The following is a 72,089-nucleotide window of genomic DNA, read 5'->3' as shown; positions in this document are numbered from 1 at the left end:
GCTTTACATATTGAAACATAAGGATGATGTGTTTGATGCATTCAAGGACTTCAAGAAGCATGCTGAAAATGAGTTGAGCTATAAAATTTCATGTCTTAGATCAGATGGAGGAGGAGAATATGTCTCTAATTACTTTGATAGGTACCTTGCTAAATATGGGATCAGAAGATAATTAACTTGCAGCTATACACCACAGCAAAATGGTGTAGCGAAAAGGAAAAATAAGGTACTAATGGAATCGGCAAGAGCTATGCTAAATGAGAAGAGTTTGCCAAATGGTTATTTGAAGCAGTAGTGATTGTTGTCTATGTGCTAAATAGAACCCCTACAACAGGGATTCATGGTGCAACTCTATATGAGAGGTTGTATGGTCATAAACCTGACATTTCACACTTGAAGGTATTTGGCAGCATTGCAAATGTGCATGTTCTTGATGAAAAGAGGAAGAAATTGAATCCTAAAGATGTCAAGAGTGTGTTCCTTGGTTATGCACAAGACCGAAAAGCTTACAAGTGTTATGTACCCTCTACACATGAGACATTGATTAGCAGAGATGTTGTTTTTTATGAGCTGGCATCGTGGTATAGTAATCCTGTTGCAGTGACTACTGATGGATCAGCCAGCACTAGTAATGCTGAGAATACACCTACATTGAGTATATCTATGAGTGGTCCTACAGATGATGGGTCACCTACAGTAAGTCCTTGGTTAGGACACTTGCGGAGTCATACTCCTACGTCCACTGACATGAATATGTTAGTGAGGGGGAGATTGAATAAGGGAAAAGAAAAGATGCTTGAGGATGTGACAGGTCCACTTACAATAGGATATGAGTCATTTAATAGTGACAGTTTGGATAGCGAGTTGGGCATTCCATCCATTATGACGCCTAGAGCAAGGCAGAGTCGTTATGTACCGCCTCATGAGAGGCAAGCTCAGAGTGAGCCATAGTTACGGAGATGTGAGAAGTCAGAAAACCAATTGATAGGAGTATGCATTCCTGGCTGAAAATGAGACATGGGAATCGGTTCAGTTTCTTGAAGGCAAAGTCTCCATTGGCTGCAAATGGGTGTATAAGGTTAAGTGCAAGTCATATGGTTTGTAAGAACGCTATAAGGCTAGGCTGGTTGCAAAAGGGTATGCGCAGCAGTATGGCCTTGACTATGAGGAGACTTTCAGTCCGGTGGCTAAAATGGCAACAATCAGAATTGTCATTGCTTTCGCAGCATGCAAAGGCTGGAAATTATGGCAAATGGATGTCAAGAATGATTTCTTGAATGGTGATTTGGTTGAGGAAGTATATATGGAGTAGCCTGAAGGCTATGTTCACCCGAACTTTCCTACACATGTATGTAAGCTGAAAAAGACTTTATATGGGCTGAAACAAGCACTTAGAGCATGGAATGCTCAGATCAACAATTATTTACAGCAACATGGATTTAGATTGGGTAATGCAGATCACAATCTATTCACGAAGAAGACAGATCATGGATATGTGTTTCTAGTGATTTATGTAGATGATATTATCATCACTAGAGATGATGAAGAGGGCATTGCTGTGAAATTAAATCATGTTTACAGGCTGAATTCAAAGTCAAAGATCTTTGTGAGTTGAAGTATTTTCTTGGGATTGAGGTAATCTGTACGCCTCAAGGTATATGGCTGCTACAGAAGCAATATGCTCATGACATGTTACACAAGTATGGTATGCCTGAATGTCATTGTGGGAGAACTGCTGAAACAAAAACTTCACACTTTGGCCAGAATTAAAGTAATGGGTAGAGCATAGTAATGACCATAAGCTCCAAACCATGATGCTGTGACACACATACCAAGCATAACACTAAATCCAATGTCTAAGTCCCCACATGTAAATGGCTTTTAGGAGGGCATCAAGATGCATGATGCCTCAACCAAGTTGCAGATCAGAGTGGGGGCCAAATAGAAAGGGCAAGCAAGTGAACCCGTGGAAGGACTAGCCAAGGTTAAGGAGGTTAACTTGGCAAGGAAGAAACACAAGCCTCGACTCATGTATATAGTAGATGACCTAATCGAGGAGGAGGATCATGATCTCATAAATATCCTAAGGGAGTTTGATGATGTAGTTTCATGGTCCTTAGTTTGATCATTGTTGCCACCGCAACTATGTCACCAAGTGGGTGGAAGCTTGAGCAACTTGCAAAAATGATGCAAGGACCACCGCCAAGTTTCTAGAAGCAAGTAATCTCATGGTTTGGTTACCTCATAGAGTTGGTTAGTGACCAAGGCACACACTTTATAGACAAAATGATCACTCACTTGTTATCCACCTTCTTAATAATCCACAGAAAGTCCTCTCCATATTATTTGCAAGACAATGGTCAAGCCAAATCCACAAACAAGATCTTAGTGGGTATTCTAACAAAATTCATCTCTGCCTCATGTAGTGACTAGGACAGTGAGCTTATGGAAACCTTATGGGCATATATAATTGCCTATAAAATAGCCATAGGATAGATCCATTCAGGTTTACCTATGGAACTGAAGCTATTGCGCCAATGGAATTATTTGTTCCTAGCTTGAGAATAGCATCCCAAGAGAGGTGGGAGGGCCAAGAAGCATGGATAAATCGTTTAGTGGAGCTAGAACACCTATTTGAAACATGTCTCAATACAACCCATGATCTAATCTACAAAAAGGCATGCCACAAGAGTTAGTTTGACAAATATGTCAAGCAATAAGACTTTGGGCAAGGAGATTTAGTCTTGCTATAGTCTATTATAGGGGACACAAGAAGAAAATGAAGTTTAGGGGATTCAGACCCTTCAAGGTTTGCAATGTCAGTAGAATGGGGAATGTGGAACTTGAAACCCTAGAAAGACATGGTATAGGTTTATTTAACAAAAGTTGCATTAGAAAGTACTACCCTCCATCACATCCACTTCATAAACCTCTGATGATAGAGCCACCATCGGACGTGAGGGTTGCAACCATCACAGAACTCAAGGAGGCGGATGAGGAAGCAATAGCACCATCCTAACTGCAGGTCAACGTAACCTCCCTAAGGGCATACACCCTTGATGCGCTAATTGATGAAGGGCTAACGCCAATATCTTAACACATAAACACTAAACTACCACGGGTCAACCCCAATTCTAACTAACAAATGCAAAACTGAGCCCATTTGGGGAGCAATCCTACCCACTCTTGGGGAAATTCAAGTTGATGGTTTCTATCGAGACTAAGAGTCTACCCATTATTTTCTATGTGCTACCCAACAAGCAAGGTGTTGGTAAGGAGACACTACTGGGACGGGCATTCAAAAAACAAGTTCATTGTAATGTGGACTATGACTCACAGTGCATCCACCTTGCCATCATCAGGCACGTCAAAACAATAATGGCTTTTAGGAAGGGCACCATAGTTGTTCCAAAACTTGTAGTGCCAGTGCTAGCTAAACCTAGTGTCCACCCTAAGGAAGGGAGTAGTACATCCCAATGCACTCCCATGGTACCTACCCAATCGCATCAAGGAACCATGGTCCAAACACTCAAGTGGGTTCCTAAGCATAAACCACACTTTCACAAATGTTCAAACATTGGGAATGCATAGTTTCCATGCCTTATGCTCTAGGTCTAAAATGATAGAGTTGGAGCTCCTATAGTGCACATGTGACGAAGCAGTGCTGGATTTCAAGAGCTTCGCTTCAAGCCAAAGGATACTATGAGAATAACGCCTTACTGTGGTTGCCTAAACTCGTGAATGATATGTCTAATCCTCAATCAAGAGTCCACAAGCAACCACTCATTAAGCAAGCCCATGTCTGAGGAATCTAAGATGATCGCCATCACAAAACCTAATGATGAAGCATCAATGTAACTTCAAACCTCACAATCCAAGCCTGCCACACCCACTGAGAATCTTCAAGTGGAATCACCATGCATCAACTTATCCTATTCAACAAAACCCAAGCCACCAGCACACCTTAAGCCACTACAACCATGATGATCCAGATAACTTGGCAATGTGCATCTAACGGTTGGATTCAACTTTCACAATGTTTGCTAGAAGTTATGAATATTTAGACCTAGGCCTACTTGACAAACCTATAGCAAACGAGATATGTTCCTTACTCTGTTCTTGGGAAGAATACTAATTCATCTTTATTAAGTCTTCCACTATTTTAAATGAGATGATTGGCAACAAAATCTCACAAGAAAAGGCTATAAGCCAACACTTGATTGCCTATTATAAAAAAGGTGAAATTGATATGCCACCACACAAGAACTTTGTGAACTCCAATGACTCGTTGAATATGAGTCTGATTTCCTACACAAGTGGTATAATTTGCACCTTTCATGGGCTCAAGAGGGATACCAAATCATGACCAACACAAAGCAATGGCATTCCATCAAGACTTCTAAGTACAACCCAACCTATGTGCCCCCACCTCATTCAGAGTGGTTGGCCATAACCATGGATCAACCATTAGAAGACAATGTCATGCTTCACCCATACTTAGATAAGATTGTAATGGAGGGGGAACTCCACACTGCAAGTCGGCTCAACTCAAGTGACCTCTTGATGGACTGATGTATTGAGTTACATCATGCAAGTAGGTATGCACCCACATGATTTGGACTATTATGCAGCTCTTGAATATAACCCCAAGTTTTACAACTAGTTCTTGAGAAAGTAAGGCACACGACAGATGCACTAAATGCCCACACACCTTGATTTCCATAATCCTAGGAAGGATTTTCATCCTTTCTAGGGGGAAGGGGAGCAATGGATGAAAACTCAAAATAAGAATTGAACTCTAAAAGAAAAGAATGAATGTGTGGATTGATTGGTATGAGAATTCTTCTTTTGTGGGTTATATTTCTCATTGTATGAGAATTCTTATTTTCGAACACTGAGCTTTCTAGTCATCTTACTTTTCGTGCAGAAGAGACACCCTTTAAAGGAAACTAACTGTGGGATATTGTGTGGTGACAAGAACCTAAATGGTAGAACAACATGATAAAGCCAACAGGCTCCCCTTCTCAGAGGAGGAACATAGAAGATATGGATTAGCCATGGAAATCCGGGCATTCAACCAATTAAAATATCGTAACATCCACCTGGAAGGAGTGGTGACATCCAAAGAGGCATTTGCACATATGATAAAGCAATGTAACCTTACCAAGTACCTAGAAAAGGTGGGACAAGACATAGACCATAGTAAATGTACAGAATTCTCAAGGACTTTTGATGTCCTAAGGAACATTGGCACGATGACTATCAGGCAAGGTGAGGTCTCTAGACGTGTGGAGGTTGCCCTTAGCCTAGAGATCGTAGAAAAGGCACTAGGGCTAGGAGAGAAGCCAAAGAAGAGGCCCAAGAGGAATGTGTATGGATTTAGGGATGGACAAAAGAAAGGTCTACAGCAATGATGGAATCAACCTAGTTGATATTCCAAACACCACCATTTGACTACAGGCTAAAATGATCCACACACTTTTTTCAAGCCAAAGATACAATGCCCTTATGAATAGAATCGATGCACTGGAAAGCCTTGCAACCAATGCACTGAATGAGGTAAATCAAAACGCCTACATCTAAAAAACAATACAAGCCTTGGCAAAGGTACTAACCACAGCACCAAGGGTGGTAGGAGGAGAGTCTTCTTTGTTATAGCAATCTTCTTTGTTTGGGGTGTTATCATTGTGCTTTTGGTACTTATTACAAGAGCTATGTCTATTGAGTACTCAAGCATTTGCTTTTTAATTTGAGGTTAACATGCTTTTCTCTTTTCTTAGCTTGTTTCTTAAGTACCATTGACATGTATATTGTGATTGATACCTCAATGGTTATTTTAGATTTCTTACTTTGAGCTCTTGTGATAGCATTGACCAAAATAAGAATGACTTCTTCTTCCTTGATCATTTCAATACCAAATAGAGTTAAGGGTAGAAAAGGCACAATTACCTTGCTACTATTGGTTTTTTGTCTTGGGAAATCCTATACATATGTGTGATTCCAAATTCAAGTCACCATTGGTTTGCTTTGTTTTCCTTGGGATGTTTTTCTCTATATGGACAATGGGAGGTAACATGTCTTGTTTGTCCATAGTTCTATTAAGCTATCATTTCTCATGGCTAGATCATTCTTCATCCTCTCCCTTGTCAGAACATTGTGATAGGCACATACCAATAATCCATTAGGATAGGAAACATCTTTGTTGTAGGAACAAAGGGGTTAGTGTACTCCTTGTCCTCTACTGGTTCCTCGATATAGTGAATGGGAGCATCACTTAGAGGATGGGCTTGGTAGTTTGGGAATCTTGAAGGGGTTGATTTTGTTCCTTGACACTATTTATGTTTGCTCCTAGTGATCTAGTAATTGAGACCTTGATTATATTATGTTGAAATTGAGGTTGGGTCATAGAAGCCTTTGTGGAGCTTTGCAATAAGAGGCTTCATACCTATAGCATGCAAGTACATGTTGGTCCAAAGCACTCTCAAGGGAGGTGGTCTCCACTGCAATGAATGGACTACATGTTTTATCAGTCTAGCTAGGATAGCTTAAGTCTTTCTACCATTTTGCAGAGCTCTTGCAAGTGTTACTTGACATCAACCACCATTAGAACCTATATATCACTCATCTTAGCGTTATTGTGGCCTAGTTGAGGGTCTAGTCTAGTGCTCGTTTCTTTCTTATCTCATTTTCTCTATTGATGAAGCTCATCAACACAAGTTTCTTCATCAAGTATGTCATTGATGATGGAGTGGCTTAGCTGAGGATCTAGTCTAGTGCCCACTTCTTTCTTATCTCATTTTCTCTATAAATGAAGCTCATCAAAACACGGATTTCTTCATCAAGTTTGTCATTGATGTTGGAGTGGTTAAGACTTAAAGATTTGCATGCTAGGGTTTCATAAATTCTTTCATCCCAAATATCCTATGAAAGGCTTGGTTATAGACTTAGCAATGCTTTGTATGTGGTGGTTTGGAGCTAAGTGGTGTGGGATATCAAGCCAAAGACTAGGGTTTAATAGCTATAAAATGTAAGGTGCGAAAAACCCTAAAGAATCACTTTTTGTTCTTGAGTATCTTTCTATTTTCTCTCTCTCTTGAGGCTCTTTGTGTGTTTCTCCATTGGGGGGGAGAGAGGTGAACGCCCGCCCCCACTTCTGCAACCACATGCTTCTTATTCTCACCTTCTTCATCCATGCTTGAGTGCAATGGTTCTATTCGTTGTTGCTATGAGATTTTTTGTTTTTCTTCTTCATCACTTGATAAGCCTTCAACCTTCCTTTCCAAAGACATCAAATAGGTCTTTTCTGCAACCTTCTAGGAGGCAACCTCTATCACATTATAGGCTAGCAATAGCCAAAAATCTCTCTCGTTTACTTACATTATGGCCTCGACACATCATGCACTACATTATTGAATATTTGTACTCAAGTCATAATCATCATCCATGAAATTCAGAAGACATGTTGAAGCAAGGAGGGGTTGCCTCATTTTGGCTACAAATGGAATTGTTTTTTACCACTATACCCCCATATTGGGGACATCTACATGGAATTGATTGATAGAGTGCAGACGATATCAACCTCTACTTGAGTGTGGCTAGAAGTTGGGGCTTTGTCCATAGCTTCTAGGTAATTTGGATTATGGGTTGGTCCAAACTCTTGATTCTCTAGTATTCCTAGTATGGGTCTAGTAATTGAGAACCACGGAGGTGGCAGACAAGTGCAACTGTCACTCGAGCACTACTCTCTCAATAGAAGTGCAAGTGTGGACTTTGATGCCTTGAAGTGGCAAATAGCAGATAGCTCACTGAGAGATGGCCTCAGTAGTCCGAAATACTTGCTTTACCCTCCTTCTTCCTTCAATTATTAATAACCTTGCTATATATTTTTCTTCCGTATAACGTTGGTTCATATGCTTGCCTTATCCACAAAATCTTCGGGTGCCCCTCCTCAACCTCTCATGTCATACCATGGCATCACGCCAATTATACTTTTACCCTTCAACCTCTTGGCTTTGTCAAGCTTCAAGCTATTATCAAGGACAAAGACATGTGGTAGGTTTCTGTGTGACTGATGATTGAATATCTCATGTGAGCAACAGGTGTACAAGGAGGCACAATGCTAAAAAAGCCAAAGGGAAGCAACCTCAACCAACAAATTTCCTATGGATCGAGGGTTATGCCAGTGCATGGTTGTTGTTCACATGCTTCAGAATCATATGCTTGGGATATTGCTTGGGATTTCACTTTGAAAATTGTACTTAGCTAGGCCTATGCTCAATTAGATGTAGTGTAATTCACTTCCAAATTTTCATGCACTTGGGATTTGCATTGTAATACTTCCAAAATCAAGGGACCATTATGGGTTCAAGTCCTCTGTGCATGCCATGTGTACATGGTGGTTTAAAGTTAAGGGGATGCGGGATATCAAGCCAAAGATTAGGGCTTAATGACTATAAAATGTAAGGTGTGAAAAACCCTAAAGAATTTCTTTTTATTCGTGAGTATCTTCATGCTTCTCCTCTCTCTTGAGGGTTTGCGTGTATTTCTTTGTTTGGGGGCCGTTGGGGGCGGGGGGTTGAAACCCAACCCCCCCCCCCCCCCCAAAAAAAACATGGTGACCCAATAATTGGGATATGCTTGAAGAGGCTCCTTATTTTTGAGAAATAGTCCTACATGATGTCTTTCTCTTGTTGCTTAATGTTCATCAATCAAACGATGAGGTTATCACTATAGCCAACCTCCTCTATTGATGAAGCTCATTAACATAGATTGCTTCATCAAATATGTAGCTAAGACTTGAGTTGCCTACTAGGGTTTCATAAATGAGCTTTAATCCTAAATATTCTTATGAAAGCCTTGGTAGTGCTCTCTCAACAATTGGGATATGCTTGAAGAGGCTCCTTATTTTTGAGACATACTCATGCGTGATCTCTTCCTCTTGCTGCTTAATGTTCATCAACCTAATGACAAGGTTATCACTATAGCTAGCCTCTATAAAGTGCTTTAGAAAAAGATCCTTGAGAAATATGAATGAGGCATTCTTAATGGTATCAAGTCTAGTAAACTAGCTTTGCCCCTTGTCTTTGAGGCATTGTCTAAACACTTGCACTTGCTCAATGTCACCCATAAGGTTGTTTCTCTAACAAACATGTTCACACTATTCCACAAAGCTATAAGGGTCATCCCTAGCATGATATTTGTCTAGTTATTTAGCAATTACTGGGATTTTTGCTCGATTCCTATTTCCTAGGGTATTCTATTCTTGTTAAGAGAATTTGAGCTATATGAGTACCTACTTGCAACATATTTCTATGGTCAAACAATTGTCATTGCCACATAATGGTTAGGACCCACAATTGAGTAAACTAAAACACCACCATGTAAAGATGTATAAATACATAACTAATTAAACAAAGAAATATATACTTGCTATTCAACTTTCTGTGTGGGGATGTGTGTGGGGATGTGTGCGTGTGCGTGTGCATGTGCGTGTGCGTGTGCGTGTGCGTGTGTGTGCGTGCGCGTGGGCGTACGTGTGCGCGTGGGTGTACGTGTGCGTGTGTGTGTGTGTGTGTGTGCGTGTGTGGGTGTGCGCATGCGCGTGCGCGTGCGTGCCTGCGTGTGTGTGCGCGCACGCGCCTAGAATTCCAATGACTCCATTATTCTCTGTGATTCATGAAAACATCAAGACAATAATAAATCATGTCCCTTCCTAATTACAAACTGGTATCATTCACCAAAACATTCCTCCCTTCATGCTTATAATCTCTGCATTGATCCTCCGCTTCCACTTCCTATTTGACAAGTTCCTACCTTCTTTTTCCTTATAGTATAAGCTTTTACCATAACCTTATGCATTTAATTCTTCTAAGATCCCATTCCTATATAACAAGTGTTCTTCAATCACACCCCCAATGATGACGTATGGATGGATGTGTGGATGGACATGCAATGGTGAATGTTTCGTCTACATAGATATCAATAATAAACATCCTAAATAATACTACGCTTTCTTAACCCTATTTGTTCTTTGTGTTTGCATTTCATGATTATAAAATGAATGATAATTTCATACAATATATACATATTTTTTTTCTTTTTTCTTTTTTCCTTCTTTTTTGTATCACCTCTACTTGAAACTACCATATTTTTTGCTATCCAATGCGATGAAGCCGTCACAATTTTCGGCTATTTGTCGTGGAGGATTTGCATATACATAATGGAACCTTTCAGTTTATTTGCAAAATCATATCAAATAGGTCACATTAATAGCACATCGTATGGTCCTATGTTGATAATACAAATTTGTGTCTTGCTCCAATTATCCCTCCTAATTCATGGTCTAGCATGCTACCCACCACCAATTACACCACAAATATTGCTACTTGGAAACGCAATGGCACAAAGGCTACCTCCGATATGATCCTCACATTAGGTGATATTCAATTACAACTAATCCATTGTCTATCAACATCCAATGCAATTTGGGATCATCTCAAATCCATTTATGAAGACTCTGATATTGCATCACAAGTCTTTCCTCATTGTTGTTTGGTAAATCTACCTCTTAATGAGGATGGTGATATCCCTACCTTCTTGGAAGAGTTGCAATGTCTCTTAAATGAGGCTTCCACCGCCAACCTCACATTCGCTAAAGAACAATTTGTTGCCATGCTTACTTGGTGCATTATCACCCACATGGAGTGCTTTTGTTACCACCCACGAAAGCGCACCTAATCTCACCTTAGATATCTTCATTGGGCAAATCCTTTAAGAGGATACAAGCGCACCTGATCTCCAACCATCAGGTGATGTCATTTGTATAGGGGGTTGTCTCTCGTGAAACATTCCCCATGCTCTTTTGCTATCCTGTCCCAAAAATATATGATACATCTCTATCTCAATTTTTGTTATAGGTAGAATTATTGCTTCTTCCACACAAGGTGTTTAAAGAGCATCCTTGCTTGGCAATGTGTCTAAGTTCCCAAAGCAATCTCTCTTTGTTGGCATTGGCAAGTGTCCTTGCACTCATCATCATACTAGCCAATTTGAGAGGTCATAGAGCATGGGGGTTTGCATGGGAACAAGGCGTGTGAGAATGTGTATATAACTGAAGTATACAAGGCCTCTACCAAATCTCTCATGCATTCTTCTAATGGTCTACTCAAATCTAGCATTTGTAATTATCATGCCTAAAGCCGCACCTAAAATTTGATTAAAAAATAAAGCGACCAGTAGAATTTGCTAACGGAAAAAACATTTTACTAAGGGCTTGATACAAATTTTAACCTTCATGTAAAACAATGAAACACATAAGGGAGATTTTTATATGCTTAACATGGGACAAAGAAATGTGATCATTGGAACGAATTGGTTAATAGAAAAGCATGCCTTGATTGATTGTGAAGAGAGATCTTTAATTTTCAAAGAAAAAAATAGCACATTTCATAAAATTCAAGGGAGAGACAAGAATTGCAAATATTTAATCATTTCGATCACAAAACTTTTGGGGAAAATCAAATAAGGATATGAGACCTTTTTAATCTTTGGTAGAGAGTTGAAGCCAAAGAAGACATATATATGTGAAGTCATCTTTGCAAAGTGATATTTGGCATGCTTGGAAATACATTCTCTCTCTCTCTCTCTCTCTCTCTCTCTCTCTCTCTCTCTCTCTCTCTCTCTCTCTCTCTCTCCCTCGTAAGAGACTGTAAATGTCAAGATGGGATAATCCAATGCTATCTCAATCAATCTCCTCAAGATCTCTATCTAGTATTAATGATGGCCATCCTATTAGTTTGTCCACTATGCTTGCCCCTTACTTGTGGTTCTACATGCCAAGGCATCTTATCGTAGCCAACATGATCTACTTTTGAAAATTGCTACCTAGCCAACCATAAAAATCCTAACTCGCAAGCCAAGCCAAAAAACTACCAAAACCTAACACACAAGCATCATGCCGACGGCATAATAGGAGTAGAATGAACAATATCCAACCATTGAGTAGCCACATCAAGGAGGACCAAGTCCACTAAAACCATGGAAGAGATCTACCATAATAGGTATCCTTGAACATGGGCCACATGTCCACGGATAGCCCCAACCGAATAAAAAGTTAAGGCATTACAAGTGCACCAAATGTGTCAAAGAATAATCCATCTAAGAAAATGAAAGAGTGAAGGATAATTTGATTGCAAAGTGGACAAAGAAAGACATCTTACCCACAAACCAAGAGCAAATGGACATCTACTATCGACTCATTGAGATCCACCAAGCACTTTGGAGAAACAAATCTCCAAATCTATCTCACTAGACAACAGGAGATAAAAAGATGAATCAAGGTCTCATCTACATAGTACAAAAGATACATCTACCACATGAGATCTTCAGGGCACATAGCAAATCCCCAATGGGAAAACCTCCAATAAGTACTGTTTACATAAAAACTTTCCCTTGATAAGTAATCTTGGACCTCCATAATTGAAAAAATCTATGCTCCCACTTCACTGTGCTATCCCGAGCATGCCAACCTTTATCTGCTTTCTCAAGAACCCATCACACACACACACTCTCGCTCTCTCATTCTCTCTCTCTCTCTCTCTCTCTCTCTCTCTCTCTCTCTCTCTCTCTCTCATTATAGTGAAAGCAAGAAGGAAAGAAGATAGAAGTAAGAGGTATCAAGTTTGTACACACAATGAGCTCCCCATCAAATTTGACACATTATATACATATGTTTTCTTTTCGGATGGACACCCTCAATCCTCTTGTCTTCTCTTGTTCACTTATGAGGTTTGGCATTTAGACTAGGCCTTTGTGGCTTGTCCACAAGATACTAAAATGCATGCATGCACGTGTTGTTTTAAGCTCACCCAAAGACAAAAACTATTTCTACTATGCCTTATAGCCCGAAACATAGCATCTCAAAAGATCCAACATTGTGGAGTGTGCTTCTTTAGACCGACCATCTATCTAGGGATGGAAGAGTAATGAAAAGTGCATCCGAGTGTAAGGCTAACATCTAAAGATCTCTATGTCTAAAAAGTGTATGTACAGCTACAATATCTCCTCGCTAAATCTCAAGGTCAACACATGATCCCAATTATGATGTGGTCCAAGGCCTCTCTGCTAATTTGTGGAGGGGTGATTCCCCTATGTCTTGCAATGATAGCTTTGATCCGACTATGGTATTCCACATCACTTTTCTAGAACCACTTAAACATATACCCCTTGGTCCCGATTTATGATCTACGACGTTATCACACTATGTTAGTGTTCTTTCCAAATAGCTCGTTGTCTACGCATGCTTCTAGATGCATCCAAGATCAAGTATGCATATTTATGTCTTTCCTTTCATGCATGCTGAAACTCCAATGCCCATGCCAGTTTCACACATAGGGATGGGCAATTCAATGACCCCACTTTTATACTATGCAGAAAAGCTCAACCTTTGACATTCTTACATATTCTAAACAGGGATAGCTAACAGGAGTTTTCAACTACACACTTGATCCAAATGTTGCCATGCCATGCCAAGCTCTATCACAAGTTTCAATCAAAAAAACCAGACAGAATACGTAACATGAGAGGTCATTCTTTCCTCATTTTTAATCAAACGTCACACATTGAGTTGCTGTATGATGTCAGTTTTACTCTGCTGTAATTGACCTGCAGAGTCCTGTTGTGGGAGATTTTCTCCAAACACTGTAAAGCTTTGATTAAGCTTTTCCTTGTGCAAAGTTCCACTCTCGTCCTCTGTCTGAAGTCCACACTTTACATTTTGAGTTTGTAGGAAACCAGATCATATGCACTATCATAACTTCGAGGACAGAACTGATTTTTTCCTTGTCAAGGAAGCTTCAATTGTCCCATGTGGCTCATCAGTAGGAAGATAAACATCATGTTCAAACTGCAGTCAAAGAGCCACAAGCTCAGTGCAAATAATTAATTTGAGGAAGGCATCACACAAGATTGTTATGTTCAAAAAGCATGATAGGTCACGTACCTCCACCCCAACTGAAGGCATGTTGACTGGAAGAAAATGCAGATTGGGCATACTCAGCTTGATTGATTCAATTTCTGGTATCCTAAAAGGGAATTCCTTGGTTACTTAAGAATATTTTAGACTCTTCAGCGGAATGGTTAGTTCTAAAGGAAAACACCAAAGAAACAGACCTTCGAAGAACTTCTTGAGCTATGAGATATAGTGTGTTTTGTACTGAGGAACTATATACTCCAATTTGTGGTGGACCAAAGAATTGATCCATGAGTATACTCTTAACATCATTGTATGTTTGGTTGTAATTAGCAGGCTTCCTCTGGAACCTGCCACCATATGAAATCACCAGTCCCATGTCCCCAGTCAGAAACCTTTGCTATCAAGATCATTGTAGACACATGAGGGGCCAGGTGCCTAAATTAACATACTTTTCCTCTTTAGATAATAGATGTCTTTTTACAAAAGATTGGTTCTATCAACAAATGAAGTCCTAATTTACCTCTGTGCAACTATATAAATATGTGTCTATGCAAATCAGTGTGTGGGGGCACATGCAACATCTGTCAACTGACCTCCAAGTAGATTGAACCTCTGTTGCTAAAATCCGTTCACGAACTTCTGGTAGCAAAGTGAATTTGTCTCTAATGAAGCCCTCAAATCCAGACTATGAAATGAAAAAAATGAACACATTAATTTTACAGCGGCCTGGACCACATTTAATATCTCAGCACTGTCATGTAAGACTAAACACTCAATCTAATCAGAAGATGCATACTGTCACCTTCCAGAACTTTTCAGAATCTAATTGTTTTTTAGATATATCAGCAGTGTTTGTTGATAAAAAGGGCATAAGTTCTAACGATGTAAAACTAGTAGAAGCATGATTGTTGCTTGCAAGCTTACATCAATACCCAGAATCATATTTCAAAGCCCCTTTCATGTTTCTTCATGTATGCCCACAAATAATAGTTTGCGGCATCAAGTTGATTATCAGTAGACAATATCCCAAACAAGTTGTTTGTGTTTGTTGTTCATTTCATAGTGCTAATAAGAGTATTATATATAGTTTTACTACAAAAATTGCCAACGTACATGTAAGACAATGTTGAAAATTTTAAAAATGATGCACTCCTTGTAGTGGTCAGATGAAAAAAAGTAGATGCCACCAACAAGCTCAATGTCATGAGGACATGTATTTTTGCAAGACTCAATTAACATGTGGATTAATTTTTAATCACATGTTAGGGAAATTCAGTTTAGAAGGCTGCCGCTTGGCAAAACTTGCCCATGCAAGTTTGGGAAAGCTGAATTGGAGCAAAAGGGAGAAAGAAATCTCATTTTTGCATCTTGGAGCTGTTGGAAAGAGAGGTTGGGCTGCTATTGCCTGCTTTTGGGGCCATTTCTCAGACATTGGAAACCATTTAGTGATGACGGTTGCATATTCCTAACCAAGGGAAGTTGATGATCACGGCTGATATACTCTCCTGAAGATTACAGCCTTTGATGCTTCCTTTGCTGTTGGTGAATCAATTTGGGACTGGAAAACCTGGTCAGCAGCTCAATTTTAGTCAAGTCTCACGAAAAAACTTTGAATTTTCTCTTTCTATAGCATTCTCTATATTTCTTCAACCATTTTCCAACTTTGCTCCGAGTTTTACAGCAATCCAACAATTGGAGGTAGAGATTTTGGATGAATCTCTACTATACGCCCTAATTTACAGCAGAAATTAGGATTTAGCAGCTGCCTCACAGAGCATGCCAAACATTGAAGATTCCAAGACCTAAATTATTCAAGGCCGGAGATGATTTTCAGCTAAAATCGGGTGGACCAGCCAAATATCAAATTTAGGACATTTCCACTTTTCTCAGAGTGGGTGAAGGCCAATTGATTGTCCAAATCAAGGGGCAAATCAAATTAAAGACTTGCTAGTCACTTTGGACAACAAGGGGAGTTTGGATTGTGAAGAAGATTGAGAGAATCCCATTGTAAATCAACTTCTACTTTGATAAAGCTAGAGAAATACCGAAAGGGGCGCCAGTTTTGGGGCCAACTAGGTGTCCATTGTCCAAATATTAGTAGATAAATTTGTATTTTGAGTTTTGTAATAAATACTTGCTTAAGTTGTAATCATGGATCGAAAGGTCCTCTGTCACACTGCTGCTGCCGCTGTTGTGCACCCGCCCTACCCCCGTCTCTCTCGCCTTGCCCCCTCGTGGCGCGTTGCATCTCCCCTTCCTACCAGGCAATCCCCCTTCCCGTCGTGCCTCTGCGCTGCCCCGTCTCTCCCGCCTTGCATCCCCCTTTTCCGTCGCACCCCCCCCACTGCCCCCGTCTCTCTTGCGCTGCACCCCCGTGGCACGCTGCATCCCCCCCTTCCCGCCAAGCAACCCGCACGTCTGCCCACTCCTCACCACCGCCTCCCTATCATGCGACCTCTCCTTGCCTCCAAGCTGCCCCCTCGACCTCCCTCTCACTGATTGCCGCCAGCATCCAATGAGCCGCCGCCACCTATGACAAATGTCCCCTCCTCTCTTCCATTTCAACGCTGCTACCTTGCCTGCTCCGCCACCAACGCGTCTGTAAATAGCGACAGCCCAAAGAAATCGATCACCCCCCCTGTTGCTCCCTCCGTCTGAAGCAACATTCCCCCCAGTAGCATAGCAGCTTACTCTGTAGATCCTTAGCGAGGACGCGCAATGGAAACCTCTGGTCAAACACCGGTGCATTCTGCAAGTTTCCCCCAGTCAAACACCTTGTGTGTCGTCCTTTCTGAGGAAAGCTCTCAGCCATCTGTGCCACAAAGCTAGAACTGAAAGAAATAGCAATCTTTGGTCAAGTCGTAGGACACTCCATCCAGGGCCTAGCTTCCAGATTGGCTTCACTCCACGCTACGCATTGGCACAACGCAAATCGTGAAGGCAGTTCTCATGGGTCAAGGGATCTTCATGGTTCGACTCACCTCCATGGACGCAGCCCGTGACTTAGTGGATAGCTCACCTTATGCGTCCACGAAGGGGAACATCTATATGGTTGCCTGGCACCAGATGCTGAAAACGTAGGCTGATCAGGTGCTATGATGACGCAACATATGGAGACCTCCAAATAATAAGGCAATGGCTGAAAACACACCATCTAGGGCTGAATAGTGATGGCCTGCAAGTCGATGATGGCTAGGACAACAAATGGTAGGTGGCTGATGGCTGAAATCTATATGGTAGAGTGAGAAATCTGCACAAAAGGACAAGGGTGAATGGTAGGCAGCCTATTTATTTATAGATGTTGAAGGGTGATCCAAAAAATTAGGCATCGGACAAAGGACACTCGTCAACTATCCAATGGCCTACCAAACCCTACAAAGCCAGATGGAACCACATTGAACTTTTTTTGTTTTTTTCTTTTTTCTTTTTTCTTTAGTATGATAAAAATTTAATTTTAGGGGTGGCGAACAATTAAGTAGCAATGACCCAAAAGATGGGAGTAGAGATGGTACACCCAACACATCACAAAACATAAGCTTACCCATCCACTCAAGGACGTTAATGACAAGGGAAAAGATTATGAACTATCATGTGGAGAAGGATGATGGTGTAATCTACCAATGACAACAGCTTAGGATCCATCTAGTAGTGCTCTGCATAATGGGATGCATAGTATGCTACATGTTGAAAAATGCTCATGCAACAGGTGCCACTTGGACAATGTCCCTCATGGAAAATTTATTCACTTGTCCAAGCGTCCTAGTACAAAGATGATGAAATCATGCAATCCATAAGGGAAGGTACAAATTTGGGTTGGGCAAAGGGGGGGGAGGAGAGGCAGTATTGAAGACAAGTGCCGAAACCCAAATGTTGAGGCAGAAGAAGAAAGAGAAGCCTGAGAATGTCGGTCTTCATGTGGTGCCGAGAACCATGTGGATGAAGATGATAAAGCATCTCTACTAGAAGAGTAACGAGAAAAGTCATCACCATGATAGCATCAAGAATGATAGTGCACGATCCACCGTAGCAGGGAAAGCCTCCATGCTCCTAAGGTTGTGTCCACATGCCATATGTCCAATAGCCACGAGGATAGATGGAGCAGATGCTACAACAGCCGCAGGCGTAGCCCCACTAGACTGGCCAATCAGAGTGAAGACAGTCACAATAGTCTGTAGTCGTTTTCTACAAGAAAAAACTTAAACCTTGGTACAATACTCCTCGTCCACATGGCTCGACCTCTGACAGTGTGTGCAAAACCTATTTTTCTTATGAATTTGCTGCCAAAGGAGTTGTGTTTCTTTGGTTCCGTCAAAGGAAGTGATATCATCCTTGTTTTGGCTTGCCTTTGCATCGTGCAAGTTCTTGCCACTAGTGGTTTTCCCTCCTAAAGAAAAGGCAATCAACCCTCACCCCTCTAAATGGATGTGTATGGAGCACTTATTGTGGACTTGTCAACTTGGGTGCCAAGGAAAAGACTTGAGTTGACTGATATAAAATACATTGTGAATCTTAGTAGAATAGGCAAGTTCCAATATATAAGCCAAGTCTCCTATGTACTCAAGTATGTCTACTCAAAACCCTAATTTATAGCAAACATTAGGGTTTGACAACCACCCCAAGATACGTGCTCAAATTTGAGGGCCTAGGACTTAAATTTCAATAGTTGAAATTAAAGAATTTCACGAAGATTCATGAGGCCATCCAACCGATGTCAATTTGTGGGACTAAATTTGTCTTGCAAGGATCAGGGTAAAAGCCAATTCCCTGAGTAAAACAAGGGGCAAATCATTTGAAGACTTGCTAGCCAATTTTAACAACAAGAGACATTGGGATTAGCAAAGGAGACCAAAGAATCTCACTTGTACTCCATCCTTGCAATAAAAGTAAAAAAAATACAACAAGAGGCATCAATTTTGGGGCTAGCAAGCTATCCACTATCCAAGATTAAGTGATAATGAAACCAGCCTTCCTCCTTAGCTAGGATGGTAAATAACCTAATTAAGCACTAATTACAACCATAAAATTCAAATAAACTGAAAATGCATATGTAAAGCAAATAGAATTGCTTTTCTATATATAATATTTTCCCTTCTATAAGTACTGATTAATAACGCTTCATTTACCATTTTAATCTTGGATATTGGACACCTTATTGGCCCTAAAACTAGTGTCCCCTAAGGTATTTATTAAGCCAAATTAAGCCCCAAATGTGATCTTGGCTGACTGGCCTCTTGAATCTCCCTAAAACTCCTAAATTTCAGTTGTTGAAATTCAAGTCCTAAGCCCTCAATTCTAAACATGCATCCCTAGGTGGCTATCAAACCCTAGTTTTTTCCGTAAATTAGAGTTTACAACAAAGATTGACTGAAATTTCTTCCTCTGATGGCTCAAAGTACTGAAAAATGTCAAGATAACTTAAGAGATGGCTGGGGGATGAGAGAGACTACTGCAGAGAGAGAAATTTTAGAGTCTTATCGCGAGAAACGCTCAAAAGCTACTACTACCTTGCTCAAACAGCCATGGAAGGTGTCACTTTGAAGATATACTAGGGTTTGCACTAAGAAAACAAAACATGTACAACCAAGACTAAAACACAAAGACTCAGACAAAAACAAGTAAAACTCAAACCCTAAACACAAAATGCAAACACAAAGACAAACACAAAGAGAAGAAACTCTAAAGTGAATGAATGTTATAAAAAAATGTAAGAGTGTACAGAAGGCCCAAGGACAAAGCAATGCAATGTCGAAGAGTAATGTCCAATGGAGATAGGTCCCAAGTGCTGTGACCACTAGTCGGAGTGTTGGACTGCAAGAAATACCAAATGTTGATCATAAAAGTGTTTGGGTGTCATGAGGACATGTATTTTTTAAACCTTAACATGTGGATTAATTTTTAATCACATGGTTACATTCATTTGGCCATTAGTACCAATTGATGGCACTAGAGAAGTGGCGTTTAATGATACCTAACACCAATCTGATAGTCAAAGATGATGCAAAGACACTCGAACATGGAAGTTGCTTATCCAGTTTAATTATTGGCTAGTTAGATTATTTTTTCGGGCACCGAAATAATTCTTAGATTAATTTCCAGTATTTCAAGACTGAAAATTAATATCTAATTATGAATATTAGCAACCAAGCGTGCCTTGTACTTAAAGAACCAGAAGTGACTTTTGTTTTGTAAACCCATTTGCAGGGTAGCACTTTTTGACCTTTGGCCAAATGTACCAAATCCCAAGTGCCATTTTTCATGAGGGATTCCATCTCTGATAGCATTGTTTTTTGCCATTTCTTACTATTCTATCTGTCCATTGCTTCCTGGAAGCATGACAGTTCACCACAATCTATTCACGCGACATAATCAGCCACATAGTTTACACTAGGAACAAACCTGTCTGGTTGTTTTTGCACTACCCAATGGTCAAAATTTATTGGCTGTTCAGCCTGCAAATCTACAATACGAGCTTGTTGTTTTGCAAGTTCAACATGCTGTGCAATTGGTTCAAGTTGCTCAGGCATATGTTATTGCTGAATTTGTGGGACATCATGGGCAAGATCCTACTGATCATTTTCAACATCATTCCCTGCATTTTTAGGGACATTTACAGCAGGTATTTGCTACTGTCTAACGAGCATTCTTTGCTGTCCTATTGGTACATCCTCCCAAAATACAACCCTTCTGATCTCCTCTGTTTGTTTGGGTTGTTTGTGCAAGCGATCTTCTCGGAAGATGACATCATTGTTGCATACTACTTTTCTTTTCTAGGGATCCCATAATCGATACTCCATCTCACCTTCACCACCATATCCTAGGAAAATACCTTTACAAGACTTTGGCTCAAGTTTGCTGTGTTCTTTCTTGTGAATGTGCATAAATGTTTTGCAACCAAACACTCTCAAGTGAGTATACGAAGGTGGCTTGACCAACCACTCTTCTTGAGGCAGATTATGAGCAGTAAGCTTTGGACACATATTCCCCACCATTGTTAGAGCAAAGGCATTTTAATGGCTTGCTGGTCTGATTTTCAATAAGTACTAGGAATTTTTTAAATTTATCCAAGACCTTGTCTTTTCTACGGATTGGATACAGCCAGACTTTGCGTATGGCATCATCGACAAAGGTAATAAAATACTTCTTCCCCCCTAAAGATAATCCTAACATTTGACATACATCTGAATGTACCAACTCTAAGGGTGAAGACTCTAGAGGGAGATTTTCGGTGTGACGTTTGAGCATGTTTACCATAAATACAATGATCCCAATATTCAAAATCAGCATACCTCAAAGACGGTAAATAACCCAAACGAGAGAGCACTTTCATTCCAAATTGATTCATGCGTCCCAACCAACTATGCCACAAAGAAACACTATGGTGACAACATGGCCACGCACACTAGATACATGCAAAGGATAGGACCCCTTAGCAATAATGCAGGAGCCCTTACGGATTTTCCATTTGCTATCCCCAAAGGTGGTGTGATAGCCTTCATCATCTAGTTGCCCTATGCTTATTAAGCTCTTCTTGAGCTAAGGTACATGTCTCGCATTATGCAAAACAAACACGGAGCCATGCTGAAATTCCAGTTTCACACTGCTAATGCCTACAATTTTACATGCATAGTTATCCCCCAAGTGGACAACACCACGTACACCACCATTGTAGTCAGAGAACCACCCATGATGTGATGTGACATGAAAGGACGCACCTGAACCAAGTATCCAAGTGTGCATATCATCCTCAGAATCTACAATCAATGCATGTGCACTCAAAGAAGCAAGAAGTACATCACCATCACTGTCATTATCATGAGTGACTACATTAACCTCTTCTATTTTCACATTGCTCTTTTTGGCAAGCTGGTTGTCCTTATTTCCAGTCTCATTGGCTTCATTGTTTTTTTTTTGCCCTTCTCTTTCTTCAATTGAAAGCAATCCCGTTTGTAGTGCCCTTTTTTGCCACAATGATAGCACTCCACATTTTTTCCACAAGATTGTTGCGTGCTTTGTTTTCAGAACTATTCTTATGCTAAAATGTGCCTCTAGTATATAATGCATTTGAAGACTTGTTTGCTAAGTTCTTCTGCCTATTGAGTTCTTCAATCACCAAAGAACTCTCCACATCAAAGTATAACAGCTGAGCATTCGAATTACTCAAAGCTGTCCAGAAAGTATCCCACCTTTCAGGTAGAGTACATAGCAAGAAACAATATGGAAATCCAAAGCAATCAGCCAACTGAAAATCGAGTTAAACTCATTCAAATGTACAGACATAGCTGTACCTTCTTTCATGCGAAAGTCCATCAATTTTTTCAGTCAATAAACCTTGCTTTCTGTGAGCATACAATTCTTCAAGCCTTTGCCACATTGCATATGCCGAATTCAACTTCTCAATGTTAAAGAGCAAGTTGTTTGACACTGAGAGCTCAATGGTAGAGCGAGCAAGCTCATCCAGGTTATCCCACTCGTCTTGTTCCATGTCTGCTGGTTTGATACTCTTTGTTTTGATGGGCTTTACATGTTTCTTCTACACCAAGACGTTGTAGCATTGTTTTTGCCAAATTGCAAAATTATGTGTACCTACAAGCTTCTTAATGTGCAAAAGATTGCTGTTGTCACTGTTTCCAACTATAATTTGCACTCCCAAATTGACTAACCAGTCACCAAAGGCAAGCCCAAATGTGACACAGGTGACCATGGTACACAAGAGTACCAACTAGCAATGAAAATCCCAAGATTGCAGAAATTTCAGATCTGCAAATAGATTTTCAGAATTAAAAGGTGCCTTTTGCTGCACTCCTCAAGCAATTTCTAACACATTTAGAGATCAAGCCACCAGTTGCATGTGAAATCCCTAAAATGTCACTACAATTTCTGCTTCAAAGGCATTCCCAAGCACAAATTTGACAATTTCGATCAAAAGCCCCAAAATTTTAGAGGATAATCTGTTCAAATTGCATCGACACACATACCAAAGTGCATATACCACGTAATTCTTGCACAAATTGATGAAATTCGGCAAAAGCCCCACATTTCTCGCGTCCAGTGTGCACAAATTTCAATGAAATTGAGAAAATTTCACTAAAATGTGAAAAGCCCCAGAATTTCATGGGCAAATATGCACCAATTTTGCAATTTCTAAGTCAGATTGTCCAGTTCTGCATTAAAGTCCCCAAATCCAAGAAAAGCCCCAATTTTCTTGGGTAAAATTTGACTTTGTGCCTTTGTGTGTGAACGCCTGGTAAAGTAATTGCAAAATTTAAAGAAAAATATTTTACCAAAAAAAAATGCGACGAATCTGTCCTAGCGTTGACTAGGACCCGTCAAACATCATGCCTAAGCTCGAACTTTAGCCAGACTGCCCGCTGCATGCCGGTGTACTTGTCATCTGTTGCCTCGTCTCGTCATCGCGTGTCACCTACAACGTGTCGTCTGCAACATGTCGCCTGAGCCTGGTCACCTACAAGGTGTCGCTTGCAGCTTGGTCGCGTGTTGCCTACGGCACCTAGGACCTGTCAACTCCTACTTGTCGAGCATGTCTGCAACCCTTGCGACACCTGTGACACCACCTACTGGTCCGACTGCCTCTCTTGCACTTGCTAGGTTTTGAATATATATAAAGTACAACAATTGAAGGGTGCGTTCACACCCGAACACGATAAAAGGCATGATGAGCCTTTATTCCCAACATGACTCTGAAAATACAACCTACTAGGGCTATGGTTCGCTCATCCCGCTCCTTCACTCGCCAAAGGCGATGAAAAGGCCAATTCTCCACTTGAAGGCCCCAAGACACAATCTTCTTCCTTCTCTAACAAAAAAAAAAGCAACAACTTCAGCAAATCTTCTCTTTTCTCGCACGCCCGTGCTTGCCTCAGCCTTGATCTGATGTGTAGCCCACCTGCTCACACTTGAACGCTGAAAACACAGCCTTGTGTCTCGCTGAAATCTCCTCTTCAGATGGGTCCACCCTAGGTCAGTCCTTCAATGCTCTAATACCATGTCAAAATAAAGCAATGCGGAAGCGAATGACTAAGACAAAGAGTGAACAGAAACAGAAGAGAGAGAGAGAGAGAAAGAGACAGTGAAACGCAGAAAATCTGCAATGAAGAATGTTGGCAGCGCCCTCGGCCCGATGGTAAAGGGAATATTCCCTGGCCGACTAGTGGAGGCTTATATGGTAGGTCGGTCAGGCCAACCTCACGACCTTTGCAGGCTATAAAAGCTAAACCCCTTCACAGCCATCGATCACTCATCTTTCACCCAGTCAGAGTTGTTGTTCCAACTAGCCTTAAGCTCTTCACCTATCTTCTGTCTAGATCGCCATCTAAGCTTCACAAAGTGGAAGCGCACGGGTGGACAGAGCCATCTTTGTATTAGTTGTTTGGAGTTAAAGAATTTACTGATTCTCCTCTTATTTGTTGTGTACTCTCTATCTCTTTCTCTGATTCTGTTCGCTGCGTCGTGTAATATTTTACATGGTATCAGAGCCCAGGGGGCTCTAGAGATCGAAGAGTGTGCAAGAGGCAAAGGCTTCAACAGTAAAGAGAAACTATGTCGACTTCCGGAAACGGTTCTGGCGCATCAGGAAGCGGTGCAGGAGGTGGTGTTGCTGTACCGGCTATTCAAACACTGAGGATTCGTCCAGCAACCTTCAGCGAAGGCAAGTTAGATGGTACAAACTACACCTTGTGGAAGTTCAAAATTACAACTATCCTTGATTCTTATGAGCTTCTGGAGACTGTGCTGGGGACTGACGCAGAACCACAGCCTACCCCCAACCCATCAAATCCTAGTGTGATGATTCCTCCGACCTAAAATTTGTGAGAGAACTGACCAAGGCTATTGAACACAAAGCCTATTTATAGACTGAAAATAATGGCCAGAAAATGCAGATCGGCTGCAATTAATGCAGCCAATTGGATAGCAATTGTCCGACTAGACAAACCCCAACTGCTGTCCTATTGCGAAACTGCCATGTGGCACACAACCTGCCCCTATCGCCTGCTGCACAATTGCTCCTAGTCTCCCAGCCAGTCCAGGAAATGTCTAGCTCTAATAGTACGTACCCATCGCTTGTTTTGAGATGATCTACTAGAGATAGACATCAGCCTAATCAGTTTGAGCTCTCCATGGATTATGATATGGTGACAGATTCTAGTAAGTCCCTTACTTATGAGGGGGCCATGTGCAGATGGGAAACATACATTGCCACGTAAGTAGGTGTACGAGTTAAAGAGTACCCCTAAACGCCGCAAGCCAAAATATAAGGCCAAATTGGTTGTAGGAGCATGGTGTTGACTTTGATAAGGTATTTTCTCTTGTAGTCAAGATAACTACCCTACGCTTAGTATTGGCCTTGGTTGCTTAGTTAGATCTAGATCTCTATTAGAGGGATGTTAAGACAGCTTTCTTACATGGCGACTTGCATGATGAGATTTATATGCAACAACCTAAGGGCTTTTAGAAAAAGGGCAAGGAACACCTAGTGTGAAAATTGAGAAAGAGTCTTTATAGTCTTAAGCAGACACCTAGGGAATGGTATCATAAGTTTGATGCATTTATACACTCACAGTCTTTACTCCCACAATGATATGGATTCGTGTCTCTAGACGAAGAAGGCTTGTGATGGCAGCCTTATTATCTTGGTGCTTTATTTGGATAATATGTTGATTGCTAGAAGAGCTCATGATGAGAATGAGCTGGATGATTTGAAAACTCTGCTCAAGAAAAGCTTTGAGATAAAAGACACGGGGCATGTCTCACATACTCTTGGAAGGTGCATCACACGCAATCGCTCTCAAGGACTCCTTTACTTATTATAAAAGGAGTACATACAAAAAAACCTTAAGCGCTTCCATATGTAGGATATTAAGCCTATTGCCTATCCTTTATCTTCCCATGTAAAGTCAATGAGGCAGATTGTCCCTACTTAAATGAGCAGAAGGCCGAGATGGCCAAGATCCCTTATGCATTTGCAATGGGTAGTTTAATGTATGACATGATAGCCACTCACCCTGACATAGCATTTGTAGGGGGAGTTGTGGCACGCTATACGGCTATACCTGACCGATGACATTGAGATGCCATGAAGGGTATCATGAGGTACCTGAAAAGCACTACAGATATGAGTATTTCCTATCGCAATCAAGATAATACAATCATGGGTTACACTGACTCCGACTATGTAGAACATGTAGATAGTAGGAAAACCACCCCTGGGTACGTCTCCACTTTTGTTGAAGATATTGTTTCTTGGATGTCCAAGGTACAGAAATACACGGCCTTAACTGCTATTGAGGCAAAGTATGTTGCAGCCACTAAGGCTTGCAAGGAGGCCCTATGGTTAAGCCATCTGCTAGTGGCAAACCTTGATATTCATGTTACTCTTGCATTGCATTCGCATTCTATGAGTGCTATTCAATTGGCCAAGAATCCAATCTTCCATGTGAAGACAAAGCACATTGAGATATACTATCACTTCATCAAGGAGGTGGTAGAGGACAAGTCTATTCAGCTTGTGAAAATCTCGACTAACAAGAATCCTGTAGATCTACTCACTAAAAGTCTCTCAATGGAACATTTTGCCTTCCTTAGAAAGATAATAGACGTAGGATGAGATGACATCTATTCCTCATCCTGTTGTACTTTATGTATATTTAAACTTTGTCACTTTTTCTTGTTCTTTCCTCACTAAGACAAATTCGTCTTTAAATGGGAGGTTATTGGGAATAAAGGCGCTTATGCCTATGTTGCCCTATATTTACTTCATGCACCATGACCATATACCTATACACTACAGGTGGCAGGCACCTATCATTATCACTTAATTCTTTATTATTTATTCTTTCAATGACTATTGAATAAGGAAAGATTGGTCACACATTGTGACTATTAGAGTTCCCATATACGGTGTCTCTCTCTCTCTTGTTTTCTTTGCTCTTGCTTTCGCTTGTGTATTTCCACTCGAGCTCTACCTTTCGGTATATATTTATAACAGCTGTCTCTCTCTCTCTCTCTCTCTCTCTCTCTCTCTCTCTCTCTCTCTCTCTCTCTCTCTCTACATGCTGCTAAACCCAACAATATGCATCCAATGCATAGGCAAATTCTCATAGGTGATAGCTCTTCGATCCCATCAAAGACAAAGGTAATATGCTTTTGATTCTGGATGGGCAATGTGATGCCTACACATCAAAAGTTCTCTGTGTTTGGGATATTAGTGTCAGGTTTGGAATACCATATTCTTTTAGTCAACATGATTTGTACTCTTGGTCTCATGGTCAAGTTTAATAAGAACTAGTTCCACGTTCTTAATGGAGATTCTCGACAAGTTCTTTATGCAAGTGATGATAAAAATGGGTTCTACAAGATGCGAACTTTATCAACCTTTGCTTCTCTTCTTCTCTCTTCACTGACTCGAGCCAAGCTATGGCATACTTAGTTCGGCCACCTCAACTACGAGTACATTCAAAAGGTCACTCATGGTCACCTTGTGCAAGGATTGCTAGAGATTAGGATCAATCACCCAACATGTGGGTCTTGCCTTTGTGACAAGCAACGTAGAGATGTGATTCCCACCAAGGCTTCGCGTAGGGTTAAGCAAACCTTGGGGCTTGTTTTAATGGACTTGTTGGACCGATGTAGACAGAGTCCCTTAAGGGGAGTTTATGCTAATTGTTGATGACTTTAGCAAGATGACTCGGGCATATTTCTTGGAGTTGAAGTTAGAAGCATTCTCACACTTTAAGGATTGATTGATCTTTGAGTAGAACAGGCATAGAAACAGGGAACGGCCGTTCCGGCCTGTAGGAACGGCCTAATGCGTTCCAAACCCTCCAAGGAGGTGAAACGGCCAGGGAACGTACCCGGCCGTTCCCTACCGTTCCCTGCCATTCCCTATTTGGAACGGTCATTCCAGGCCTGTTGATTGAAAATTGACATTTTTTTTCGTTTTTTTTTTTTTTTTTTTTGCTTGGGTCACAGTCCTACCACATATTCACCCATCTCCATTGCCTATTGTGCACACACTAATCTCTCTCTCTCTCTCTCTCTCTCTCTCTCTCTCTCTCTCTCACATTGAAGATTCAAAGTGTCAAGACAACCCACAAACTAATTAGGAGTCCATGCAAAGTTCAAATTTGATGCATTATGAACTCTTGCAAATCAGAATCAAATTTCAGCCGATCCTCAATTCCAAGGTATTGATCCATTTATATTGTCTAATTTCAAGGAAAATTGGAATAATTGGAGCAATTCAAGGCAATTTGGAGCTATGGGGGTAATCGAGTCAATTTTGGGACATTTGGATCAATTTCATACATTGACGCATATTGGGGCAATTAGAGGGACATTCTTTGGGGCAATTTGGGTCATGCAAGGCATATTTGGGGCACTTAAGACATAAGCCGTTCCCCCCGTTCCCATTCCCCGACCTTGGACGTTCCCCCCGTTCCAGGGGATCCCGTTCCCGCTCCCGTTCCCCGTTCCAAGTAACTATGAGAATAGATCTTGTAAGAAACTCAAAACCCTACATTCCGACAATAGAGGGGAATTTGTCTCCAATGAGCTAGCCAGGTTTTATACAAATCATGGTATTCACCAGGAGTTTTGCCAACACGAACACACCTCGGGAGAATGGCATCTTGGAGCGGAAGAATCACAATGTGATCAAGATGGCATGGACTATGATGCCACCTTAGTGTTCATGGGCCAAACCAATGGCCACTACTATCCACATCCTTAATCAATCCCCTGTATCGTGTTGGGAATAAAGGCCCTCGTGCCTTTTAATGTACTCGGGTGTGAACACACCCTTAGTACTTGTACTTACCTATATATATCTATCTAAAAACCTAAAGAGATACACTCGTCATTGTACCCACAAATCATGCACACTCTCTACTTTGATCTCTCTCACTCTCTCTGTCTCTCCGTGCATAACGAATACTAACTATCTCGAGCTTCATGCCTCCCGACCTCTACAAACTGATATCAGAGCGGGCAAGAGACAGCTTAGGTATTGCAAGAGTTCCAGGTGGACTCGAGGACCAGTAGTCCACAATCAATAGGCAAGCAAGAGTTGTCATAGGTGAGCAGGTCGTGAGGTCGTTTTCTGATCTGGCAAGCAGACACGGGACGTAGTCGGTCGCAGCAACTGACAGTCGGTTGCAACAGCTAATGAACGACGGGCGACTAGCAGAGGGGACGACTGCAGCGCTGACGACAGACGTGGCACGGGCAGCAACAGGTGCGACAGACCAATTGACGAGACGGTGGGCACTGACGAACGGCTAGGCGGCAACCACGGATTGTCAACACACAACGGGAAAATAGGTGACCAAGCGGTGACCTGCATAGCGGGTCAACGGACCCCTCGTTCAACCTTTTTTTTCTCTTCAAAATCTTTTTTTTGAAATTTCCCTACTGAGGGTTCACATGTAGAGACACACCTTCAAATTTTTGTGCAATCTAAGCCCAAAAATTTGGGGCTTCTCCAGACCGAGTGTTGTTCATACAAAATTTAAGCATCTACGTCAGAAATCGCAAACATTGTGCACATTTCAATTGGGAATTTCACCAAAATTATTGAAATTTTGCTGATCTGAGTGAAATTTCTCAACATTGGACCCATAAAATTTGGGCCTTTTACTGTATTGGTGAAATTCTGTACAGCTAGGTCAAATTGGTTGGCATTGGTGCACATTTGGACCCGAGAAATTTGGGGGTTTTGCTGAAATTGCTCTATTTTGGCAAAATTGGCCTATTTTATGCATTTCAGAGACAGTTCAAATGTCTAGATAATGCTTTGAGCACAAAATTTTGGGGCTTTTGACCATGCATGTCAAATTTTATGCCCGTGGGTACATGTACAACAGAAATTGCAGCTAAAATTTGGGATTTCTCATGTAATGTGATGTACATGCCCTTGGAATAGCTGTAATCAGTTGTGGAATGCTATAGCACACGGTTTGGTGCTTCTGAAAATTTCATTACAGATCTGAAATCTCTGCTTCTACGTGGTCATTTAATGCTGGTTGGTACTTGTTTATACCTTGGTCACCTGTGTGACAACTTAGGCTTGCATTTGCTGATTTTTTGTCACATCTGGGCTGAAAATCATGGCTAGCAGCAGTGACAGCACATAACTTTGCAGTTTGGCAAAAATAGTGCTACAATATCCTATTGCAAAAGAAGTAGACAAAGCCGATTAAAACCAAAGGGGCAAAGCCCGCAAACATGGAACAGGAAGAGAGATGAGTTAAATGAGCTTGCACGCTCAACTATCTAGCTATCGATTTCTGATACCTTGTTGTTTAACATTGAACGTTTGGATTCTGCATATGCTATATGGACTTGACTGAAAGAACTGTATGCACAGAAGAGTGTTGCAAGTAAAGTGTATTGGCTGAAAAAGCTTATGGATTTGCGTATGAAAGAGGGTACAGCAATGTCTACTCACTTGAGTGAGTTTAACTCTATTTTCAGTCAATTGGTTGCCTTGAAGTTCTTGATTGATGAAGAATTTAAGGCTACGTTTTTGCTTTGCACTCTTCCAGAAAGTTGGGATACATTTAGGACTGCTATGAGCAATTCCAATGCGATTCTTTTGTATGCTGATGTAGAGTCAGAGCCGCGCCACTGAGAGAGGCTGATTTTGAAGGTTGAAGTGAAGGAGAAGAAGCAAGGTTCGAGCAAGCAAGCAACTCACGGACACACTTGTCCCTTTCTTCATATGAAGGTCCATGATCTGTTTTAACTAATACATGTGTGAAGCAAGACTTTGCTTATCATAAAGATTACATATCTTCTCCCATAATTGCCAAGCATTATCAACTCATGGAAGAAATGAATCGGCAAAACAATGCACCCAATAAGTCCTCTAGTGCTTTGCATACTAGGGGCAGATCACAGCAAAAAGGCAAATCTGATAGCAAGGGACGCAATAAATCACGTGGCAAAGATGTTGAATGCTATCATTGTGGCAAGAAGGGTCACTTTAAGCGTGATTGCAACAAATGGAAGAAAGAGAAAGGAAAGGGCAAGAAGACAAATGATAGCAAGGAAGAGAAGAAAGAGGGTTAACCCAAGAAGAGCAGTGTCAAAATTGAAGAGGTGAATGTAGTCACTCATGACAATGAGGACAATAGGAATGACGTACTTTTGGTCTCTTCACACTTTGGTACACATGCTTTACTTGTAGATACAGATGAGGACATGGCACATGCATACCTAGATTCTCGATTCAGGTGCTTCCTTTCATGTCACCCCTCATTGAGAGTGGTTCTCTAGCTATACAAGGGGTCGACATAGTGCTGTCCATCTTGGGGACAACTATGCATGTGACATTGCAGGTATTGGCAGTGTGCAGTTGCAGTTTCAGCATGGCTCTGTCTTCACACTTCAGCATGTACGACATGTACCTCAGCTCAAGAATAGCTTGATTAGCACAGGGCAGCTAGATGATGATGGTTTTCATACCACCTTTGGTGATGGAAAATGGAAGATCTGTAAAGAATCTAGAGTGATTGCCAGAGTTTGTAAAAGTGATACTTTGTATCCTCTCCACGTATCTAGTGTGAGTGATCATGTTGTTGTCACGACCGAGCAGCCAAGTGTTTCTTTGTGGCATGGCCGGTTGGGACACATGAGTCAAACAAGAATGAAAGTGCTTTCTTGTTTGGGTTACTTGCCTTGTTCGTTATGCTGATTTTGAGCATTGTGATCATTGTATATATGGTAAACATGCACAAATGTCTCATAAAAAGTCTCTTTCGTTGAAATTTTCTCCTCTAGAGTTAGTACATTCAAATGTATGTCAAATGCCACGATTATCTTTAGGGAAAAATAAATATTTTATCACCTTTTTCAATGATGCTACACGGAAGGTATGGGTTTATCCTATTCGTAGCAAGGATGAAGTGCTTGACAAGTTTAAAAATTTATTGGCATTGGTTGAAAATCAAACTGATAAGACACTCAAGTGTCTTCGCTCTAATAATGGTGGGGAATATGTGTCCAAGGCCTTTCAGGCATTTTGTGACAGCAAAGAGACAAAGAGGGAGCTCATTGCCCCTCATAATCCACCCCAAAATGGAGTTGCAAAGCGTATGAATCAAACCATATAGGACAAGATCCGTACGATGCTGTCTCATGCTACATTACCCCATGGTTTTTGGATAGAGGCTCTTATGACAGCCGTACACTTAATTAATCGGTCACCAAATAGGTCTTCGGGGGGGGTTTCCTAAGAAGCGTGGTCGGACAAGCCACCTTCATATGTTGTGACATTAATGTGACATTAAAAGTGACATTTAATGTAACGTTAAGGTCACAAATATTGAATGTGACATTAAAGTGACATTAAGGTAAATCTAGGGGAACATGCACGAGAATGACCGTCCGGGCTCTTGGCATTAAAACTGACATTTAATGAAACGTTAAGGTCACATATGCTCACCTGAAAGTGTTTACTGCGAGGCTTTTGTGCACATTCGTAAAGAAAAACGCAACAAACTTGAGCCAAAGTCCTGTAAATGCATTTTCCTACGATATGGTGACGAGGGTGAAATGGGGTATAGATTATGGGATTCCGAGAGAAAAGGAAATTAGTACGCAGCAATAATATTATCTTCCAAGAAGATCACATGCATAAATAGCCTGAAAAGACTGAGGAGGTCCGTAGGGTTGTATTGAAGAAATACCTTTTAGACAACAAAATGTGCCTGCTGTACAACCACAAATACCTACTATAAATGAACCTGTAAATGCAAAAAATAATGCTGGAAATGAGCAGCCAGCTATTGCCCTTCATAATGAGCTACTACATGTGCAAGAAAAGTTGGGACAGCAAGCTATTAATGCTGATTTGCAGGCTGAAATGCCAGGACAGCATGCTGAAAATGAAAATTTGCAAGAACAGCCAGCAAGCAATGATCATTGGGTTAGGAGATCGTCTAGGGCTACTAGACAACCTGATAGATTTGTTCCTGGTGCAAACAATGTGGCTGATTATGTCATGTTGACAGACTGTGGTAAATCATCTTGCTTCAAGGAAGCAATGGACAGACAAGACAACAAAAAATGGTATAAAGCCATGTTGTTAGAAATGAAATCTAGAATCTCTTGAGAAAAATGACACTTGGGACTTGGTGCAGTTGCCTAAAGAGCAGAAATCCCTTCCATGAAAATAGGTTTACAAAAACAAAGGTCACTTCTGGTTCCTCACCAAAGTACAAAGCAGGATTGGTTATGAAGGGGTACAAACAGGAACATGGAATTGACTTTGATGAGATCTTCTCTCCTGTAGTCAAGATGACTACCTTGAGAACCATTTTAGGCTTGGTTGCAATTGAAGATATGAAGCTCATACATTATTACATGGTGATCTGCATGAAGACATATATATGCAACAGCTTGAAGGGTTTGTGGAAAAAGGGAAAGAAAAGATGATATGTAAACTCAAAAGGAGTTTGTATGGGCTGAAACAAGCACCAAGAGAATGGTATCATAAATTTGATACATTTATGCAATCTCAAGATTCCTATAGAAGTCAAGTAGATCATTGCTTGTACACTAAGAAGGCAGCAAATGGCAACCTGATTATCTTGGTTTTATATGTTGATGACATGCTGATTGCTAGCACGGATACTCATGCCTTGGACTCACTGAAGCAAAGTCTTCATGGCAGCTTTGAGATGAAGGATCTAGGTGATGCAAATCACATTCTTGGTATGCGAATGCTTAGAGATAGGTCAGAAGGATTGCTCTATCTATCTCAGCAGGAGTATATCTCCAAGGTTTTGCAGTGTTTCAATATGGAGAGGGGAAAAACAATTGGGGTTCCATTGCCTCCATATGTGAGACTCAGTGGAAAGAACAGCCCTACATCTAATGATGAGAAGGCTGAAATGGCCAAGATACCATATGCTTCAACTATTAGCAGTTTGATGTATGCTATGGTTGCTACACGTCCTGACATTGCCTTTGCAGTGGGCGTGATTAGCAAATACATGGCAAACACTGGTAAAAAGCATTGGGAAGCAGTGAAAGGTATTATGAGATACCTCAAAGGCACAAAGGAGTTGTGAATCTGCTTTGGAAAGTAGAAGGCATCTGTTGTTGGATTTACGGATGCAGACTCTGGGTATGTGTTTACTTTCACAGGAGGAGCAGTCTCTTGGATCTCCAGGCTACAAAAGTGTGTTGCATTGTCTACTACAGAGGCAGAGTATGTGGCTGCCACTGAGGCATACAAGGAGACTTTATGGCTTTCACGTCTGGTGGGAGAGCTTGGCATCACAGAGTAACTTGTTCTCCATTGTGATAGTCACAGTGCTATCATGTTAGCACGGAATCCTGTCTTTCATGCAAAGACGAAACACATATAGGTGAAGTACCACTTCATTAGAGATGTACTTGACAGCAAGAGCATTGAGCTTGTCAAAGTGCATACAGATGATAATCCTGCAAACCTTCCCACGAAAGTTCTTCCAACAGAGTGGTTTGCTCATTGCCAACAGATGATGGGAATTGGATATATATATGTATTTCAGCTTTATACATACCTAGACTTAGCTGATTCTTTTCTCCTCTTGAGGCACATTGCCTTTAGGTGGAAGGTTGTTCGGAATAAAGGCCTTCGTGCCTTTTAATGTGCTCGGGTATGAACACACCCTCAGCACTTATACTTACAAATATATCTATCTAAAAACCTAAAGAGGTACACTCGTCATTGTACCCACAAATCATGCACACTCTCTACTCTTCTCTTTTTCACTCTCTCTGTCTCTCCGCACGTAACAAACACCGACTGTCTCGATCTTCGTGCCTCCCGATCTCTACACATCAGTCGTAGTTGGTATAACACCTTTTGAGGCTTACTTTGGTCAAAAGCTAGATGTATCTTATTTCATCATGGTCGGGTGTGATACTTATGTTCACATCTTGAAGAAACAAAGGGATAAGTCTGAATCAACTTCCAAACAACAAGTATTCATGGATTATACCTCATAATGCTAGGGATACGGGCTTTATGATCTCATTTCACGAGAGGTATACACAAGTTGAGATGTTCAAGGTGGACATTCCAAAGACTTTAGCAGAAGAACGACAAGATAAGTATCGGTCTCTTCCTCATTGGACCGGTGATGTAGGGATTGAGGGAGCTCCTAAGAAGCGATAACTACAGGATGGCCCATGGTTATCTCGGAGGAACCAGCCACACTCCACCGAGCTTGTTTGTACTAACTATTGTTTGATATCTCCCACCATGAAAGATAGAGATTCCATCTCCATGGAAGCTTTGCAGTCATAGCATTGAAAGAAGACTATGGAATAGGAGTTGGATACAATTGAGCGGAATGGCCTCCTAGCTTTTTCTCAGCAAATGGCAAAGTATACAAGTTGAAGAAGGCCTTTTATAACCTCAAACAAGCTCCACATGCTTGAAATGAGAAGATAGACTCATTCCTCCAAGGAAAGTTAAGATATTGGCATCCCTCTTCCGACCCCAATTGTGTGGCCACACCTCCGCTGGAGGGCACACATTGTTCATACTTTATGTGGATGATCTAATCTTGGTAGGTGACCATGCCCAAAAGGTCAAGCAAACAAAGAAGACACTCCACATAAAGCATGCATTGTTAGTGATTTATGTGGATAATCTCATCTTGATAGGTAACCATGCCCAAAAGGTCAAGCAAACAAAGGAGACACTACGTGAGATGTTTAAGACGGATATGGGCCTTCTCCACTTCTTTCGAGGTCATGAGATTTGTCCAACTCCAAGGGGGGTTTTCATCGCCCAACAACGGTATGTGCAAGAGCTTTTGACTTCATTTGAGTTGGAGGAGTGTAAGGCTCTTTCTAGTCTCATGGATCCAAATCGGAAGGCTATGGTCCATGTAGATTCACATGGGAGATACTACCCACTACAAGCAATTGATTGGGTTGTTGATAGGCTCCTTAACACTCGGATTGATTTGTGTTTTCTTGTAGGTTTGCTTACATGGTTCATGAGTGAACCCAAGCTAGTTCATTGGCAAGCTACTTTTAAGGATTTTGTAGTTCTTGAGGGGACCCTCAACCTAGGTATTTATTATCCAATATCAAGTACACAAGATTCAGCCTTGGTTCTATAGCGTTGGATGAGTTCAAATTGGACTGGAGATGTTGACCACAAGATGTCAACAACAAGATATTGCTTCACTTTGGGTGCAAGTGCTACCTCTTTGAGCAGCAAGAAGCGGCCCACATTTGCCCTTTCATCTACAAAGACAGAGTACTGAGCCGTGCCTATTAGCATGCCTATGTTAGTCATGTTACTAGTTAGTCTCTCATCTCCTAGTTGTGAGCTCCTGTCAAAGTCTAATAGAGGCATAGGATCTCTAGCACTTCTGTCGAGAAAAAAGACGTACTAGAGAGACAATAGGGTTTGTGGGGTGGAACACAGAGTGTGTACAGCAAACACTAAGAAAGAAAAGAAACTCAGAAGGACACGATGATGATGCACTAAATCATGCTATAATGAGAAAAGCTGATATAGTGGAGCCAAAGCTCAGAAGATAAATGCATTGTCCTTTCTAAATCAGACGACAACACCTGTAGGGAATCTGCACAATGAGGGGAGTAAAACGCAATCCTCTGACAGTAGGAATATCAAAGATGTATGCTGAAGGTGAAGGACAGCTGTCAAGGGAGCAAAGCGCAGTCATCTGATGCCGTCTGAGTCGAGGAGAGTGATCACCAACTACAGTTAGTCTCCAAAGGATGTCAAACAATAGGATGACCACCAAAAAGCTAAAACGCCACATGTAGAAGCCCAGTAGCTGCAAAACGCAGCCTCCTGCAAGGTGTGGAGTGTCTACCGAAGCCGATCTATGCCGGGGGAAGATCCAGCTGCCAAACGCAAGGTGCATAGCCAGAAGAGATGTCGCCAGGTGTAGAAGGCTAATGACAAATGATGATGGAGCTGACGCTAGCTAAGAGAAATGACACCAGGTATGAGGAAGGCTCCAGAAAGTGAAAACGCAGCCAGATGTGGCCTCTATCCACCAAACGCAGATGCCAAAAGGGAGGAACACTAACGCCAAGTGGGAACAGACCCAAAACGCAAGGTAGGAGGGCCTGGATGATGACAGCAAGTGTAAGGATGATGACCCCAACAGTGTGGGAGCTGTTGCCAGGATGTATGGGCTGTCGCCAAGATGTGAGGATGACACCAGCAGATGATGGAGATGGTGAGAAAGAAGCCACCAACCACGAACTTCGATGTCCCCAGAAGAGGTGTGGGGGTAGTGGAGAGGTGTCTGATGACAGAAGAAGAGAGGTGAAGAATGAACAGTTAGTGATGAATGTGTAAAGAGGTGGCCTATAAATAGGCATGCTCGGTCTAGGGTGGCAACCCACTGGCGTGGGCACCCACTGATAAAGTGCCCAAAAATGAGGGCACCAGCCCTTTTTGGGGCTATCAGTGCGAAACCCTAATTAAAGGTGATAAACTGAAGAAATGGTTTCTCAACACCCCGTCTCAGGCCCAAAAAGGAATGGAGAAAGAGAAGCGAAGAGATGCAATACTACATGCGGAAAAATGCTCATGCCGCAGGTGCCACTTAGACAGTGTCCCTCGTGGGGAAATTGTTCACTTGCCCAAGCCCCCTAGTATAAAGATGATGAAATAATGCAATGTATAGGAGGTAGAGGAGATAGAGGATCCCTAAGATCCAAGATTTCCACCTGAAAGGTAACTTGCAGTAAAGAATAGTAGACAGAGTGAACTAGAGAACCCGAAACTCAACCTTGGGAGAGAAGCCACTAGCTCCATGCATCCATGCTGGAAGGAAGACAAAGGCCTCGTCACCAAGTCGCGGCTGAACCTCTGGGGTCCTGATCGAGGTGGTACATGAAAATCCTGGGTATCAGTAGAAGAGATGACTGCTCGAACACAACCACCCCAAGAAAGTAGAGGATGGGTGAGGAACATCATGTGGAGTAGGTTCCCCCTCTGAGGCTGGAGGTAAAGGGGGCCCCTCAGAAGTTGAAGAAGAAGTAGATGCCCCCTCTGAGAACAAAGAAATAACATCCCCCTCTGAAGTAGATAGGAAATCCAAAAACTCATGGATCACGGACTTTGAAATGTCTCACAACGAAGGAAGTGCCATTGGTCGTGCGGAAGAAGGTATTTGGGGTGCTGAAGAGCTCCTAGAGGTAGCCTCTCAAACTTGAGTAGTCGAGGGTGGGAGGGTGGGACCCAGAATGAGCAAGAGGTGGGAAAAAGTCGCTGCCTCTCAGTGGAGCAGACTGGGTAGCCGAAGTAGAGAAAGGAGTTGAGCAGCCACTCTCTCTCGAAGGAGCGAACTGACGAGGAGACGGTATCAAACAATCACTGTCTCTCGAGGGAGCAGATTGCAAAGCCGTAGGTCGTGGAAGCCACTGTACCTGAAAATAATAGAGAGAAGACTGTCGCTGGCATTGCGACGACCTTGGCTCATTGATAGTGGAGCCTCTTCTCACATGACCTATAGACAGGATTGGCTTCACTACCTAAGTGCTAGAGGGGGCACAATCACCATTGGTGACAACTCTACCACACCCATTCGAGGAGTGGAGACTACTCCTTTATTGCCGGACAAGTAGTCTTCTTCGGCTAACATTCTCTATGTACCGATTTAGGTTTTAATGTATTATCTATTCATGGTCTTACACGGCTTGGTACCCATGTGGTCTTTACACAGGATGCGGTGACAGTGGAGGATGCTTTTACAAGTACCGTTCTTTGGACAGGCTCCCAAGAGGGTGGGCTTTACACGTTCACAGCCTTAGCCGCATAGTCTCCACAAGCTTGGGCTGCTTTGGCATGCTTGTTACGGTCATCTTCACTTTGATGCAATCTAACGGGCTTCTCCGAAGAAGATGGTGAAGGGACTTCCTGATTTCCCTCCTATTCACACTTTGTGCCATAGTTGTTTGAGGGGCAAGCAACATAGGCAGCCACATCCCCAAGTTGCCACTGGGAGCGCTTCTTCCCTACTTGAGTTGGTTCACATCGACCTTTGCAGACCTATGGGCGCAACCTCCCTTGGGAAGGCCAACTATTTGATGCTAACTATAGATGACCTTAGTGGTTATGTGTGGCCTTATTTCCTGGGGTACAAGAGCAAGGTGTACTCCCATTTCTATGAGTGGAAGGTGTTTTGCATATGAACTAATCATGGTGACGAGTTTACTTCTAACCACTTTTCTCAATTTTGCAAGGATCACGACATTTGGGTGGAGTATATCCATCCAAGAGCACCTTCAAAAAATGGTGTGGTGAAGCATGCGAACCGTACCATGCTAGAGATGGCTTGAGTGATATTGGAGCATCAGGGTCTTCCTCAGACCCTTTGGGGTGAGACACTGGCTACTACCACTCCCCAACTTCTACATTACAAGACACGACTCCTTACAAGGCTTTCTTTGGTCGAAAGCCTTACATGTCTCATTTTCGCATCTTTGGTTGTGATGCATTTGTCCATGCGGACAAGAAGAAGAGGAAGATGAAGCTTGACTCAAAGTCAAGGAAGCTTATCTTTGTGGACTACAACACTACCACAAAGGGCTATCGACTCTACAACCCGACCACATGAAAGCTTGAGATGAGCAAGGATGTGATCTTCGACAAGGCTTGCTATTGATTGTTCTATTGCAGGTGATTCTTCATCATCGACCAACCCTCCCCCACCCTCAATTTTGTTTCTTTCCTCTAGGTTGCCTCTTCACACCCCTTCTTCGTCTTCGGCTCCTCCCCCTCCTCCTCCATCCTCTACTCCGGCTTCCCTACCACCTCTGACAAATGCGACTACTTCTACTTTATCACATACTTTCACCCCTTCTACCTCCCCTCTGAAGTCTTCTAAGGATGCTCAGCCCGTCAGAAGGGAAGCCTTCTTCTAATGATAAGGATATAACTTCCCTTGATGAGGATTGATCGCCTCTATCTTCAGCGTGGCTTCCATCGATCAACTCATGACCCCAACCTATACTTTCAGGTTGAGGGTGAGAGGTGTGCTTTGCTCATCTTGTATGTGGATGATCTTATCATTATAGGAGCCATACTCAGGAGGTTGATCGTACTCAAAAGATTTTGAGATAGAAGTTTGACATGACGGATCTAGGGATCCTTCACTTCTTCCTTGGATTGGAGATTTATCAAATGGCATAAGGCATTTTTACTTCGCAGCACAAGTACATTTCTAAGCTTCTCTCAAAGTTTGGTATGGCTGATTATTAGCCTATTTCAAGCCCTATGGACCCAGAGTCCAAGCTTTTGGCAACCAATATTCCCCTTATAGATGCCACTCAATATAGGTGTCTTGTTGGCTCCATCATTCGGCTTATTCACACTTGGTCAGATATTTATTTTGTTATGGCTCTATTGTCTTCTTTCATGAAGAATCCCCCTCAGGCGCATTGGAGCGCAGCCTTGCACATTCTTTGTTATTACAATGGAGTCAATCCTATGGGGTCATGTATGGAGAGGGGGTTACTCTCTCTAGTTGGAGTCACTCTGACTGGGCAGGTGATGTGGATTCCTAGAGATCCACTATACGTTATGCCTTCTCCCTTGGATCCAGAGTTACCTCATGGAGTAGCAAGAAGCAGCCTACTATGGCCCTTTCTTCTACAAAGACAAAGTATCATGCCTTATGTTCTACAACTATGAAGGCGGTTTGGCTTTGCCGCATGTTGATAGAGCTTGGCTTTTCTCAGCCATGGCCTGCAATGCTGCGTGGACAACCAGAGTGCTCTAGCTCTAGCCAAGAACCCTCTGTTTCATACTCGCACAAAGGACATCGAGGTTCAATACCACTATGTTTCGGAGTGGATCGTGAATTTCAAGTTCACAGTGGCCTCCTGTCCCACGAAGGACAACATGACAGATCTCTTCTCGAAGCCTTTGCCCAAGGCTTCTATGCTTCCTCACATGAAGTTGTTAGGTCTTCAAACACTCCCAGGATCCGAGAGGGGATGTTAGCCTACCTGTGTTAGTCATGTCAATCTGTCATCTCCTGGTTGTGAGCTCCTATCAAAGTCTAACGGAGACATAGGAGCTCTGGCAATTTTAGGTGCATTTCCTATCTTTCATTGGTGTTTGCACATATTAATATGCATTTCCCACGTTGTCTAGGTTTGTGACAATGTCTGTAATTTTTTGTGCCTCACATGTGGGCTGCCACGTCAGTAAACTGCGCATTTATTGCAGTCCAACTGGATAGGAGCAGTCAACCAGCATTTGCAGTATTTATTGCCTCTCCCAAGACCTATCAACCAGATTTAGGGCATATTTCTGCAGCCGGACAGTTTTTGTGGAAGTTGGCTATTTATAGCAGCCGTCCCTCACTTGGCACTTCACTTGTGTGGTGCAGGCTTTGCACTCTCCGTGTCTGACACTCCCCAACATTGGTGCTGCCATCATCATCTCAATCTGATCTAGTGCCTTCACTAACGCTCAGGGCTGCATGCAGGGACTGATCAGTCCTCATCATTGTGTTCAGCATTCTACTTCAATCAGTGCAGTATTTTCTTCCTTCATCTTCTGCTCTCCCTCCCTCCCTCTCACTCTCTAAAAGCGAGAAAAAAAAATTCAAAAATGGACAAACCTTCCTAATATATCACCATCCGTTAAAAAATTATTCAATAACACTCTAGACCCTAAGCCTTATGCCCCATCCAAGATCTGAGAGGGGGTGTTAAAGATTATTCATCCCTTGGCCAAGCATTGGCAAGCTACTATTGTATAGTTAGTACTCTCAAGAATAGTTATGCATTTCCTATTTATCAAGTCTAACAGCTTGATGCCATTTCCAGCTTTACCAGGCAGTCAAGCAAGTTTTGCATACTGTGCACGTTGCCGCCTGGCAGTTATCATTTATGCGCAGCATTTTTTTAGGCATTGTTTTATTCAACTACTGCAAATTTGCAACAGTCGACCAGTTTTTACTAGTTGATCTAATTATTTTATTGCTTTCATTCATGTCTATTTATAGGCAGCCTGCCAGTCATTCTTCACTTGTCATTTCAGACGGCCTAAAAAATGTGTCACCTAGGTAGAAGGAAGCTGTCCAACTTGAAACACACCAAAAATTCATGTCTATCCACCAGGTTTTTTTTTTTTTAGGTTACCCAATCTAGAGTGTGCCATCTAGGCCAATTGTCCACCCAAAATGCAGGTCTTCAATGACTAACCTGCACAAAACACAAGTCTTTCTTGTAGTGAATGGGGTCACCAATCGAGGAACAAGACCACCCTGATCTGAAAACACAGGTCTGCAGCCCTAAAAATTGAGGCCCAGCTTGTTGGATCTTAGACAACATGCTCCTCTTTGTAGACTCGGCTTCCATGCGTGGCTTGATACCAATGCACAATGGAAAGGAAAGCAAACATGAAGAGGAGACAAAGAGAGAATGCAAGTAAGAGAAGGAAGAATCTCACTACAATGGCTGAAGGATATAATGCTGCAAAGGTCAGCCGCATCAACATGCAATTCTACACGTCAATGTGGGTGCCAAACGGTAGCAAGGGGATGTGAGAATCACGAGGGCTGGCAGCCTAGCTGATCACAAAGGATCAATGACGGATAATAAGAGAGAGAGGGCAAGTCGCCTATATATAGGCAAGTTGGGGCCACAACTGCTAATAAAGTGGCCAGACCCATTATGTGGGTACCACGACAGCCTACAATGCCCAAAAAGAAATGCACTAATGTGCCCCCCATCTAAAGCACCTAAAGCACATAAAATGATAGACAAAGGCAATGTCAATGCTCCTAGTATCCTCATCTAACTTAGACTCAGGCTCACAGACAGGAGATAATGATACAAGATACATGTGTGCTTACTAGATGATGGAATTCTTGAGGCCTTAGCATCTAAGGTCAAGGGGAGGCAATACAAGCCCTAGATTTGAGTTTATTGTTCTTGCAAAAGAAATTTGCCACAAGGAATGTCTGTGATGTTTGATCTCACAACAAACATGATATATGGTGATTTTTTCATGATGATGATTGGGATGTTCTTGTTAGAGACTCATCTCCCAGACAGGTAGGACATGTGGCAGGCACCACATGGCAGGTGTTAAAATACTGAGAATGCATGCTATGGAGGATCAGTAATGAGCAAATAGACAATCATAATGAGGCACAAGCATTGACAAAGAAGAACAACTAATATTATCCAAGCATAATATGCAAGTACAACTGATTGATAATGACTAATAGAATGAGTGTGGGGATGAGTGCCTTTTATAGGCTTAACAGTAGGTGGTATTGGTAGGTGAAGGTAGGTGAAAAGGGACCATGGTATTCAACAACCGTGATTTTAATAAACCGTGCATACATGACCTAGTCTAAGGCTTTATTTGCAGTTTGTTTCTTTGCCTTGTTTGTCCCATACAAAGAGGCCATGGTGGATGTGATTGCACATTTCTCAACACCCCTCCTCAATCACAACCATAAAAGACACTGAGTATACAAAGGCTGTCGTGAGTAGAACCTTGCTAAGTATAGACATGGAAGAAACAAAAACGACCATACAAAGCTAGAGGTTGTTACGAGGCCTCACTAAGTGTGTAGATGTTGTAGTGTGCAAAGGCTACATGAGGAGTTTAGGAGCTTCTGGTGGGAACATAAGGCAAGTCCACATGTTAAACTTTAAAAAAGTCTATCATCAAAAAATGAACTACAAAAGAGGGATTGATGAGTCTTATCCTTTTGATCTTGGGTTTCTTCTTCTCCTTCTACTTCAATGTTGTCTTCATCTTCTTTGACTGTAGCAAGATATGCTCTTTGAAACTTTTTCTTAGCATAGCAAAATTTCTCAATATGCCCAGGTTTCTTACAAAAATCACAAACTACGCTCTTCTTCCCTTTCACATAGAGGAGTTGTTGATCTCCTCTTAGGATGCTTGTTTCTCCTTTGTTCTTGATCTTCTTTTCTTCTTCCAGGAGAGAGGCTTTGATGTCCACAAGTTTTGGCTTTGGCATGTTGATTAATATGGTAGACACATTATCAAATTCAGGTGGAAGACTTTTGAGAAACACTCCAATGCAAATGTCTTCATCCATCTTCAAGTTGATCCCTGCAAGTTGTGTCAACAAGCTTTCCATATAATTCAAATGGGTTGCAAGTGAGGTATTACTGTGCATGTCAAGCCTAAAAAAGTCAATTAGTAAACCATATTTTGAGGATTTGGAATGAGCTCCAAATAAGGTTTTTAATTGATCCCATGTTGCATAAGAGGTTTCACAATCATCAACATGATGAATGTAGCTATCGTCAAGTTCGAGCTTGATAATAGCTTGAGCCTTATCATCATTTTTATCCCATACAACTGAAAGTGCAGCTTCCCTTGGTTTCTTCTCTTGACCACTTGTGATTGACCACAAGCCTTTCTTCATTAGGATCAATTTGATCCTAGTTTGCCATGTATGGAATCCAACACCATTGAATTGGGATGTCGGTGAATCCTTGCCCATTTTGAGATTGCAAGATTAGCAGCAAATCAGCTCCAAAACACTTCAGATTTCAATTGAGCAAGTGCTAAGAGGCATAAATGATTAGTATCAAGAGATACTAGATGATTTAGTGACTATGATGCCCTTGAGGTTGGAATCTTCAAGATCTTGTAAGTCTAAGTCTTCCCCTCCTTGATTTGATACTGGAGTTACAAAGAGGAACTGAGAATAGTCCAGCAGAAGTGTTGAATTTGGGTGTGCCAAATGACACACGAGGATTAGTGTTAATCAACACTAGTATTAAGAGATACAAATGTAGTTCACACTTGATGTTGATTCTTCTTCTTGCTGATTCAGAGTGGTAACTTTGCTGGGAAAAATCAGTGTTGTAGTAGATCAGAGGGTCAGTGACAATACTGAGCCAAAGAAAATAGGAAAATGAAGAGAAAATTAAGCTTTGAGGTTGATGGCTATGGAGTCTGCATTAGGGTTTCTGGGGGCAGCCTGGTTTTTTCCTTCCTGTGAACTGAATACCTGATCATTTCCAAAACTTTCTTGATAGAAATGAAGCTTAGAAAGCAGGCTATCAAAGCCCTATGCAATGTTGGAGCTTACAATCAACAATGTTGGGGTTTGATGTGATGGGCTGGAGCGCCCTTAGTCAAGGAGTATTTGCCTAGAAGACACCACGAGCAGAAATGGCCTGGATAGGGAGAATCAAGTCCTCCACTGAAGGTGGGTAGCTATGGAGGTAGGTGAGAGATCCAAGGAAAAGTGGAGGGAGCCAGAAATTCAGACTGGCATGATTCAATTTGTGGCTTAATGACTCACTGACTTAAAACCCGCTCTGATACCATGTTAAAATACTGAGAATGCATGCTATGGAGGATCACTAATGAGCAAATAGACAATCATAATGAGGCAGAAGCATTAACAAGGAAGAACAACTAATATTATCCAAGCATAATGCAAGTACAACTTATTGATAATGACTGATAGAATGAGTGTGGGGATGAGTGCATTTTATAGATTACAATAGGTGGTATTGATAGGTGAAGGTAGGTGAAAAGGGACCATGGTATTCAACAACCGTGGTTTTAATAAACCGTGCATACATGACCTAGTCTAAGGCTTTGTTTGAAATTTGTTTCTTTGCCTTGTTTGTCCCATACAAAGAGGCTATGGTGGATGTGATTGCACAATTCTCAACAGCAGGGAGTTGGCTAGTCGCCACCACGTGGCATGCTTTCAGATTGCACTAGTCTTCCAGCAGTCCGCTGCATTAATTGCAACCGACCTGCATTATTCTGGGCATTATTTTCAGCCTATTTATAGGCTTTGTTTTCAATAGCCTCTATCAATTGTTTTCACTGATTTCAAGCTGCAGACCGTGGAGACTGCCCTCGAGGCTGATGGAGACTGATATCTTCCAAGTGGAGACATACGCAAATATTCTCTCTACACCCCTGTATAATTTAGCATCCTTACACAACATTTTTCACTGCGGATTCTCTCTCTCTCTCTCTCTCTCTCTCTCTCTCTCTCTCTCTCTCTCTCTCTCTCTCTCTCTCTCTCTCCGTCTTGGAGCTCGAGAGGTGCCGAACTACACTACTGCGAGATAGGAGGCCAGCTCACCCAGAGGGACACACATAGAGAGCAGTGACAAACTTCTTCTACAAAGCCGACTCTACTAACACTACCATAGCAGAGACAGCGCCACCCCGCCAAACACCTTACAAGCCACACCGTGGAGTCATTGGATAGAGCCATTTCCCTTCGTCGAGCACGGCGACCCCGTCTACCAAGACCGCATCCAAGGAGGCCACACCACAGTCAGATTAGAGCCATTATCACAAGACACCGAAGACTCACCGCCACGCATATCAGTGAAGCAGCTAGGGACCGCATCATAGTTAAGATCATGTACAAATCTTGAGATCAGCTACAATCCATAGTCTCCATCACACTTTTGTACATGGTTCTATCAGATCTGGTTCTCCTTTCCTTTCCTTTTCTTTTCTATCAATGGAACAACACTACACATGGTTCAACCGTAGTACAGTCCCATCATATAGTTATTTTCACTATTGTTTCATAGGCCACCCACTTATTTGTAATGTTATCTTTACCTTACTGATGAGATGACATTAGACATGGATGTACTCTGGATTTTGTCTCATAGGCCACATTGGCCTTATGTAGACATTAATATATCTTTCTTGCTTTCTTTCTTTCTCTCTCTTGTTCATTCACTTCCACATTGCTTCACTTTGACATGGTATCAGAGCATTGAAGGACGTGGAACCATCTGAAGAGGAGATTTCAGCGCGACACAAGGCTGCATTTTCAGCGTTCAAGTGCGAGCAGGTGGGCTGTGCATCAGAACAAGACTGAGGCAAGCATGGGTGTGCGAGAAGGGAGAAGATTTGCTGAAGCTGCTGCTGGTTTTTGTTGTTAGAGAAGGAAGAAGACTGCGCTTTGGGCCTTTTAAGTGCAGATTTTACCTTTTCATCGCCTCCCGTGGATGAAGGAGCGGGACAATCAAACCATAGCCCTAGCAAGCTGTATTTTCACAACCAGAGGGGGGCTGCTCTTTGTGTTTTGTGTAGGCATTGTAGGTGAAGATGTCTTCTGAGGTCGAGACACAGTTTCGGGCAATCATGGACCGCCGTCTTACCAGCTCTTCCATCAAATCAAAAGCTCAATGGCGAGAACTACCGCATTTGGCTAGTCATGATGCTTGCCATTTTGGAGTCCTATGATTTGGCGGAGCTTGTTACGAAGACTATCCATCGTCCTCCTTCCAAGACGAGTCCAAACTCTCTTCCAGAGTGATAAGATGGAGTTGGCAAAGGCTCAGGCACATTGGGATAAACTCAATGCTTGCATTCGCTCGTTTTTATCTCTCATGTACTACAACCATTCTCTCTCATATTGAGCATTTGACGATGGCCCAAGAGATATGACTGGAGATTGATCAAATGTACAATCAGATAACCATCATGAAGCGAGTCTCTTTGGAAGTGCAAATGCGGACCATTAGCATCAACAAGTCGTCTTCTATGCGGTAGCATATCAACAGGCTGAGGCAGCTTCAAATGCAGGTTCAAAATGGAAGGAAGGTAATCACTTCTGAAGACATGGCAATAACTCTTCTTTCACAGTTACCAACCCGCTCTACTGGTTTTTATCCCACCTTGATTGCTTCAAGGTGATTTAAGACTCTTCGGTGGGAACAGTTGGTTCCTATGGTCTTACACCAAGAGGAGCAACTGAAATAAACCAATGCTTCGAAATCTAAGGCCTTGTTGGTCAGTCCTCTCAAAACAAGGGAACGGCCCAAAAGAAGGAGAAGGAGAACAAATCTAGGAAAGACAAAGACAAGGAGTCTACTTATCACATTTGTGGCAAAACAAGTCACTCCAAGAAGGATTGCCCCGACAAGGAGAAGAATGAGAAATCTTCAAAGGATTCCGGAGCGGTGGCTACTCCCTCATGAGCTGCTTTCCTCCACTTGGAGAGGTGGTTGAGGATTCAACCCTAATGGCTTCTGATGTTGCATTGACGACCCCATACACTCGGGAGTGGATTGTTGACAATGGTGCCTCCCAGCACATGACTCCTTCAGGAGGTGTTGCTCATTTGCGGCCTTCGCATGGCCAGATTCTCATTGGTAACACTTCGTCTATTCCTATATAGGAATGGGGCAACATGCATCTTATTCCAGATGGACGTGGTGGTGCCCATATAGTAGCGGTATGTACAGAAACTCTTGGCTACATGTGAGATGGACGGATGAAGTCTCTTACGGCTCCTATGGATCCGAATTGGAAGGCTACAACTCATTCCAATTCTCCCTTGGTGGATGCTACCCGTTATAGGCAGTTGATTGGTTCCTTGATCTGGCTTCTTAATACCTATGTTGACTTATATTATGCTATAGGTGTGCTGGCTGGATTCATGAGTGAACCCAAGATGGTGCATTAGCAGGCTATTCAGAGGATTTTGTGTTTCCTACGGGGAACTCCTAATTTTGGGATCTACTATCCTGCTGGTACAGGTGCTATGGACTTGTCCTTACATGTTGGAGTGATTCAGATTAGGTTGGTGATGTGGATCATCGAAGATCCACCACTGGTTATTGTTTTATCTTGGGTGTTGGTGTTGTTTCACGGAGCAGCAAGAAGCAACCTACAGTTGCCCTCTCTTCGACTGAGGCGGAGTATCAAGCGGCGTCTTCTACTACCTGTGAGACAATGTGGCTTCGCAAGCTTCTAGAGGAGCTTGGTTGCCCCCAGAGAGGTCCTACTATTCTACAGTGCGACAATGAGAGTTGAATTGCCTTGGCCAAGAATCCTGTGTTTCATGCTCGGACGAAGCATATTGAAATCCAGTACCATTTTATTTAGGAGAAAATTCTGGATGAGACTATTTTCCTGGTCTATTACAAGACAAAGGACAATCTTGCAGACTTGTTTACCAGGGCGCTTCCCAGGCTTTAATTTGATAGCACTCCAAATCCCTTAGCCTTCTACCGTGTCTAGGATCTGAGAGGGGGTGTTAGAGAGTCATCTCCCGGATAGGTAAGACACATGGCAAGCTGTCGCAAGCGCCACCTAGCAGGCAACCAACCAATTGCCACATGGCATGCAGTCAGATTGTACCAATCGGCCAGCAGTCGACTGCATTAATTGCAGCCGACCTCCATTATTTTGGGAATTATTTTCAGCCTATTAATAGACTTTGTTTCCAACAGCCTCTCTCAGTTGTTTTCATAGATTTCAGGCTACAAACCGTGGAGACTACCCTTGGGGCTAATGGAGACTAAGATCTTCCAGGTGGAGACATATGTAGATATTCTTTCTACACCCGTGTAGAATTCCGCATCCTTAGCATTCTTCACTGCAGATTTTCTACATTTCACTGTCTCTTTCTCTCTCTCTCTTTTCTTTCTCTGTTCACTCTGTCTTGGTCATTCGCTTCTGCATTGCTTCACTCTGATAGTTCTTTGTGTTATTGAGACTTAAAGTCGTAAATAAGTTGGCAAGATTGTTCATTGTCATGAGTTTAAGTTGTTTTATGTGTGAGTCCATGTATTGCAACATTTCGATGTATTTATATTGTTCATGAGAAGTGTAATATGCCCTAATAAAGCCATAGTGAACTTATCCTTGCATGTGTGTAAATAATGCTTGGAAATGGTTTTTAGGTCATTTTGAGTGTTTTGACAAATTTTGGTGATGGCAAGTTTTTTGTTGAAATTTTTCTCACATAGGGATAAGACCTATCTTTGAGCTTGATTTGTGATCAAATAGAGTAAAATTTGGCCAAAGTCCCTCTCATAAAGTTTGAACAAGGGATCAAGGAGAATATTTTGTTGTCTCACAAACTCAATTTATTCCTCACCTTTTGTAGGTATGAGCCTCCAAAAATGAAAAATAAAATTTTTCCAATACTTTTTTCAAGTTTAAAAAGCATCATGTTGTTTGTGCTTTCTTTCCATTTTTGGCAAGCTTGCATGCAAGTATCAATTTGGAAAGATCGTGTCAATTTTGGTGCGCGCTTTTCTTGCAAAACGTGCCATTCTTGGAAGAGCCTCTTTTGGGATGCATGAAGCCATTTTGGCAAAAAGTTAATCGAACAATCTTCTTTCTTATCTTCATCCATCTCTTCATGTACATGACATTAGCTCAAGGGCGGTCGAGAGGTTCGAGCCTCACATTATGGACATATGAACCTGTAAACGCCCCAAACAATGTAGTATGCTTAACAATTATGATATTCGCTTGTTTTCGAAATTTGATATAAAAGAGAATGAACACTTAGAGCTGAAAATGAAAATTACTCACAAAATTACAGCCATGAAAATGTAAAAGTAATGGAGACAAGATATTGATTTATTAAATTTGTTCCCTTTGCACTAATTAGATATAAAGAAAAGTGCATTGGAGTTGGCCACTGATGAGTGGTCACAGGTTATGGTGGACCCACGCGGTGGGTTAGAGAAAAGATAGTTCACACTTCCACCTATATGGCCCGATTGGGGGATTGATGCCTTGAAGTGTGGGCTAGATCCACCAGAACAGACAGTTACAATCAACAAGATGGCATGATCATGAAATGCTTGTACAATGTGCATGTGTGGGCTGAAAGCTTGAAATGCACATTTCTTTGCATAGGAAAGTCACATGAAGATTCTGATACCGTTTTTGCGATGTACACGGAAAAAGCTTTCATATGACACCCATATTGGGGGATCCCTAAATTTAGGGACCTCCTAATCAATATCTTATCTCCATTACTTTTACATTTTCATGGCTGTAATTTTGTGAGTAATTTTCATTTTCAGCTCTAAGTGTTCATTCTCTTTTATATTAAATCTCGAAAACAAGCGAATATCATAATTGTTAAGCATACTACGTTGTTCGGGGCGTTTACAGAACCTCCAAAAATGAAAAATGAGCCTCACTGTTTTGGAGATATGAGCCTCCAAAAATAAAATGTAACATTTTTCCAATACTTTTTTAAATTTAAAAAGTATCATGTTGTTTGTGCTTTCTTTCCATTTTTGGCAAGCTTGCATGCGAGTGTCAATTTGTAAAGATTGTGTCAATTTTGGTGCGCACTTTTCTCACAAAATACATTCTTGGAAGAGCCTCTTTTGGAATGCATGAAGCCGTTTTGGCAAAAAGTTGATCGAACAGCCTTCTTCCTTATCTTCATCCATCATCTTCATATACATAACGTTAGCTCAAGGGTGGTTGAGAGGTTCAAGCTCCACATTGGAGTGCATGTTCTGCTTGTGCTATTGGCTCTACTACTCCTTTGCCTCCTTCAAATTATAATATAGCTTTCTCTTTTTCTCTCCACTTTGTATCTCTATCGAAAAATCGTCTTGATTCTCATCAGATTGTGACTAGATGTGTTTCAATAAGTTTCAACTTGGCTTGGTTAAAAATGATTATCTACCAAATTTTTGGCATTCAAAATCACACATGAGGGTGAGATTTTATGGCGAATTGGTGTTTATGCATCCAATCATATCTCACGTCATCATGATTTATTGATGCAACTGCAACCATGTCTTTCTCTTAGCAGACTTGGTTTACTGATACAAGATTCTCTTAGCAAACCCAATTTATTAACACGGGATTTCAACATGTGTGTGGACCCCTCCATTGCACCTCTAGACATTGTGTTATGAATGCACCTAAAGATCATGATTGCGATACATTTGCATCGATGGTTCTAAAGCAAGATCTATAGCCTTGTTTGTGGCCATCCGCTCATGGATACACTTTCCATTCTACTCAACATTTGGGAACTTAGAGTTAGTCAGATCATCTACATTGACTGTTTGAAGACTATGACGGGCTCCTGACTGTTCGACATATGGGCTGTGTTGCAAGCCCCGGATAGTGACGACTCCTCTTACACACGCACACACACGCGCACACAGTGAGCATGTGTGTGCGCGTGCGTGCACACACCCATTCGCAAGATTTTCTAGATCGAGTTTCTGAATAATTGGATGCTAACTTCCATACAAATAGATTTGCATATTTCTTCTTGTTATCTGGCAGATTTTCACCTCAAGTTTCCAAACATTTTGTGCACCTCAACTGGGTCAGATTTTGGGCTTTGTAACCATCTAGACTCAAAGGAATCACACATCCTTGGGTGTTAATAATTGCAGATCTACAAGTACTTTTGTCACTTGCTGCAGCAATCTTTATATCATTGCTGCCATGTGGGAAATTTAGAACTCTCTTATGTGGATGTGTTTAACCATTTCTTTTGTTTCTTTTTTAATTTAACATTTATGGGTTAATGGACAGTGTTTTCACCCAAAAAAAAGTTTTGGGTATGAATGTGTAGAGATATAGAATTTCTCTTCCCAAAGTCTTATTATATTCACAATCATAATATACAACTTGAAACTTAAGCTCCAGATAATAAAGAATGAGCATTTCATTCTGCATGACATTAAGCAATCAGGAACTGCAGGATAGTACCTGAGTAGTCTTTAGTACAGCCAAACCTTCTATCCCTGATTCTACAATCAAGGATCCAGTATTGTCCACAGTTGTTTGACAAGTATGATTGCCCTTTCCCAACTTGTAACCTGAAACCCATTTTTCAAAACACGTATGCATGTGTGTGAACAAATTACAATGAGTTGAACAAAGATGTTCCTGCTTGAACTAAAAAATTAACATATTGATGACTTAGAAATTGTTAAGGTATGTGAAAGAATGTGTGTATGCTAATCAAAATATGTAGAATAATTTGTTTCAAGTTACTCACTTATTAAATTAACTCCAAATTAACTGTGTTCCCAAGCGAGGATCTGTTTGAATGGGAGTTGAGGGCTGTCAGTTATGGACTGCTAGGGAATGACACTACAATGTATATGCACACTAATAAGTATTAAAATCAGGGACCATTTTTTAATGCCAATTGCATGTGTAATATTTTGATCAGTGACGTGTGAGCTTGGAGGAAGTACATTCTACACCAGAGTTATAGCATGCGTGCTTGAGTACCTAGTGAGGCTGCTGGCAGTACTTTTTCAAGGCTTGCCCTGATCTGGTGGAGCTGCTTCCTAGGTTGATGATGTTGATCAAGGTGTTGGCAATCCTGCCTAGACTGCTAGTGATGCAAGTGCTGGCAATGCTGTTTCAAGCCTGTTGTGGACTAGCATGGCCATTTTCTTGCATGTGACTTGCAATTTTTGTTGTCGATTGTCGAGTGCCTGTTTTTGCTAATTATTGGGCTGATCTAGCAGTCATGTTTGTTGATCTGATCTTTGAGGTGCTGGCTAGCTGCACATATACTGTTGAGAGTCAAAGGCTGTAGTGTCAGAAAGCTCATTGTTGGCTGAACCAATTTAGATAGGGTGATGGTTGGCATGTCTAAGATCAAGCAATTAGATTTGATTGCGGGGGTGGGGGACCTTGTGGTGTCACAAGGACCTGCATTTTTAATGATTAGCTTTGGCATTATTAAGTTGTGCACATAAGTGCAAGTTATTTTTGGGTATGTTGATAGTCCAAACCCTAAGAAATGCAATGGGTATCAATGGAAAAAGTTGTATTAAGTCATGTTAAATGGGTACTTGTGGGTGCCTGGTGTTAGTTTGAGCCTAGGGCATTAAATGGGCCTTCAAAATGACCTATGGTGACATAAGGGCTAGGCATTAATTAATTAATTAATGTTAGTCTAAGGCCAGTTAAAGTTGGAAACAGCTTTTAAGTCCCAAAGGGGTTAGCGCACTAAATGTAGATGGGCACTAGTATCAGGCAAGGTCAAATGGGCAATTAATCAATTTCAAAATTTTACTTTTGAAAATCAATTAATTAATGCTGATGTGGATGGGCACTAGCCCATGCAAGCTAAAAGAAGGTTGTTTGGGGTTGGTTGAGTGTGGTGGCAGCCATTCTAGAGGCTAAGGGAGGAAAGAGAGGTCGCTGTTGCTGAAAAAGTGCTGATGGCATTGCTATAAGTGTATCTAGTTAGCCAAGGGAGGTACTTGCAATATATCAGACTGGGACAGCCATTTTTGGATGCTTTTTTTCTTCCAACTCTGCTACTTCATTTGATACAAGAACAACATATGGTTGGATTAGTATATCATCATGCAAGGTTGCTTCATATTTATCAGTATTGAGGCCACAACCTCAGTCCCCCTCATGGTGGAGGCAATCATGGGGACCTTCTTTGTTTGGTATACCTCATACCAAGTGCTGATCCTCATGTTGGCCTACATGGTCAAACATCTAATACACACCCTTATTCCTTACAGCAATTGCCATTAGAAGATGCCTGCAAATCCAGGTGGGCATAACTTAGGCTAGCTGCCCTTCTTTGAGAGCTTCACTCTATAGGGAAGTCTTCTCATGTGCCATTTAAGTATATTTGCGAGGTGACACACCCCATCATGCACTTTGTTGGGCTACGTAGGTACCCTATGTGGTGGTCTATTTACGAACATGCTGTGTATTTGCTTTAGGGATCATGACCACACCTATGTAGGCTGCCCCAACTACACTTATGATTGGCACCTTATCTTTTGTTGTAAGGGTATTGCCTTTGCCCAGGATGGTCCATTCTGGTCCCTTGACCAAAATGTGCACCTCCCAACTCTTCTCCTCCAAGGAGGTGGGAGTCCATATTTCATGGTCAAGCCAAGTATCCTTAATGATCCAACCCACATGGCTTGCCCATCAAAAGCAATAGCATGTCAGCATCTCTCTTATAATGGGCAAGGGAATGTCATAGCTGTTCCATGGGTCATTGGGGTCAAGAATGCATACAAGTCATTTTTAAAGACTAGAACGGCTATTCATCATTTCTATGAACAGGAGAAACGGCAAAAATGGCAAGGCCAGCAATACAAATAGCACTCATACGTGAGTGTTATTTGTTTGAGGAGCTTAATATAGATCTTATATAAAATTGGACATGAATCATACGTATCGAGTGCACTATGATTCAACTGTCTGTGTAGAAAAATGCATTTACAATAAACCATGTAGAGAATGAACAATAGGAAAACTTATACACTCACCATGACCATGAACTTTTCCATCTATCATTATTGGCTCCCATGGCTTTTCAATTATATTAACTTCAGCAGCTGTTACCTGAAAGATTAAAGATTTGCAAACTTCAATAGGTTACATTTTTACTCACAGAAACCTACAAAATTATTCAGAATTTCTCCTTAAGGAAGTTATGTGCACTGGATTCTGAAAATGAACACTGTGAACAGCCAGTGAGACGCTTGTAGAAGCATATTGGAATCATCTGACAGAACTTTTTTCCCTTAGAAAATATAACTGGTCACATCGTTCATTAAAACAACTTTAGCTGAGCTTACAAGCAGGAAATGACCACAGAAGAACAACACACATGAAGACGTGTGCTAACATGGACTTACAGATTATCCAAAGGTCTGATAAGAAGTTGCTATCATTCAGACTGAGTTTACAAGGATACCTCGGGGTAAGTTGTCACAAAATGCTGTCCAAGCAGTGTACCGAAATCTTCGATGGAAATCTCACTTTTGCAAGCCTTCGCCTTTGCATAAACCTAGAATGACATGGTCTTCCCATTTAGCAAGATCATGATCTTTTTCACAGTTGTAACCACATCAACTGACTCATAACTAAAACCGTGTTTTCTTACGAGATTAGAGAGCACTTCATCAGAGTATAACGCCAGGTTATTGGTCAAAATTTCATTATAACACAAATCCATACATTGCCTCACTAAAGATGACTGCAAGATACAAGAGGGAACGTCCAAGCAAGCATAGCATGCATATGCATCGAAGGCCTTTACACATCAGTCTCCATCTTTTTCACATATCAATGATAGCAACGAAACTAATGTCGTAGATTAAGTTTTCAACTGAGGCAGTGATGAAGATTACCGTGTTTTTTATGGAATCAGTTGCCACAATCGACGAGTTATCGCTACCAGTGTAAGCAGGCAGGCAATTGGATGTCAGGAGGATGGACACACTCCATTCAACAAATGCGTGGTGTGAGCCATTTCTCCATACGCGACCAACCCTCACTCGTGTCTTGCCGTGCCTGTGCTGCAGCTCAGCATCGACGGCATGCCCCATTCTCGGATGTTGGAACTTCGTTTATTGTGTCAGCTTTTACCGGCAACTTATGTAACGTTTACAGATGCAAATCGGGAAGACGAACGAGAAACTTGACCAGGAAAGTATTGAGATCGCTCTGCAATTCGAAGAAACAGTGGGATTCCCTCTGCAAATCGAAGGAATAGTGGGATTCATGACAAAACACTGTCAATCATGCAAGAAATGATGAGAGAAGCCATAGCTTTACCAGGAAAGTATTAAGATCCCTCTGCAAATCGCAGGAACAGTGGGATTCCCTCTGCAAATCGAAGGAACAGTGGGATTCAGGACAAAACACTGTCAATCATGCGTGTTCAGGACAAAACACTGTCAATCATGCAAGAAGTGAAGAGAGAAGCCATAGCGCGTCTATATATATATATATATATATATATATATATATTCTTTCTTGTTTTGGCTGGAGGTTCGGTTATCTCCCGAACCTCCATTTTTCTCCCAAGCCTATTCTTTTTCGGAAACCTCCATTTGAATTCAAATTGCATGCATGCATGGTTGACGGGTTGAGGTAGCTTTAATGCCCCACGTCTTCACGTCCTCCCTCTCTCATAATGATTACTCCATACATATATTGATCGACATGATCCAGGTTGAGGCTTCCTGCATCGCTTGGAGAAAGAGCTTGGAGGAGGTTGAAGCTTCGTTCAGGAGGTTGAGGCTTCGTGCATCGCTACAGATTGGAAGGTGCAACTCTCTCTCTCTCTCTCTCTCTCTCTCTCTCTCTCTCTCTCTCTCTCTCTCTCTCTCTCTCTCTCTCTCGGCACCTCTGCGGCATGGCGCGGCCTGACGTGGCACCTCCAGGCATAGTCGCTCTCCCCCCCCCCCGACCAAGTCGCCCCTCTCTCTCTCTCTCTCTCTCTCTCTCGCGCGCCAAGGCGCTGTCGCTGCCCTCGGCACCTTCGAAATCCCCCCCTCCCCCGCGCCAGACACACACACACTCTCTCTCTCTCTCTCTCTCTCTCTCTCTCTCTCTCTCTCTCTCTCTGTGTTATTAATTAATAGCTAATTAATTAGTTAATTAATAATTATTCATAGTAAATGTTAATGTTAATAGTTATAGTTATAGTTAATAATAATTAATAGTTAAAATAGTTATTAATAGTTAATTAATGTTAATAGTTATATAGTATATAGAATATAGAATAGATGTTAATAGTTAATTAATTAATAGTTAATAGTTATAGTTTAAGTTTATTATTGTTGTTGTTTTTGTTATTATTGTTGTTTTTTATTTAGATATCATTAGTTTATTATTATTTAGATAAATATTATTAGTTTATATCTATCTAAATAATAATATCTAAACTAAATAATAATATCTAATTAGTTTATATAATGATAATGATGATGATGATAATGATGATGATGATGATGATTGATGTTGTTGTATTGTTTATTAGTTTATTGTTGTTTAGATAGATATAATATAATATATTCTTTCTTGTTTTGGCTGGAGGTTCGGTTATCTCCCGAACCTCCATTTTTCTACCAAGCCTATTCTTTTTCGGAAACCTCCATTTGAATTCAAATTGCATGCATGCATGGTTGAGGGGTTGAGGTAGCTTTAATGCCCCACGTCTTCACATCCTCCCTCTCTCATGATGATTACTCCATACATATATTGATCGACATGATCCAGGTTGAGGCTTCCTGCATCGCTTGGAGAAAGAGCTTGGAGGAGGTTGAAGCTTCGTTCAAGAGGTTGAGGCTTCATGCATCGCTACAGATTGGAAGGTGCAACTCTCTCTCTCTCTCTCTCTCTCTCTCTCTCTCTCTCTCTCTCTCTCTCTCTCTCTCTCTCTCTCTCTCTCTCTCTCTCTCTCTCTCTCTCTCTCTCCCAGCATCTCTGCGGCATGGCGTGGCACCTCCAGGAGTGGTCGCTATCCCCCCCCCCCCCCCGGCCAAGTCCCCCCACCCCCCGCCAAGTCGCTGTACCCCCTCGCCAAGTCTCTCTCTCTCTCTCTCTCTCTCTCTCTCTCTCTCTCTCTCTGTTATTAATTAATAGTTATTCATAGTTAATATTAATGTTAATGTTAATGTTAATAGTTATAGTTATAGATAATAATAATTAATAGTTAAAATAGTTATTAATAGATATATAGAATATAGAATAGATGTTAATAGTTAATAGTTAATTAATAGTTATAGTTTAAGTTTATTCTTATTGTTGTTTTTTATTTAAATATTATTGTTTATATCTATCTAAATAATAATATCTAATTTGTTTATATAATGATGATGATTGCTGCTGTTGTATTGTTTATTAGTTTATTGTTGTTTAGATAGATATAATATAATGATGATAGTTAATAATTAATTAATAGCTAGTAGTTATAGTTTAAGTTGATTATTCTTGTTGTTTTTGTTATTATTGTTGTTTTTATTTAGATGTTATTAGTTTATTATCATTTAGATAGATATCTAATTAGTTTATATAATGATGATTAATTAATAGTTAGTAGTTATAATTTAAGTTTATTATTATTATTATTATTTATTTATTTTATTATTGATGATGATTACTGTTGTTATTTTATTAGTTTATTGTTAATTTATAATTGATTGTGGTATTATTTTATTTAGATTAGATTCAAATAAGATTTAAATATTGTTTTATTAGTTTATAGTCTATTTATTGTGGTATTATTTTATTTAGATTAAGATAAGATTTAGATAATCGATCTTATATTTAAAGTTAATTAATGAATAGTTAATAGTTATAGTTTAAGTTTATTTATTAGTAATTCTGATTATGATTATTATATTATTATTGTTGTTGTTGTTTATTGTTATTATTGTTGTTTTTCATTTAGATATTATTAGTTTATTATTGTTTAGGTAGATATTATATCTAATTAGTTTATATTTATATAATAATAATAATGATGATGATGATGATTGCTGTTGTATTGTTTATTAGTTTATTGTTAGTTTATAATTTATTGTGGTATTATTTTATTAGTTTATTGTTATCTAATTATTTATATGATGATGATGATGATTGATGTTGTATAATTAATGTTATAGTTAAAGTTAATAAAGTTAATTAATTAACAGTTAATAGTTATAGTTTAAATTTATTTATTAGTAATTATAATTATGATTATTTTATTATTGTTGTTGTTTATTATTATTGTTGTTGTTTTTTATTTAGATATTATTGGTTTATAGTTTATATATATCTAAATAATAATATCTAATTAGTTTAAATAATATATAAAATATAATATAAATATAATAATAATAATAATGATGATGATGATGATGGTGATGATGATTGTTATTGTATTGTTTATTAGTTTATTGTTAGTTTATAATTGATTGTGGTATTATTTTATTTAGATTAGATTAAGATAAGATTTAGTTTTAGATATTGTTTTATTAGTTTATTAGTTTATTGTTAGTTTAAAGTTTATTGTGGTATTATTTTATTGTGATTAAGATAAGATTTAGATTTAGATAATTAATGTTATAATTAATTAATAGTTAGTTAATAGTTATAGTTTAATTTTATTTATTAGTAATTATGATTATGATTATTTTATTATTATTATTAATATTGTTTTTTATTTAGATATTATTAGTTTATATTTATATAATATAATAATAATAATGATAATGATGATGATTGATGTTGTATTGTTTATTAGTTTATTGTTAGTTTATAGTTTATTTATTGTGATATTATTTTGTTTAGATTAAGATAAGATTTAGATTTAGATTAGATATTGTTTTCTATTCTTATTATTGTCGTATTGTTTATTATTATTATTATGATTATGATATGATAATGTTGTTTTATTTAGATATTATTAGTTTATTGTTAGTTTATAGTTTATTTTATTATGGTATTATTTTATAATATTATTATATTTTATTATTATGTTAATTTTTAATAGTTAATGTTATAGCTAATAGTTATAGTTTATTAGTAATTATGTTATATTATGATATGATTATGATGTTATTTTATTTAGATATTATTAGTTTGTTAGTTTATTTTGGTATTATTTTATTTAGATTTAGATTTAGATCTTGTTAGTTGTATTATTTTATTATTATTCTTGTTTTTATTATATAATAATAATAAAATAATGATGATGATGATTATTGTTGTATTGTTTTATGTTATTATTATTATTATTATTATATTATTATATAATGATGATTGATGTTGTATTGTTTATTAGTTTATTGTGGTATTGTTATTGTTATTTTAATTATTGGTTTAATTTTTATTTTATTTTGATTGGTTTAGTTTATTATTATTTTATTAGTATAAATATATATACAAAAAATTGATAATAATAATATAAAATAATAATATTATTATTTAAAAATATCAATAGAGATAATATAAAATAATTAGTTATAGTTGTAGTGAGTAATGATATAGTTGTAGTTAATAGTTATAGTTGTAGTAAATAGTAATTAATAGTTAATAATTACTTAGTATTATTGTTTTGTTATTTTAATTAGTTTAGTTGTTGGTTAGATATGGTTGCTTGTTATTATTATTATTATTATTATTGTTATTGTTATTGTTATTATTATTATTTTATTATTAGTATATAGATAAATAGATATAGATATATATATATAGAATATTAGATTAGATAGATATAGATGTTAGTTTATTGTTATTGTTATCTTATTTTATTATTGTTATTATCTTGCTAATAAACGTTTTAGGATATGTGTTTTAAGACATGGTGTGGAAGGTAACTTTAAGATATGTGGAGCTAAATTATATTATAATAATATATTATAATAAAATAGTATATAGATAAATAGATATTAGTTTATTATTTTTGTTATCTTATTTTATTATTGTTATTATCTTACTAATAAATGTTTTAGGATATGTGTTTTAAGACATAGAGTGGATAGAACTATCCTTTGTCTCATTGATTGCAATTCGTGGGGCATTGTTAAACTTGGAAAGCTATTTAGTGTGTGAGCTATATTTTTATTGGCATCATACAAACTTAGGTCTAATACACCTGTATTTTATGGAGTGGAAGGTTTTGTAGTAACTTTATAATATATATATATATATATATATATATATATATATATATATATATATATATATATATATATATATATATATATGTATGTATTAAATTATATTATATTACTATTTACTTATTCGTGGTTGTGACTTTCATTATTGAGAGGTACAACTATCCTTCAGAACTCATTGTGATTTGTGGGGTTGGCATGGATGTAGTAGCCCTTCATGGCATTAAAAATCCGTTATTGACGTTTTTAAACTTAGGAGATTGTTTAGTGTGTGAATTATAGTTTTATTGGAAGGGGTGTGATTTTCTAAAAAAGGATATTGTGTGGTGTGCACCATGCAATGTTAGGTGCACCACCTAAAATACCAACTCACTGGTCATTGTGGCATTCGCTTTGATCCTTGACTTTTCTCGTTATGCAAGGTGGTTTTGCATCATGAAATGGATACATCCATTGTGACAAAAAGCCTAATCTCTCAACTAGGGAGGCATGAGAATTTGCTTGAAATAATCCAAATGCATCTTGAAGACTCACTTGAGTCCTATGTGTGGGATAAACAAATTGAAACCTCTCTAGATGCTACTTACTATAGCAAATTCTATTGTAGTCAATCGTATGGTCTAATGCACGTATGTTTAAATTTAATGCATTGGAAGTTAATCTAATGTCATCTAGGATTTTCCATTGTTTCTAATTTTAAAGATAAGATAAGAATAGTTGATATGCACCTTGATGTTGATGCATGCGTTTTGCGTAACATGGAGGAAAAAAATGTGTTTGTAGCAAATGTTGTGCAGTGCACTCCCAGTATGCAAATGAATGTGTGCAAAGGGAAAAAGGTTATAGGAAGAAGGCAGTTCGTCGTGCACTCAGGCATGTTGGAGGATATGAAAGTTCTGTTAGTTTTTTGAGAGTCATTCATCGCTTGGATGGGCTTGAGAAGCAAGTAAAGGCACTATTTCGACGCCAAAGGGCTTCGGTTTCTCTTGGTGAGAGCATTGATAACCGTCTACAGAGGATTGAGAGAATTTTGGAGGAGAAATATGAAGGAAACCTTTGTGATGGGGTGAGGATACATGATGAGTTGGAAGAAATCAAGGGTTACATAGGGGAGATATATGACCATGTCCGAAAGTATTGGCCACGTATTGGATCCTTGGATGATCATGATGAGAAGATGAAATATCTTATTGACAGTGCTGGTCGTATAGAGGATGGCGTATGTGAGTTAATTGCTCAGAAGAATGAAAATGTTTCCCTTGATGTGCAACTTACTTCTTTGAAAGTTTCTCTTCATAGTTTTTTTAGCAATGTTAACCCAGATGAATCACCGTGTGGGGTCATTCCCTTTCACTCGAGAGCATTGCCCTTGATGTGCAATTTGCTTCTTTCAAAGTTTATCTAGATAGGTTTTTGGCAATGTTAACTTGGATGAGTTGCCGATGCATAAGCACATCCTTGAAAATCTCCATTTTGAAAAACATTGTCTATCTCTTCCAAATTGAAAATCGCCACATACTTGATATATAAAATCTTTGCAAGACTTTTTAAATGAGTTGTGTTTTATTTGATTGATGAAAATCTCCATTTTAAAAAACATTGTCTATCTCTTCCAATTATTAAGATTTTTTTATCTCATTTTAATAGTTTATATTTCCATATTTTCACCTTGGTATTCGTTCATCTTTGAGCGTCGGACATCATTGGATCTTTAACACATTCGGGCCTTTGGCAAGACCTATGTATGGATCTAGACGAATGAACATCCATTAGTAGGGCTTGCACACACACACACACACACACACACACACACACACACACACACACACACACACACACACACAGAGAGAGAGAGAGAGAGAGAGAGAGAGAGAGAGAGAGGAGGTAAGGCATGGCTATATATTTGGTGAGTGTCAAGTGCACATGTGGATTAATGGACATCCATTGGAGAGGGGAATCATTAATTGGATTTTGGTGAGCACTGTGTATGTGTGTGCTCATGCATGATTATTTACACGTATTCGTGCATGACTATTTTTTTGTCATCAATGGCTTTGAGATTTCTCTATTGGGACTCTTATAATCTATTGAAAGTTTCGTGTAGTCATCATGGAATAAAGCAAAGCTATGGACGATGTTCCAGACATAGTGCATTCTGTGAGCCTGCAATTTTGGTTGGTTGCTGCAATTTTGGTTTTCTGTGAGCCTGCACAGCCTGGTCAGCTCTAGGATAGGTTTATGTCACCGGTGGTGGAGGATATTTTGTATAAGTTACAGCTAGAGCATGTGCATATATCTTCTGCAATTCTACAACAAGAGGCATCAAAGAGGGCTTTATTGCATCTTCAAGATCTTTTGCGACATGGGTGAAGATTGTCTGACTTTGATGGATTGCCAAAACCTCATCGAACAGATTCTCAGTTGTGTGCTAACCCTCTTTTAGAAGGAGAATATGCATATGATATACTGGAGCAACGTTGGACGGGAGCTACAAGCTCTACCCCGAGACCTACGGACCACTTATTGCTCAAGTGTTTCGAACCGAGCGGCCATGGCTACCTCTCACATAGCCGATGCGCAATGCCTACCTTACGGGTGTGGTGAGCTTACCTTGATGCTCGATCGAGTACCCTCCTCTTTCTTGCACACCGGTAGCTCCACGATCCTTGAGGCAAGCTCAAGCAACCTCAATCCCTCTCCCATGAGCTTCATCCTCCATAGCCACACGCGAGACAATAGAAGAGAAGAGAAGAGGGGAAGATGAAGAGAGAAGATGGAGAGCTTCTTCTCCAAGATCCCTCACTCTCACACAATCACTCCCTCATTTCCTCACACTCTCTCAATCCCTCTCTCAAGCAAAAGCAAGAAGGCAAGAAACAAGAGAAGAAGAAGAAGAAGCTTTGGCCACACACAAGAATGAGCTTCTCATTCACTTTTCAACTTTATATACATGCCCTACCTTTCATGGGCTGTCATCTCCTTTTTTACATGGCCGGCCATTAGCCTAGGCCCATTTCTCATTTCTCACCGTTCTAGTCTATCCTATTCCCAACTAATACATACAATTTGCACAGGAGTAAGCCTGGCGCTCTCTTACAAGGATTCGGGAGCGCTTTCACACTTAATGGTGCGCTTTTTGCTCTTTTACTTTCCTTGGGCGACTCTAAGACTTCCCGAGGGTCGTGACCGTGCTTTTAATTTTTTCAGGGTCTGGTTACTGGTTAAGGCCCCTTTTTCTTCCTTTTGTCCTACACCTTTTGCTATTTCCTTTTTTTCATTTTCCGCTCCTCTGTGCTGCGGTAAACATTACCCCCCTCCTAGCCAAGTGGCAGTCCCATGGCACTGTGGTGGGAAGTAGTGGGATAGATGATGTTGTTGCTAGGTGGAACTGGTGGGTAGATGACACTGATGCTTGTGAATGAGAAGTGATGGAGTTTGATGACGATGACCAGGAGAGATTTTAGTGTGTTTTAGGCTCCATGAAGATACTTGGCATCTTTCACACTGTTGTGGCACCCCTTATGTAGCCGGTCGTCTCTTGAGTATCCGAAACGCTTGAAGCAATAAGCAATCCCTTAGGAGGATGGTATTGGAGGGATTTATTCTGGAGAAACCCCCCGAATGCTGTTTGCCTTGAAAATCCGTGGCCTTGGTTGAAGATCCTTGTCTTTGAGTAGAAGGTCTTCAATTTTGAGTTGAAGGTCTTCAAGCTCGTGGAATCAATAAGCGATCCGTAGATCTTGAGGCGTTGCGCATGGATCATTGGACGATGAGGTTCCAAGATCTATGCCAATGGCAGATCCATCACTGGGTTTTCCCTCTGCTTGATTTGGTTCAATCATGGCAGCCATCAGTAGACGGATGATTGGCAACATGAAATCTGTTGAGCCATTTAAACCTTCGCAGCGAAGCTCCTGAAGTTGCAGTGATGGAATCATGTCCGACTCATGGAAAAATTCCTTGTCATTGGAGGATGTAGTGGATGATCTTCTTCAGCCAAGCAGCCAGTTCTTGAAACACGAACATAACCTGCAAGAAAAGTTGTGCACTTTCTAGGAGGTGTGTCTGTCTCACTGTGTAGTGCATGGTGCCCATGCCAGTGGAACTGGGAGATGGGCCTAACCTTGGGCAAGCCCTCGGTAATGTCCCACACTTCAGGACCCAGTTCGTGCGTCGTTGGAGGTGCGGTGCAAAATGTCTTAGGGTGACAAGTCTGAAAGTCCTGCCCTTGATGTGCCCTAAGTGTGAAGTGGGGAAGGGGCTAGGGAGAACCCTAGATACAGTGAGTGTGGTGCACAATAACAATGAAGGGAGATTGCAAGCACATGTGAAGTGTTCTCCTTGTTAACCTGCTTAGTAGTAGATTCATCTTTCAGCTTTGCTATTTTTTGCTCTTGTCTTTCTCTCCAATCACCTTGTCTTTGTTTCCTTGTGGCTTTTTCTCTTTTAAAAAAGAAATTAAAAATAAAGAATGAGAGAGGGAGTACAATTGGCAAGGCATATCACACCCTTTTAATCACGGGGCGGTCGCAGGCATTGAGATGAGAATGCGCGACTTTGTAGGTATTCTTTAATATCGGCCTTAGCTCTCAGAGGAGTGGTTGACAAGAAAGGGTGATTACACCTTGTGAAGCGGCTGTCACTCATATTTTCTAAGAGCTCTAGACAAAAGGAAGGAAGGAGAGTAGCCCGCATCATTAACCTAGTCATAGCTCTACCATCTATTCCTAGGTTGATATCAAAGAAGAGTGGGGGGAGATGGGCTTCCTTTGCTGTGGGTTTTTGGAGTAGCAGGAATTTGATAAGTCAGAGGTAATTACAAGTGGTCAAAAACGCTGGATCTGGGCAAGAAGAGAAGTCTACAAGGAAACGATTTATAGAATGAAGTATATCCTCTAACCTAAACACTAAGCATTCCTCAAGGCTCCTAGCATTTACATTATATATTTTTGGGAAGTCGTAATCCCCATGCAAGTCTCTATCATAGTCTACTCCATACCTACGGGGGTAGGACATGTAGATAGAATCATTGCGCTCTTCGGAGAGTGAACTGCAAAAGGCGGTCCATGCATCAAAATTGGTGTCCCAAATCCTCCTCCGCCATTTCGGCTGTGCGTAGCCTTGGACGGTTTTGGGAACCAGATTGACCTTATCTTCCCAGTAATCCTGTGGCTCTTGTCGCCACCTAGTCATTATCATGCTCCTCTCTTCTATCCACCTGTTTGCAAGTTCATTAGCTAGATCCTTGATCTTGGCTAAGACTCCTAGAGGCAGGGCCCAGCCCAGAGAGTGTGGGAAAGCAAATGAAAGCTCAAACGGCCTTTTATGGAACTCTCGCTGACGCCAAATGACCAACTCCCGGGGCTAGTCTACAGGATGTGTATCATTTCTCAGTGGCATGGGCTCTTCAGGAAGTTGTCTTAGAATTGTGCGTGCTCGGCGTTGGGCCTCCTCAGCTAATTCTTGTCTTCTCCTCCTTGCTGCAACTATGTGCTCAGGCAGATGGGCATCTGCAGGTTCTTCTTGTGGGAGATCGGGTTGAGGTGGACTCGGCATTCTTTGTTGCTCTTCTTCATCACCTTGCTCGAAATCCAGACCCTCTTCGACATGTCGCTCAACCACAGATGGGATGACTGGCGGCGGCGGTGGTGGTTGTTCATGCTCCTCAAAACCTAGCTCCTTGAGCTCAGTAGTGGAAAGGCCCGTACATCGTAAGTAGCGGAATTGTTGCTCCTTAGTGATCCCTGTACTCATTGGGAGCTCCCGCTCTTAAAGACCATATCTTAGAGCTCGGGTGGTTAGCTCCAACTTTCTTTTCACCTTTTCCACTAGATCATCGCCCTCAACTTGTGTGACATGGAGTACCGTGTTGAGGAAGGCCTGCCGTTGTGTTTTAGTAGTTATTTCGACAGCTTCAACCCTGGCTTCTGCAAGCATTCTTTTGCATTCTGCCACTGCCAGGCGTTCGGTCAAGTCCCTCACCCTGTCAAAATTATTCCTTTCCCACTCCATAGCTATTTCCTCCAGCCTTTTTCTCTCTTCCTCCAGTTGGCTCGCCAGGGTGGTTACTACCTGTTGCTGCTCATTTGTTAAAAACCACAACTAGTTCCTTTCTCTTAACTTCTGAGCCAGCTGCTCTTCAGCAATCCCTTTGGCTTGATCTACAATGCTGAGCCTTTGGTGCACCTCGGCCAGTACTTCTGATTTTTCCTGCACCAGTTGCTTTTGGCTTTGGATTTCAGCAAGAAATAGCCTTTTTTGATTGAAAGCCATGGCCATGAGGGCCTCTACATCTTCCTGGGAGGTCTCCAGCACATCTTGTAATCTTTGTACTTCATCTTGTAGCCGTTTTGCTTCTGTTGCTGAGACTCTTGGCCCTTCACTCTTTAGAAACTCGATTTCACTTATTAATTTGTTTTGTTCTTCTAGCTCCTGCCACAACCGGAACTCCATGGTATGTTCTTGTGGTATACTGGCTTCGCCTTCCTAAACCTCCTGTTTTAGCATTTTCACTTGAGTGACCTTTTACTGTAGATCATTGTATTGCTGCACTAGTAGCTTTAGACTCATTTGCTCTGCCACTAGATCTGCTCTTCATCTTTCAGCCTTTGTCTAAGGTAGCTTTCGTTGTTCTGGGCTTCCTTTGTTTTTGCTACTAGCTGGTCCTGCAAGGCCTTCATTTCTCTTCATCGATCGGCTCCCTCCCTTGAAATTTCTAGCCTAAGCGCAGCTGATGTTTCTTTTTCTTTTTCTAGCTCCATCAAGGCCACTTTTTTCTCTTCTTTCGCCTTGTCCAGTTGTGCCAGTAGCTCAGCCACATATGCGTCATAGTCAGTGTCGGCAGGCATGGGAGTATGGGGTGTGGTGGTTGATACCTCCAGCCTTTGTCTTTTAGGGTCTTGCCGTGACTTTGCATCTGCGATAGCGGGCCTTTTCAATCTGGTTTCTGGCACGATCTTGGCCACTTTGCTCACTAGCATTTGCACCATGTTCATTAGTTGTGCCGTGTCGAGGGGAGGTGTAGGCTGCGTGGTGGTTGCAGTCGTGGTTCAGTCATTGCAGGCACAAAAGAGGAAGGAAGTGGATGTAGTAGGGACTTGCCCTTGCCTACAGCCACTGGAGGTGCTTCCACACTTGCACTAGCTTCGGCTTTATGACGGGGGCTCACGGGTTCGAGCTTTCCACCCCTGTGGGTCTCTTCCACAGATCTTCGTGTAGCCTCTGCCAACTCGGCTAGCTCCTTCAGTCTCTGTTTTTCAGCTTCTTCTTCCGCCCTTCTTTTCCTGTCCTCTTCTACCTTCTTTGCAAGCTCTTCCTCCTCTTTCCTCCTTCTTTCTTCCTTAGCCCTCCTAGACTCTCTTTGAGCCCTCTTGATTTCAGCTTGTTCTTCTTTGCTTAATTTCTCTTTCCTTTCCTTCTGTCTCATGTCCCCTTTCTTTTGTTCTTCTGGTTTGCTTGCTTGTGTAGGCGGCACCTCCTGTTCTCCCTTGTCACTTATCGTTCTTTCGCTTGATTCTTCTCCTTCATGGTGAGGTGGGCTTTGATGCGGTGGGCTTTGATGTGCAGCTTGCTCTTCCCTGACTCCAGCATCCTTCATTGCTTCATTTATGATGGCTGTCAAAACACCACCATATCTAATTGTGGCTGCCTTTGAGGCAGGTTTCTTTCTTGTGGAGCGTACGGTTGAGGTAGGGGATTCTCCTCCTGCTGGTGCTTCTGCTGGAGTGAGAAGGGCAGCTGAGCTTTGAATGGTATTTTGCACGAACCCATTCCAGACTACCTCCTCAGGGACTCCTTCTGCGATGCTTTCTAACAACGGGACCCCGATCCTATTCATCAATGCATTGTACCTTTGGCCCGAGAAGAGTGTGTGGATCATCTTCGCTTGCAATTTCACTGTTGGATCCGGGATGTCAGCCAAGCTAATTCCATCCACGGTGTGCACCTCTTCTTTCTTTACCCCCAGCATGGTGTAAACATCCCTTCTCGATCGCCTCTCTTTCTTGGGTACGAGCCCCAAGGCCTTCTCTACGATTGCCGCATTGAGGGGCACTTCAATTCTTCTTTCATGCTCCCCTGTCCTCACTGTGACAGTGCCACAGTTCCTGCCCTTGTCAAAGTTCCTCAGAAATTCAGCATACATGCCGTAATCCACTGCCTGCCCCACCTTTTCCAGATACTTGTGGAGGTGGCATCTGTCCACCAATTCTTTGACTGCAGGTTCCTCCAAGATGGTCTCATCCAAGTTCAGCGTGTACTTGAAGGTGAATTGACTGAATCCTCGTGTCTCGACACTGATGCCGAACTTGGTCATCTCTTCTTCAGAAAATGGGAGTTTGCCCCCTTTGTCTTGTCCTGCCATGGTGGTTATCTGTCAACACACCATGCCAACATTAATGCTTAAAAATTGGCTTATTTCTAACAAAACTCAATTTTGAGAGAAAAATGTATGTGTCAAAAATTGGGATACTTGCTTAGAGCTTGAATTTTAGAGACAGGCTCACAGCAGCAATTGCTATTGTTTTCCCTTTGCATTATCTTCCATTGAGACTCAATTAATCATAACATTCTGCTAGATAGCATGACTCTCATTTTGCTCTGCTCTTGCTCCCATTGAGACAGGCTCACAGCAGCAATTGCTATTGTTTTCCCTTTGCATTATCTTCCATTGAGACTCAATTAATCATAACATTCTGCTAGATAGCATGACTCTCATTTTGCTATGCTCTTGCTCCCATTGCTTCCCCCCGTCTTGGATTTTTCAAGGAATCCTTCCTAGGATTAGCACTGGAAGTACGAGGCAAATGCTGTTTTTCGTGGATTGACTTACGTAGCCAATAACCAATCATAGAAGCTTGGATTGTATTCGAGTTGGGCATGACAATCAAGAGCAAATGGTTGGATGGAGACTTGGGAGATGTAGGTCAAGTCATCATGAAAGAGATCTCGAGTATTAAGGCGGCTTGCAACATGTAATTCCTCCTCCGTAAGGAATTGGTCAATGTAAGGGCGAGCGAGTATATGGTCGTCTAAATGCTGGTTGCGGGTGATGGCCAAAACCCTAAATGAGATAGGTGCCACATAAGTAGGGTCATATTCGACGGTTTTAATTGCCCTGCGTTGCTCAGCATTGGTATTATCCGGCAACCTTTTTTCTCCCATGGGATTCTCAGAGCAAACTACTGTTGCAAGAACGTGGAAGGCGAGCTTGCCATCTGCGTGAGCTCTTACAACTTGTACTCAGGAACAGAAAGAGGAGGCTTACGATAAGAAGTGATTAGTCTTCTGAGGGCAGCTTGCTCCTTTGAGATTTCGTCGTTTGCTATCAGTTCAGCAGCAAATTTGGAGAATTTAGTGGTCATAAGTTTGTATTCTTCCCAAGTGCATGGTAATGCACGAACATTCGAAGCAAGTGTTTTGTCTAGAAGACCTAGGTCTAGCCTCTCATAACTTCTAGCGAATGTAGTGAAAGTTTTGTCCAACATCTTGATGCAGGTTATTAAGTCATTCCCAAAAGTCGCGGCGAGGTCTTTAGCCAAGGAAAGGAAAGGTCATACCGTGTAGGAAGGTTTAAGACCTGCTGGTGGAAATGGTGCAAATGGACTGGATAGTGGTGACTCCATCATTGGTGTCACAGGTGTGGTTTTGCACTCCGAAGCATTTTGAGGTGCTGTAGGAAGCTCTGGGAACATGGGAGTTGTGCTGGGTTCTGAGTTAGCAGTCATGGGGGTATTTAAGTTCTCTGGATTAGGTAAGTCTAAGGCTTGTGGCGTTTGCTTTGGTCGATAGATGAGCTGGGGCTTACTAGCCACAGCGGGCAATGGTTTGCTAACTATGCCCTGGGTACCATGTGTGCAAGCCTCCCTCACTGGGGTGAGATTGCTTGTGGATGAGCTTTTAAACTTGCCATTTTTAGGCACCCAAATCCAGGGGTTGCCCTCGTAGTATCCTTGTGCTTGCAAGAGATCTTTGGGGATCCATCGCGGCGTGGTTGTGTATCTACGTCGATAGCATCTAGACTGCCTCTTAGGCCGTGATGGCTGATCATTTTGGAGTTTAGAATCACGTTTGGGTGGTCTACCCGGATGTGGTCTTTGCCGTTTTGGCACCCATATAAGCTTGGACTCCTTGGCCTTGTGAGCACTCTTGATGGGTTTGGGCCTAGGGTCGAGAGCCTAGCATGAGGCCTTAGTTTTCTTCTGTTTAGACTTGGGCTGAAACGTGGTCATAGGGGTTTCTACCAGTGGCTTCGTAATGGTGGAGGAGTCAGGACAGCCCTTACTGAAAGTCGTCACTATGCGCACATTGCCTATAGCAAGATGAATGTGGTTTAGGTTGTAATCCACATTACAGTTCGTTTGCTTCTTGAAAGTACGACCTAATAGTGACATATTACCGGCTTCTTTAGTGTCAGGCAACACATGGAAGAAAGCTGGTAAACTTTCAGACTCGATAGAAACGACTACCTTGCACTTCCCTAGGAGTGAATAAGTATTACCCCCAAACGAGGTGAGTTTGGCATTAGTGGGCTGTAGTTTTGATTGACCAATGCGTGTCCAATGGTCATGCGTCAAGATGTTGTAGTCGGCACCTTCATCAATCAAGGCATCGAAAGAATACGTCGCTCCTGCTGTGACTGTGATTCGTAGATACGCCGGTGCCACTACTTCTTCATCTTGATCTGTAAGGTTGGTTATAGTAGCCATGCAGACGTTCATCAGGGGGTCTAGCATGGGTGGCTCATGTAATGGATGGGAAGGAGGATAGTACTTCTTTATGCGGCTGCCATTAAAAAAGCCTATTCCTTCGCCTTCAAGTGTCTCTAACTCAACATTCCCTGTTCTACCAATCATGCGTACTCTGAAAGGCCCTAGCCCTCGAAACTTCAGCTTCTGTTTATGTCCTTTTACAGAGTATAGCAGAA

General features: G+C 41.0%; 1 protein-coding gene across 2 annotated transcripts; it reads right to left on the bottom strand.

The window, feature by feature from the left end:
* Nucleotides 1-13,565: 13,565 nt before the first annotated feature.
* On the bottom strand, nucleotides 13,566-56,480 carry LOC148039880 (uricase / urate oxidase / nodulin 35). Of its 2 annotated transcripts, none has more exons than XM_087695032.1 (9): nucleotides 56,331-56,480; nucleotides 55,904-56,249; nucleotides 55,468-55,560; nucleotides 55,037-55,112; nucleotides 52,482-52,591; nucleotides 14,566-14,657; nucleotides 14,170-14,319; nucleotides 14,000-14,081; nucleotides 13,566-13,903 (listed from the first exon to the last, which is right to left on the bottom strand). In XM_087695032.1, the coding sequence occupies exons 2-9, from the start codon at nucleotides 56,099-56,101 to the stop codon at nucleotides 13,808-13,810; spliced, it is 897 nt and encodes a 298-aa protein (XP_087551158.1). In that variant the 5' UTR covers nucleotides 56,102-56,249; nucleotides 56,331-56,480; the 3' UTR covers nucleotides 13,566-13,807. The 2 variants fall into 2 exon arrangements, 1 of the variants encoding a protein (XP_087551158.1); XR_015693442.1 differs by having other exon boundaries at nucleotides 13,840-13,903; nucleotides 14,000-14,073.
* Between the last annotated feature and the right edge of the window lie 15,609 nt (nucleotides 56,481-72,089).

This window comes from Lygodium microphyllum, chromosome 2 (genome assembly GCF_053477565.2).
Source record: "Lygodium microphyllum isolate KBCC chromosome 2, Lygodium_microphyllum_v1.1.10, whole genome shotgun sequence".
NCBI lineage: Eukaryota > Viridiplantae > Streptophyta > Polypodiopsida > Schizaeales > Lygodiaceae > Lygodium > Lygodium microphyllum.
This window is presented reverse-complemented; position numbering and strand designations above follow the sequence as displayed.

Excerpts from the sequence above, each read along its gene's own strand:
- LOC148039880 (XM_087695032.1), bottom strand. The coding sequence starts at position 56,101 with ATGGGGCATGCCGTCGATGCTGAGCTGCAGCACAGGCACGGCAAGACA. Across the intron at positions 55,561-55,903 it reads CTGATTCCATAAAAAACACG|GTTTATGCAAAGGCGAAGGC; the intron begins GTAATCTTCATC and ends ATGTCATTCTAG. Across the intron at positions 14,082-14,169 it reads GCTCAAGAAGTTCTTCGAAG|GATACCAGAAATTGAATCAA; the intron begins GTCTGTTTCTTT and ends ATTCCCTTTTAG.